This window comes from Acomys minous (assembly GCF_964271855.1).
Source record: "Acomys minous genome assembly, chromosome: 20".
Classification (NCBI taxonomy): Eukaryota; Metazoa; Chordata; class Mammalia; order Rodentia; family Muridae; genus Acomys; species Acomys minous.
Window position 1 is genome coordinate 12,099,557 of NC_140502.1, and position 72,089 is coordinate 12,171,645.

The window sequence follows — 72,089 nt, forward strand, 5'->3', positions numbered from 1 at the left end:
TATATAATTTATTTATTTATTTATTTTATCTTCTGTTCATTGGTGTTTTGCCTGCATGTGTCTGTGTGAGGGACTCAGATCCCCTAGAACCCGTAGTTCCTGACAGGTGTGAGCTGCCACGTGGGTGCTGGGAATCGAACCCAGGTCCTCTAGAAGAGCAGCCAGTGCTCTTGACCCCTGAGCCATCATCACTCCAGCCCCAAGTTCAATATATTTTGAGCTAAAGGACTGGATGGCAAATGGTGAGGAGTTAGGGTTAGGGTTAGGGTTAGGGTTAGGGTTAGGGTTAGGGTTAGGGTTAGGGTTAGGGTTAGGGTTAGCGTTAGGGTTAGGGGTTAGGGTTAGGGTTAGGGTTAGGTTAGGGTTAGGGTTAGGGTTAGGGTTAGGGTTAGGGTTAGGGTTAGGGTTAGGGTTAGGGTTGGGTCGGAGTTAGATAAGGGTCAGAGTTGAGGTCCCTGGGGTCTTACAAGGACTTAGACAGAGCCAGCCTGCATGACGCTGGATGTGGGTCTTGGTGTCAAATGCTGATGTAGTGCTTACGGTGGGGGCACTGAGAGGAAATGGAAGAGAATGGGCGGGGAAGTAGAAAGGGAGACAGTGGGGAGAGGGGAGGAAGGGGGATGATGAAGAAGATGAAGCGAGAGGAGAGAAGAGAGAAGGATAAAGAAGGAGAAATGGAGGGCAGGGATTGGAAGGAGAGAGGGGAGGATGAAGGGTGGAGTGAGGGAGGAGGGAGAGAGAGAGGGAGGAGGGAGAGCGAGAAGGAAGAGAGAGGTAGGCAGAGGAGAGGGGAGGGGCGTGAAAGAAGAGAGGAAGAGGAGGGAAGGGGGAGAGGAGAGACAGAAGAGGAAGGAGAAAAGGAGCAGAGAAAGATTCTTTTGCAAAATGATATGGAAACATTTATTTTAATCAATTAACTTGTCATTGTCATCATCATCATCTTCGGAGAGAGAGAGACAGAGAGAGACAGACAAAGAGAGAGAGAGAGAGAGAGAGAGAGAGAGAGAGAGAGAGAGAGAGAGAGAGAAAGCATCATCATCTTCAGTGTGTGTGTGTGTGTGTGTGTGTGTAATGTGGAGGTAGGGGTTGGTTCTTATCTTCCATCTTGTTTGTTTCAAGAATTATATTCAGGTCCTTAAGCTTTTGCCCAAAACCCTTATTTTAAGAGGAAAAAAAAACCCTCAGATTAAAAAAACTGCCTTCACCAGCTGAGGACAATACAGGCGGTAAACTTCAAACCCCTACCCAGATCTAGCCAATGGACAGGACATTCTCCACAGTTGAGTGGAGAGTGGGGTATGACTTTCACACATACTCTGGTGCCTCATATTTGACCACGTCCCCTGAATGGGGAGACCTGGTGGCACTCAGAGGAAGGATAGCAGGCTACCAAGAAGAGACTTGATACCCTATGAGCATATACAGGGGGAGGATATCCCCCTCAGTCACAGTCATAGGGGAGGGGAGTAAGGGGAAAAAGAGAGGGAGGGAGGAATGGGAGGATACAAGGGAGGGGATAACCATTGAGATGTAATATGAATAAATTAACAAAATAAAAAAAATAAAACAAGACATTTTTTCAGTTTATGTAGTATTAGAATGTGGCTAACATTTTCAACATATTTTTAATAAAAGAAAATGTCTGAGGAAAAAAACTGCCTTCAGTATAATATAGTCTGTGAGTGGCAGAGATAGAAACAGTAAGCAAGTGATTGTAAACAGAAAGGAGTGGGGGGGGGTAAGCAAGGCATAACTCAGAGTTGGGGAGGACAAAGGAGGAGTGAGGACGGAGAGTGCTGGGGAGAGAGACTAAGGAAGGGAGGAGCTGAGTCCTCCATCCCCTTCACCCCAGCCCAGAGGGGCTGCAGAGACCCTGCCATTGTCTTTGTCTCCAGGATGGATCCCGGGACCCTCAATGATTCAAGAACCTCAGAGTTCCTGCTGCTGGGGCTGTGGGCCCCACCTTCCTTGCGTCCCCTGCTGTGGGCCTCACTCCTCTTGGCTTACCTAGCCACGGTGTTGGGCAATGGTGCCCTAGTAGGACTGATAACCCTGGACAGACGACTGCATCGGCCCATGTACCGTCTGCTTACCCACCTGGCCCTGCTGGACACAGCCTATGTGAGCACCACGCTGCCGCAGGCACTGGTACACATGGCTATACGCCGTGCACGCCTCTCCCTGGCGCGCTGTGGCGCGCAGCTGTACGTGGGCATCTCCCTGGGCAGCTGCGAGGCCATCCTCTTGGCTGCGATGGCTCTGGACCGCTGCCTGGCTGTGTGCAGACCCCTGCATTATGCGACCCTGGTGACCGCACCTCGCTGCGCAGCGCTGGCTGGAGCATCCTGGACACTGGGCTTTGTATTGTCTGTGCCTAACGCGGTGGCTGCACTGCGGCTTCCCTTCTGTCCCGGGAGGCCGGCGGTGGACCATTTCTTCTGCGAGCTGCCTGCGGTGCTGAGGACAGCGTGTGCGGATACCGCAGCCAACTTCCGGCTGATCTATGGCCTGGGCGTGCCCATCCTCCTGGTACCCTTGGTCCTTATCCTAGCCTCCTACGCTTGGATTCTGGCTGCGGTGCGCAAGTTGCCTTCGGCTGGGAGTCGCAGCAAGGCCCTGTCTACCTGCAGCTCACACTTGGCGGTGGTGGGGCTCTTCTATGGCACGGTGAGTGCCATGTACCTGCGGCCCCAGGCCTCTCGTGCCCTCCCCTCTAGACACCATAAACTGGTGGCCGTTTTCTACCTGGTGGTCACACCTGTCCTCAATCCACTCATCTATAGCCTTCGAAACCGCGAGGTTCACATGGCAGCCCGCTATGCTCTGGCCCGGCTGCGGGGGACGCGCACTGTGTTGCGCTAAGCCACTTACTTGTGAGGGGGCACAGAACTTTCTGTCAGTTCTGGTCCATTCAAAATCTGTTGGGGCATCCTTTTACTTAATTTAGTTTTTGAGTGAGAATCTCAGTAGGTAGCCCCAGCTAACTTGGAACTCATTATATAGACTAGTCTGGACTCGAACTCACAGAGATCCACTTGCCTCTGTCTCCTGAGTGCTGGAATTAAATGGGTATGCCACTATGCAGGGATTTCTTTGAAGAAAAAAAATTTTTTAAAATTGACCTTTTGATAATGATCACATTCCATGCCCCACTCTTTCCCCTAACTTTTCCCAGATGCACCCCCAACCACTCTCCAACTTAAAACAAAAACAAAAGACAAACACCTCTTGGAGTTCAGTTTGTGTTTCCCAGATACTCATGGGTATGGGGCCGTTTAACAGAGCATGGTTTACCTACCAGTGCATGCCAGGCAAGCACTCTACCAGCTGAGCCACATTCCCAGTCCCCGCTGGAACTTTTAAATAAAGAATTAGATGATAAATCCTTTCAGGGTTGCCATGGCAACTTCAGTTCTGTCACTGTGGAGAGAGAGAGAGAGAGAGAGAGAGGAGAGGGGAGAAGCTTGATGCTGCATCCAGAAAAATATCAGTGGACACTGGTGTCTGGGTATTACATAACATCTGAGTATCACAACGTCTGTAGGGAGGATACTCAGAGGGGCAGGAGGGGGGAAAGGGAAGAGGGCAAGCGATGTAAGCAATGTAATTTTATTTTAAGTAAAAATGCACGAAAATTGAAAAATAAAGGTATTTATTTTATACATGCATGTGTGTGTGTGTGTGTGTGTGTGTGTGTGTGTGTGTGTGCGTGCTGGAATGTACCATGTGCATGCAGTGTTCAAGAAAGCCCAGATGATTGTGAGCAAGCAATGTAATTCTATTTTAAGTAAAAATGTATGAAAATTGAAAAATAAAGGTATTTATTTTATCCATGCGTGTATGTGTGCCCGAATGCATGCATGTGTACCATGTGCATGCAGTGTCCATGGAAGCCCAGAGGATTGTGAGCACCATGTAGGTGACGGGGATTCCAACCTGGGTCCCTCTGCAAGAACAGTCAGTGCCCTTAACTGCTGAGCCATCTCAGAGTCCAGGGAGAGGCATATCTCCTGGAACTGGAGGTGCAGACTGCTGTGAGCTGATAGACGTGGGTGCTGAGAACTGGACTTGGTGTATGCTCAATTTTCTCAACCAATATATTTTATTAACAACTTAGTGACCGAGCATACATCACTTATAACCAAACAATAGGAAATGAGGATTAATGGACACAATAACAAAACAGTAAGGATATCTGTTCCAAGGAATGATTCTCCTGGCATAATCAGCAGGATTTCTTCTGCTGGAACCTGGAGTAACCAGAACCCAGAACCTCAGCAGGAGCCGGAGTCCCAAAGCCTTCCCTCGAGCGGTTCTCTCGAAGAGCGTCTCAGAGTGCAGCGATAAACAGCCAAAACTATCCCAAGTCTCCAAAAAGCCCCGCCTCCAGTTCTGGGCTCATTTATATATCTCCTCTCAGAGTCTGTTCACGGGATCTTTTCAGCTGGCAACAATTAAGCTCCCATATGAGGTGGTTGGTCTTCTAGTGGATTAACCTCACCTGTTCTCTCACAAGACCGTTCCAATCCCGCACTTGGGATCCTAAAAAACAGGTTTATCTCTCCTTCAACTTAGGTCCTCTGGAAGGGCACTACACTTAACCTGCTATTAACTGCTGAGCCACCTCTCCAGATACCACTTTTACTTTTGTAAAAGAAAAATAGATATACTTCTTACGCCTGTCACAGCCTCAGTTTTTGATCTTGTGCCCCACTTTCTCCAGATCTAAAGTCCACATCACGGTTGAAAAAACAAAACAAAACAAAACAAAAACAAAAAACAAAAAACAAAAACCAAAAACGTTTACTGGGGTAAGCCAGTAGAAATGGATCAAATCAAAGCGGTCAATAAACTTTGGTATGTATTCTCTGTTTTCACCAACTTTCCGCTGCTACAGCAAATTCTTAAGACAATCCGATTATAATGAGAAAAGGCTGTTTTGTTTTGGCTCATCGCTTTAGAGGCTCCATCAATTTGGGTGAGGAAACAAATGACGGGGATGCAGGAATATATCCCTCTGTCATTCTATGGGTATACCGGGAGTGCCCGCGGGTACACTGGGAGTGCTCGCGGGTACACTGGGAGTGCTCGCGGGTGCACTGGGGGTGCTCGCGGGTGCACTGGGAGTGCTCGCGGGTGCACTGGGAGTGCTCGCGGGTGCACTGGGGGTGCTCGCGAGTACATTGGGAGTGCTCGCAAAATGAGGCGTAGCAGGTCCTGGGACTCATCTCTTTCAATAGGAAGAACTAGGGGGTGTTTTTTAAGGTGATGTGCTAATCACTTACAAGCAGGGTTTATTTTGTTCATCACACACAGGACACAGAAGCAGGGAATATTTTTTTTGTGTGTGTGTGTGCTCAGTTTAGAGAGGAAAGCATGTGTTGGGTAGTTTTGAGGGTTTGATTTGAATTTCTTTTTTAAAAACATGTATATATGTGTGTCTGTAAGTGTATGTGCATATGCATTTAGGTAGCTGAGGAGGCTGAAAGAGGGCGTCAGATCTTGCAGGCGTTTGTGGGATACGCGATGCTGGTGCGGGGAACTGAGTCAGGTCTTCTGCAAGAACAGCACTCTCTCTTAACTACTGAGCCATCTCTTTTGACCCATTATTCTTTTAAAGATGTTTGCATTAGATATTGCTTCATAATTAGCTAATTAATTAACAAACCAACATTAATTAGCTAATTAATTAATTACTTTGTGTGGAGTTCAGAGAGCATCTTGCGGGAGTGGTTTTTCTCCTTCTACCTCATGAAGATTATACTGTGTCATCAGGCGTGGCTGCTGGTGTCTTTACTCAAGGGACAATGTCACCAGTCCCCTATATTCTTCATACAAACAAGCATCTGTGGATATTTTAAAATGACTTTATTTCGGAATTTTAGTTTGAGTGTTATATCTAAAAATAGTAGGCCAGTTCTCTCTCTCTCTCTCTCTCTCTCTCTCTCTCTCTCTCTCTCTCTCTCTCTCTCTCTCTGTGTGTGTGTGTATGTGTGTGCAGTTTTTGGGTTCTTTCACCAAAAAGATATGAAAGCTTTGAGAGGATGAAATGATTGAAAAGACAGTGACATGATGGCAGCCAAGCACATAGGTCTTAGAATGCTGTCTGTAGTGCGTGTAGCTTTCTATTTTCTCATCTTTCATTAAACAGGGGTATAAGAACACAAGGAATAACACATGAGACAAATACGACATTACATTTACGTATATAACTTGTCACAGTACCATTCTACAAATATTTAAAGTTTATTCTTTGACAATTTCATGCGTGTATATATAATACCTTATCATACTCACCTTCATTCTCCTTTGAAGTATTCTTTTTTTGTAACCCATGGAGTCTGGTGAGTGCTGCTTGATGGAACGTCAGCTGGTCTTCTGCATGTGACCACAGTTGCAATGAGTTCATGGGTGCAATGGCCATGCCTCGTCCAGAAAAGAGTGTTTCACTACATTGCTCCAAGGCCTCAACATCTGCCTCTTAAATTCTTTCTGGCTTTTCTTTTCTTTCCTGTTTCTTTTTTACATTGCTTTCTATAAAAGATTTATTCATATTACATCTCAATTGTTAGCCCATCCCTTGTATCCTCCCATTCCTCCCTCCCTCCTGCTTCCCCCCTACTCCCCTCCCCTATGTCTGCGACTGAGGGGGACCTCCTCCCCCTGTATATGCTCATAGGGTATCAAATACAAAGTAGCAGGTTACCTCATTGCATTATCATATATACTTAGATTGGTTTGTAGTGGATGTAAACATGGTTTTTGTTTTGATCCCAGGTGTGAGCTGTGAAACAGACTTGTGTGAGGGTGTAAGATGCTTGCCCACTAGAAGGGGAACTGCCTCATGCCGGGGCATGGTCTTTGCCGGTTGACAAGCATCCTGTATGGACTATGGGAGAGTATAAATAGTCCAAATAACAAAGATCAATCACTTTTGCATCGCTTCCCATCGCTTCGCTGTTGAAGGCTCCACTTTCAGATGCTCCTATAGAGAAACACTCCAGAAAAGAACACTTTGAGGTTCCAGCTGCTGTGTGGTTGCAGCAGCTTTGGCTTCTGGTTTTGTTGTTTAACAGGTCTTCCGGGATCCTAACGACCAAGAGTGGCATCAGCCCAAGGAACTGAGTCTAAAAAGTGCTGCTTCCATTGTCTTTTCTCTGTCTAGGGTAGGTGCGTTGGAAGGGAGGTAAATGCATTAAAGGACCCCGAGTAAAGTAAGATTTTAAAAGGTCAAAGCCCACGTTGGTCGCTTGCTTTGTACTTCTGTTCTCTGTCTCCCTGTGCCCACTTGTCTCTTCTTTAACCCCCCTCCTTCCACTTTCATGTCACAGGTGTTCTAATACCCCCCCATCCTATGCCTTCAAACTGCCTTCTCCTTCTTCTTCTTCTTCTTCTTCTTCTTCTTCTTCTTCTTCTTCTTCTTCTTCTTCTTCTTCTTCTTCTTTTTCTTCTCCTTCTCCTTCTCCTTCTTCTTCTTCCTTCTTCTTCTTCTTCTTCTTCTTCTTCTTCTTCTTCTTCCTTCTTCTTCTTCCTTCTTCTTCTTTCTTCTTCTTCTTCTTCTTCTTCTTCTTCTTCTTCTTCTTCTTCTCCTTCTTCTTCTTCTTCTCCTTCTTCTTCTCCTCCTTCTCCTCCTCCTCATCCTCCTCCTTCTTCTTTTGCCTTTTTCTTCTTATGGGCTCATTTCCAGTTTCTTCTTTCCCTGGCTGTCCTAGAACTCATTCTCTAGGTCAGGCTGGCCTCAGACTCACAGATACCTGCCTCCCAAGTGCTGGCATAAAAGGTATGTACCACCACTGCCCAGGCATTTCTAGTTTCTTGGGCCTGGGCTTCTATGGGGTGCTGGGTAGGCCAGGTTTCAGCGTCACAGACAAGGAGCGCAGGACAGGCTGCATTGGGGCCAAGCACAGGGTCAGCAAAGAGGAGGCCATGCGCTGGCCTCCTCTTCCAGCAGAAGTACGATGGGATCATCCTTCCTGGCAAGTAAATTTTATCCAAATGGCCAATTAAATTTCTCAGAAATGCAAAAAAAAAAAAAAAGAAACAAGAAACTGGGATCAACATGTCATTTTAATGTATGCATGATTGCATGTATGTGCACGTATGCACATGAATGTGAAGGCGTGAATGCCTTGCGTGCACATGCAGAGGACAGAGTGAGACGTCAGGTGGCTTCCTCTATTCTGGTCTGCCCTATAGTCTTGAGACGGGGGCCTCTCATTGAGTAGCAACATTGCTTTTTTTTGGTTAGACTTTCCAGGTGGTCAACAAGGTCAAGAAGAAATCTACTTATTTCCAAACTCCCAGTGCCAACACACAGCCACGCCTTGTCCTCAAAATGCCGAGGTTACCGGCATTAAGAACCATGCTTCACTCTTTGCATGGGTGCTGGGGATTCGAAATCAAATCCCTACGCTTGCTGAGCATTGGCTCTTACCCACTGAGCCAGCTCAGCCCCTTGTTTCATAGTAAACTAAAATAAATTTTGTTTCTTAATAAGCTAAAGAATAAGGTTTATAAAAACGAAAGGAAAACAAATGTCAAATGAACCTGCCTGTGACATTCATACCCACTGTAGCTGATGGCTAATGTTCTTGCTTCCTACAATTAGGCCCTCTGAGTGCTTTTTTTTTTTTTTTTTTTGGTTTTTCGAGACAGGGTTTCTCTGTGTAGCCTTGGCTGTCCTGGACTCACTTTGTAGACCAGGCTGGCCTCAAACTCACAGCGATCCGCCTGCCTCTGCCTCCCAAGTGCTGGGATTAAAGGCATGCACCACCACACATGGCCTTGAGTGCTTATTTTTTACCAGATAGAAGTATGACATGCACACACAAGCAAGCACACGACTCAAACATAGAGTGTAATACATTAGCACACACCGTACACAGACATGAATACTTGAACTGGGCTAAGGGGCACATGAGGAAACCCCATCAGACATTTCAGTGTGTCCTTCCACATAATTTACCATCTTTCTGAAGCCAAAGGCTTTCTTTATATGACTGTGATTAGTTCTGACTTTTTCAAAGCCTATTTTAAACTATTTATTTATTTATTGTGTGTGCATGGTATGTGGTGTGTGTGTGTGTGAGAGAGACAGAGACAGAGACAGAGAGAGAAACACACAGACCCACAGACAGACAGACAGACAGACAGACACACACACACACACACACACACACACACACACACAGAAAGACAGAGACAGAGAGACAGAGAGAGACACACACAGAGAGAAGGTGCAGTGTGGAGGTCAGAATACAACCTGAAGGAGTCTGTTCTCTCTTTCCACCATGTGAATCTTTGAGATTGAACTCAGGTTGCCATCCTATAACAGGGCCCCAGACCTTAGCACAACTGACTCCATGATGGAGATGCCATGTAGGCTGTGAAACTCAATGCGTAGACAGCACCACCCGCCAAAAATGGAAACAAAGGTTTAATCCATCAAAGTCCATATAGTTCTGGGAAAGTCTCAACATGTACTAACCTTGCTTTTCAGCTTCTGTAGCTCTGCTTCTGGCTAACTGTTCTTGTTATCTGAAGTATGTCCACCCAGAATATGGTTTTTGTGCTTAAAACCTCACCCTGAAAAAAGGCTCAGTGCTACACTGGGATCCAAAACTCCCAGTGTAGTCGAAGGCCGGCTAATGAAGACTTTCTATTGGCTTAAACCCACATCTCTGGTGACCACCACATAACAATTCTTGGCATCCGTGAGCCATCTCTCCAGCCTGAGTTTTAAGCTTCACAATAAGAGAAGAATGATGAAAATTAATAGGCACTATCCAAGGCATGGTGGTGAGTGCCGTAATCTCAGTACCCAGGAAACCGAGGCAGGAGGATCCTGAGTTCCTAGGTTACACAATGAGTTGGTTCAAGGCCAGTCTGGTACAGAATAGTGAGACTTTGCCTCAAACAACTAATGATTACCTATCACTGAAAGGCAATGTTAGAAGAGTGAGAAAAGACAGTGGATAGTGAGTGGGTGAGGATTCTGGGACAGCGCAGAAGAACCAAAATGCTAGTCAGTAAGATGTGTACAACTACACCCAAAAGGTAAAGGCAACGAAAATCCAGTAACTGTTTGGCAAGAGACTCTACCAGGCATTTATTAAGTGTTTATCAATCAATGGGTCTGTCGAAGCTGGGATACGTCAGGAAGCAAGGCAAGCTCAGTTCCATTCAGCTCATCTTTCCAGTGAGCCAATAGCTAGTGAACAGTAAATCGCTTTCCTGGAGGTTGTTTACATCATTGGTAGACCAGTACTCCAGGAATTGACAGCGATCTATATGCCTTATATCTATTGTTTGAAGAGTAAGCAAATACAGGATAAGAAGGGCAGCTCGATGGCTTCTTACAATGCCAAGCACAGAGGTGTCATACAATCCAGTTTCAACCCTTAGTAGCCACCCAAGACAGGCAAGGGCATGAGCCTACACACAAACCTGTGCATGCTATCTACGTCAGTGTTACAATACCCCAACCACGTGGGAACTACTCAGAAGTCTGTCTGCCAGGGCTGTGGTCATAACTCACTGGATAGAGTGCCTGCCTAGAATCCACCAGGGAAAGGGCTGAGGAGTGTAGCTCAAGTGGTGCAGGGCTTGCCCCTCCACTGAGGGTCTGGGGGCCACACATCAGTGGCAGAGCACTTGCCTAGAACCCACTAATTAGTTGTTGGGAGTATTGGTTAGTATTAAGAGCATTTACCCAGAAGCCACCCGTGAGAATCTTGGGGCATGACTTATTGGAATAATGGGTGCCTGTAATTTACCAGTGAGGGGTTGAAGTTATAGTTCAGTGATAGAGCATCCATCTAAAACCTCCATTTGAGGTGCTGAGGCATAGTTGACCATTAGGAATGTTTGCTTAGTATGCTTGGCTTAGCATGCACAATAGTGTGGGTTCAATCCCTGCCACCAACTAAAGAACAGATGAAGTACACACACACACACACACACACACACACACACACACACACACACACACACTCATGATGGGATGCTATGATCAATATTAAAATAATAAAAAAAGAAAGGTTGGCATGGGATACAACACTGATGAACCATGAAAATATTTTGCTAAGGGGCAAAGGGGGTGTAGTATGTGAGCCAATTTACATGAAATAGTCCTAAATGGTGTGTCCACAGAGACTGAAAACAGATAAGTTACTTACTAGAGGTTTGTGGGGGAGGGGAAAGGAGGCGGGGAAACTACTCAGTAATCAGATGATGTCTTTGGGGAGTGGTAAGCTATTGATGATGGATCCACATCCTTATATAAATTGGGTGAGTTGCATGGTATATGAACTGTGTCTCAAAGAACCTGTTAAAATTATGATATTGACAACCTAGTGAATATTGTTGAGTACTGTGTTCCCACTTGCCCCAGGTACTGCTCTATGCACTTTCAAAAGATTGGCTAGACGTGATGGCTCATTCTCAAAGAACGTGCACCGTTCTTCCTGAAGATCTGAGTTTGAGTTCCAGCATCTGCAGCAGGTCCCTCACAGCAGCCTGTAATTCAGGGTATCCAATGCCTCTATAACCTCTATGAGCACCTGCACTACACCCCAAATTAAAAGTAGAATAAAACATTAAAAAAACAACCAACCAGTTGAGTAAGGTCTCCAGCCCTATAAAATCTGTTCTACATGAATCTCATTTCATAGGAAGGCAAACGGAAGTGATTTTATTAGTATCACATGGCAAGAGAATGGTGGTACCAGTATCCAAAACCACATGGACCTGACAGAACCTGCCCCTATTAAGCTCTGTGCTTTCAGCCCACAGGTAAAGTCTTTCATAGAATGAAGAGCTGCTTTTGATTTCCCACTGGGGTCTGTGGAAACCTTCCTAATTTATCTTCTTCATTCACTCACCAGCTGAGGCTAGAAATGTGTACCATGGGCTTCCTATACCAAAACCGTAACCCCCTCTCAGTTTCCCTGCCATAGCTAGGAGCCATTGGGATGTAGAGAGGTGTGTCACGAGATGGTAAGACACGGAGACGGACGGGTGGGCAGGGGAAATCTTCAGAGGCATTACAGGCCAGTGAGGGGAGTGCGGATTTCTGTGTGCAGAGAGAGAGACAAACGCAATCCAGTAGGTCAGAAGGGAAAACCAGGAGGAGGGAATTATGGTGAGACTTACAGTCTCTGGGGCAAGCAGGGGCTCCAGGCTCTCTGCCTCCCTCTGTCTTCACATAGAGGCACAGAACACATAATAAACACAATTCTCAGAGGGGAGAGTCTTCAGGGCTCTCATTTTCTGTCCAGAGCCAAACACTGAAACCTTTGGTTTCTGAATTTCTAGTCAGCCCCAGGAGCTCCTGGATCAGGGGATTAGCCTTGCTACAACTCAGCTCCAGATAGACAGAGAAGCGGAAGGTGAGATGGTTCTCCACGGAGGGCGAGGGGTCAGGCTGAAGGGAAGAACAAACGTGGCGCTGTGTTTGACTGAGATATGCGGTAATGATCAGTGGGAGAAGGACATCACTGGGGTTTCAGATTCCATTCCTTGGTGGTGATGGAGGTGGGTGATCATGGCGATGAAGATGTCTGCTGAGGCAGCTGTTGCTGCTGATGCTGGTGGCGGTGGTGGTGATGGTTGGATTATTGTGCTGAAGAAGAAGAAGAAGAAGAAGAAGAAGAAGAAGAAGAAGAAGAAGAAGAAGAAGAAGAAGATGATGATGATGAAGATACAGATTATGGTAGCATGGTGGTGATGGTGATTAATGGTGATGATACGATGATGTCGGTGGTGATGACAGACAAGGATTATAATGATGTGGTTGGTGACGATGATGAGATAATGATGGTGGTGATAAAAATGATACTGACGACCATGCTGACAATGGCAGTGGTTACTGCTGGTGATCCTGAGGTCTCCATGGTGCCGACAGAGATAACAGTGGTGGTCGTGATGATGGAGTGACGTCGAGAGTGATGGAGCGCTCTGTTGATGACGCTGGTGATAATGAAGGTGATGATTGCATATTGCTGTGAAAGGTTTTGAATACTAAGACCCAGTTAGTCCTCACTGGGCGTTTTAGAAGCAGGCACCATTGTTCTCATCCATTTTCAGATGAGGGGACGGAGAAGTCGAGCCATTCTCACAGCTAGTAAATGGCTGAGCGTGGGTTCAAGCTTCTATCCTACTCGCTGGGACACCTGGGGTGCACTCACTCAGTGACGAACTTTTCTTTTCCCTCTTGTTCCGAACCCCAGGTACATTATGACCTTACATTCACATGTGGGGAAAGAGTACCAATTAAGGTAAAAGTCAAGGATCTCAGCCCTTTGTTTTGGGTTGTATATTCCTCAATATTTGATTGCACCCTCCAGCTCTAGTTGCAGTTTCCTGTAGGAGGCTCTAAGTATTTGCTTAGAGGAATCGCTTGTCAGGGCACAGCCTTTTAACATCTAGATATGAGCATCCAGGGACCTTAAAGTTCTGGTGATGCAGGGATGTAATCTTGGACCTTGGCAACCTGAGTCAGGGGATCTCCGTTACTCGGAGGCCAGTCTGAGCAACATTGTGACATCCAGACCAGCTTTAGCTACATAGTGACACCCAACATTAAGGAAAAAAATAAAAGTTCTTGTATTCTTGGCTTTCACATTACAACATAGGGTGGAGTGGAGTTCAAAGGGATGCTGGAAACAGTTCTAATCCTTAATCTATGCCATGATCATATCTTAAAATGCTCTACTTCATTAAAAGAATGCTGGTCAGGACTTGCTAAATGTATTTTCTGGCTCAGTAATGGACCAGAAACTTAACCCCAGAAGATACTGCTTTGAGATAAAGGAAGATTCTCTCTGGGCAATGGAGAATTTAAGGGAGATCATAAGCTTTGATTCCAGTAAAAGATTTCATCTGACAAAAAGCAAAACAAAATAAAACACCCCACAATGATTAAAATCCATTCCTCATCTACATCCTCAGACTGGGATGGCCCACGATTAAAGCTCTCCAAGAACCTAGTCCCAGATTACAAGGCAAATTCCATAGAGTGTGGATGAAATTAAATAAAATAAAAAGATGTTGTATTCTTGGCTTGCACGTTATTAACATAGGGTAAAGTGGAGCTCAGAAGGATGCTAGAAACAGTTCTAATACTTGGTTCCTTTTGTCTTTACAGCAACTCTTTTTGCCTCTTTTTCTTTTATTGAAAATACATTTTTTTACACACAATTTCCCTTTCCCAACTCTTCCCAGGCTCCCTCTCATCCGAATCTATACCTTTCTGTCTCTTCTTAGAAAACAAATAGGAATCTAAAGAATAATCATAAAATAAAGTAACAAAGAAACAGATAAGAATAGGACAAAACAAACAGAAGAAGAAGAGCCAAAGGGCATGGACACACACACACACCAACCACACACACACACTCACACACATAAACACAAACACTCATACACACACACACACACACACACCAACCACACACACACACTCACACACATAAACACAAACACACACACACACACACACACACACACACACACACAAGAATTCAATAAAACCACAAAGCCAGAAGCCATAATACACGCACAAAGGACCTGATAAAAATAAATAAACAAACCCTAACAAAACATTATGAAACAAAGAATTTCCAAAGATGCCACTGAGTTTGTTTTGTGTTGGTCATCGACTGCTGGGCCTGTCCCTTAAGAGTGGTTTGTTTACAGTAATTCTTTTAATGAAACTTGGATTTTAAAATTACGGTTATTTATGTGTGTATGTGTTTGAGGTGTGTGTGTGTGTGTGTGTGTGTGTGTGTCTTGGTCAGGGGCTCAACTTCTAGCTTCTCCCTTTTTACCGTGTGGATTCCAGAGAGCAAACTCAAAATTTTCAGGCTTGGTGGCAAGCACCTTTACCCACTGAGCCATCCTGCCAGTCCGCACTTGCAACTTAAAAAGACAAATTAAAAATTCCGTAACTATTACTTTCAACCAGCGATCCTCGTCTTTGAGCGGACTCTCTGCCACTGTCTTAGGGCGTATCCTTCCCTACATCGATGGTACATTTCTCCCTGTACATGTGGCCCCGGAAGAAACACAAGATAATTCTGGGGCGTGCTCTGCCTTGCTGAGTAGTTTCATGTCACCTTGACACAAGCTAAAGTCATCTGAGAGGAGAGAACCTCACTCAAAGAAATACCCCCATAAGTCCACTTTGTAGGCGAGCCTGGAAGGCGTTTTTAAAATTAACGATTGATGGGGGAGGGCCCAAGCCACTGTGGGTGGTGACATCCCTGGGCCAGTGGTTCTGGGTTCTATAAGAAAGCAGGCTGAGCAAGCCAATAAGCAACACCTTCCCATGGCCTCTGTGTCAGCTCCCACCTCCAGGTTCCCACCTGGCTTGAGTTCCTGTCCTGACTTCCTTTAGTGATGGGCTACAATACAGAAGCCTAAGTGAAATAAACCCTTTCCTCTGCGAGGTGCTTTCGTTATGAGGCTTCATCAGAGCAATAGTAACCCAAACTTTTTATTCTGCAGATTGTGTTTTGGGGCACACTATTTCCTTAACATTGTCCGTGTCCATTCTCCACAGTTATTGTGGAGGCTGGGGACTGACTCTGACATGAACTCTGGTGCCCCATATTTGACCACTCCCCCTTGGTGGGGAGGCCTGGTAGCACTCAGAGAAAGGATAAGCAAGTTACCAAGATGAGACTTTGAAAGACCCCCGAAGGAGGACCCTCACTCAAGCCTCGGGATGGCGCGCACCCAAAGACACACAAACGACCGTCTTGCTGTAAACACATGAGGCAGTTTATTGGCGGAGCTCCGGGTCGACACGTATCTCACGCAGGAGACAGAGGGGTCGACCCAGAAGTCCAGGGGTTTGGGGTTTATATGGGCAAGGGTCGGGGGGAGCGGGAAGTTTTGGCGCGGCCACACACAATTGGTTGTTTCAAACATTTGAACATCAGCAAATTGCGTAGGCAGATCTGGGGTAAGCTCAGACTTAATCATATGGGAACAGTCCTTGGTTCCTGTTTTTCTTGAAACCCGAGGGTAGATGTTTTATCTGAGCTGACAACACATCTGGTTAAACTCAAACCTGGAACATTGTGTGCGGGCCTCAAAGAGGATTAAGCAAACACCATAAAATTGGATGAGGGGTCTTGGCTCATTACTCACTTGATCATGTCTGGTACCTGCTTCTCTCAGGAATTTGTCCTTGTGTATCCTCCCTATCTTTTATGGCCAGCCGGTGCCTGGAACACTCAGTAGGCCTTTGTCTCCTATCTCCACATTCTTTGTGACTTATCATCTGGGACCTTGGGCTAGCATACCTGTCGACCTGCACTTATGAGTTAGAGAGCTCTGCTGTTCTGGTTGCTTTAATGCTAATTAAAAATTTTCCCTTTCAACTTGATTGCCTATGACCATATAGTCAGGGAGGAGGGAGGTCCCCCTCGGTCATAGACCTAGGGGAGGGGGAATAGTTTGAAAGCAGGAGGGAGGGAGGAATGGGAAGATACGAGTGATGGGATAACAATTGAAATGTAATCTGAATAAATTAATTTTAAAAAAAAGAAAAATAATATTGTCCATGTCATTGTACTCTCCTCTTTTCCTCCCCATCCTTTCCCATCCAAGCACCTCCCCATCCATTCCATCTCGTCCCATTCCACGTTTTATATTTTGAGACACAGGCTGGCCTTGAACTCATTATGTAGTTGAAGATGGCCTTGGATTCCTGATATTCCTGCCTCTGTCTCCCAAGTGCTAGGACACCACAGCTAGGACTACCATGGCCAATAGGCTGTCTCTCTCTCAGTGTGTGTGTGTGTGTGTGTGTGTGTGTGTGTGTGTGTGTGTGTGTGGTACATAGGTGCAGGTGGAGGCCAGATGTCATTTTCAGGTGTCTTCCAGTATGATTTTCCTTACTTTTCAGCCAAGGGTCTTTCACTGAACTTGGACCTCACCATTTCTGCTAGACTATCTGGTCAATGATCCTCTTGTCTCTACCCTTCCTTCCAGCGCTGAGGTTATGAGCATTCACTGTCATATCTGTCTTGGGATGGGACTCAAGACTTCATACTTATGCAGCAAGTATTTTACCCAGAGTTATCTCCTCAGCCTTCTGATCTCCTTTAAAGATCACCGTGGCTGATCTTTGGAGTTTTAAACATGGTGCTACCCGAATAAATAGTACTGTTCTCTGCAGTCCTCCAGGTGAGGGAAATCCTGTTATCACAACTTCACAGGTGAGAAAGGTGGATTAGGAGAGGTTACTTTGTCATATATGTGGCAGGGAGGAATTTTTCTATCACTCCAGGACAATTATTATTATTATTATTATTATTATTATTTTAAAAGATTGATTCATTTATTATGTATTTATACAATATTCTGCCCAAATGTACACCTGCACACAGGCAGAGGGCACCAGATTTCATTACAGATGGTTGTGAGCCACCATGTGGTTTGCTGGGGATTGAACTCAGGACCTTCGGAAGAACAGACAGTGTTCTTAACCTCTGAGCCATCTCTCCAGCTCTCCGACACCCATTATTAATCGAGTTTCCTCTGCCCTGCAGCACTTCTTTCTTGTGTTTTTAACTTGCTGGGTGAGCCTTTCCTGCCTGCTGGTGTTTTTCTTTTCAAGTTGCAGCTCATAATTAGTAGACCTTAGGATCAGCTGGCTTCAGAGTTTTACAGCCTCTGTGCTGCTGACGACTGACTAGACTCAATCTGCTTTGGTGAAGGGAGATGTCACCCTGCATGCTTCCAGGGATTTAAGAAATGTCCTTTTCTTTATTCACTGGGTGTGTCTTTCTTGCTTATTTTTGGTCTGCTGTTGTCTTAGAAATCTTCATGCATTCTGTTTTAAATTCACTTTACAACCTGATCGAAGCCCCGCCCCTCCCTCCTCTCCTCTCAGTAACACCCTCACGTCCCCTCCTCACATTCTCCTTCTAAGGGGAGACCCCCCATGGGTACCGACCTTTCGTGGAAATATATTAAGTCTCAGCACATTGTCCAGCAGCTGTCGGAAGTCTTAACTCTATTTATTTATTTATTTATTTATTCTTGTTACATCTCAATGGTTATCCCATCCCTTGTATCTTCCCATTCTTCCCTCCCTCCCATTTTCCCCTTACTCCCCTCCCCTATGACTGTTCCTGAGGGGGATTACCTCCCCCTGTATATGATCATAGGGTATCAAGTCTCTTCTTGGTAACCTGCTGTCCTTCTTCTGAGTGCCACCAGGTCTCCCCCTCCAGGGGACATGGCTAAATATGAGGCACCAGAGTACGTGAGAAAGTCATATCCCACTCTCCACTCAACTGAGGAGAATGTTCTGCCCATTGTCTAGATCTGGGTAGGGGTTTAAAGTTTATCACCTGTATTGTCCTTGGCTGGTGCCTTAGTTTGAGCGGGACCCCTGGGCCCAAATCTGCCTATCATAATGTTCTACTTGTAGGTTTCTAGGACCCTCTGGATCCTTCTACTTTGCTATTCTCCCATGCTTCTCTCATCTAAAGTCCCAATAGGATGTCCTCCCCTCTGTCCCAGTTTCCTGGTAAGTGAAGGCTTTCGTGGGACATGCCCCACTTGATTTTTGACAAAGAAGCCAAATCCATTCAATGGAAAAAGGATAGCATCTTCAACAAATGGTGCTGGTCTAACTGGATGTCTATGTGTAAAAAAATGCAACTGGACCCATATTTGTCACCTTGCACAAAACTCAAATCCAAGTGGATTAAAGACCTCAACATAAAACCAGAGACACTAAGTCACTTAGAAGAAAAAGTGGGGAAGAGCCTGGAACACATTGGCACAGGAGACAACTTCCTGAACAGAACACCAACAGCCCAGGCCTTAATGTCAACAATTAATGAATGGGACCTCATGAGGCTGAAAAGCTTCTGTAAGGCAGGAGACACTGCCAACAGAACAAAGCAAGAGCCTACAGACTGGGAAAAGATCTTCACCAACCCTACATCTGACAAAGGTCTAATATCCAAAATATATAAAGAACTCAAGAAATTAAACACCACCAAACCAAATAACCCAATTGAGAAATGGGGCTTGGAACTAAACAGAGAATTCTCAACAGAGGAATATCAAATGGCTGAGAAACACTTAAAGAAATGCTCAACCTCCTTAGTCATCAGGGAAATACAAATCAAAACAACTCTGAGATTCCATCTTACACCCATCAGAATGGCTAAGATCAAAAATTCAAGTGACACCACATGCTGGGGAGGATGTGGGGAGAGAGGAACACTCCCTCATTGCTGGTGGGAATGCAAACTGGTACAACCACTTTGGAAATCTATCTGGTGCTATCTCAGAAAACTGAGAATAGGGCTTCCTCAAGACCCAGCTATTCCACTCCTTGGAATATACCCAGAAGATGCTCCAGCACACAGCAAGAAAATTTGCTCAACCATGTTCATAGCATCTTATTCATAATAGCCAGAACATGGAAACAGCCTAAGTGTCCCTCAGTAGAAGAATGGATAAGGAAACTGTGGTACATATACACTATGGAATACTATTCAGCTATTAAAAACAAGGAATTCCCGAAATTTGTGGACAAATGGATTGAGCTAGAAATGATCATAATGAGTGAGTTAACTCAGAAGCAGAAAGACTCAAATGGTATATACTCACTTATATCTGCATATTAGCCCAAGGAAGTCTTAACTGTTTAAGAAAAGGAATTCCTTTCTCTTTTGATGAGTCCTTCTTTTTTTCAAGTTTAATTTGTTCTTTGGCAATTTCATATATATTTGACATACGTCATATAAATTTATGTATATATACTTTTATTACATGTCACATATCAATATAAATACGTATAATTTTGATTATATAGCATATATATCAATACAAATATCTGTCATCTATTTATCTATCAACTATCATCTATCAATTATCTATCTATCAATCATCTATCTATCTATCTATCTATCTATCATCTATCTATCTATCTATACTTTTGGTTACTCTCCCTTTACCCTCTCTTCTTTCCATGCCCCATTTTCTCATAAATCCATTTCCTGCATTTACATCTTTCCGTTCTGTCGTGGTTTTACAACACACTAAGTTTAACCAAGGCTGCTGTCTGTGTGGCAAAGGTTGTGAAGTGAGAAGGAACTATCAGGGACCACAGATGAAAAGGTTCTGGAAACCAGGGCAAGTGAGCTAGAAGTGCGGACAGATGAGGATGGAGAGCTAGCCAAGAACCATCTCACAGGCATGGTGGCACATGGCTTTAACCCCAGAATTTAGGAGGCAGAGGCAGGAGGACAGCCTGCTTTTCATAGTGAGTTTAGGACAGACAGGGGTACTGAAGATGAAACCATCTAAAAAAAAACTCACAAAGGCCTTTATAAAACCCAAAAACTGTGGTACAACCAACCAGGAAAAGGGGAGTTGGACGAGAGAACCTCAAGAGCAAAGGCAGCCTAGGTCAGCAGATGAGGCAATTTTCCTTCATCCCACACCTGCTGGGAATTTTAAGACGGCTTCTTTGGCCATGGTGAGGGAGTAGACTTGATTTACCTTTGGTTAAGCACCCCCCTTGGAGACGTGAAGGGTGGGATTCACAGGCTACAATTCTCACTTCATCTTCTTTTCCCTCTGGTACTCCTACAGGGTTACTCCCTGGTCCTGAGGGCTGTCTCGGTTCATGCTGGGCCCATGCTACCCTCTTGGGCCACGCTGCCATGGGCCAATCAGAGCCGCGCACACGAGCTGGAGTTTATGCTGCTGGGTTTCGCACACGCGCCTTCGCTCTTCCTGGCCGCCTTCCTGCTCACATTGCTAGGCAACGCGCTCATTGTTGTCCTCACCAGCCTGGACCCAGGCCTGCGCGCACCCATGTACTTCTTCCTGCGCCAGGTGGCACTGGTGGAGATCTGCTTCTCTCTGGACGTAGCACCCCGTCTGCTGGTGACGCTGCTGCAGCCTGGATACCGGGTGTCCCCCACAAGCTGCGCCCTGCAGCTGCTTCTTGTGCTGTCCTGTGTCACATCTGAGTGCTTCCTCCTCACGGTCATGGCCTGGGACCGCTTCTTGGCCATTTGCAGACCACTGCGCTATGGTGCCATCATGAACTGGAGGCTGTGCCACCTGCTGGCCACCAGCTGATGGCTAGCAGGAGCCCCAGTGTCACTGTTCTTGACCATCTGGCTCTTCAGTTTCCCCTTCTGCGGGCCGCATGGCATCCGACACTACATCTGTGACATAGCGCCTCTGCTGAGCCTGGTGTGTGCAGACACCAGAGTCTTCGAGGCCAATGTGTTCGTGGCCACTGTCCTCGTCATCATGGTTTCCTTCTGTCTTATAACCACATCCTATATCATGATTCTGGCTGCTGTCCTTCGGATGTCATCAGCCTCTGGGCGCCACAAGGCCCTGTCCACCTGTGCCTCCCACCTCATCGTGGTAATTCTGTTTTATGGCACCACGGGGGTCATCCACTTGTGCCCCAAGGCCAGCTATTCTCCTGAAAGCAAGCAAGTGTTGTCCCTGTCATACACCATGGTGACCCCCCCCCCCCATGCTCAACCCCCTCATCTACAGCCTGCGGAACAAGGAGGTCAAGTCTGCCCTAGGTCGTGTCTTTATTCAGAGATGAGCTACTTTCATCCCCCTGACCTCTGTATGACATCAGTTACCCAACACTCTGGTGATCATCTGTACTCTATTAGTCTTGAGGACCCCAGTGCACAAGTAAGTCAAACTTTTTCTAAGAGATTCTGTTGCCAGGACGGTCCTGCGAGGATGTGTGGATGACGTCATAACTCTCTACTGGGCCCTTGAATACCACTGAAATTTCGACTTGCTCAGTGTATTGAGTATGTAGCATTCCGTTTCTTCACTGACATAGCAACTGGACTGGCATTCAAATGCATTGGGATAACATCTTTTCTTAACTAGCGGGAATCGCCTGCTAATAGCAAAGAAAAAGCAATTTTAGCAAAGAAGGGGAAAAAAAGTCAAATTTTAATCTCCTATAAATTAGGGTATGTGGTGATTTGAGTATGGAAATTTCCCCCACAGGCGCATGCGTTTAAACACTTGGTCCCTGGATGGCTGTGCTGTCTTAGAAGGAAATAGAACCTTTAGGAAGTGGCGCCTGGCTGGAGGAAGTGGGCTGCTTCCTGTTTGTTCTGTGACTGCTGATGTAATGCTTCACCCTCCTGATGCCGTGCTTATCTGGCCATGAGGAACTGAACCCTCAACTGGCGAGCCAACCAGCCATTAAAACCACTTGTTACTCTTGCAGAGGGCCGGGGTTCAATGCTTAGCACCCACCTCTGGGGGCTCACTGCCTGTAACTCCAGCTCTGTGGGACCTGACACCCTCTCCCGGCCTTCGCGGGTACTGCATACACACATGGTGCTCATAAATGCTCTTAGGCCTGCGGACATACACATAAAATAAAAAGGGTAAATATCAAACAACAGCAAAACTGGGAGCCATAGTAAGCAGCTCTCCCTCTTTAAGTTGCTTTTTGTTAGATATTATTCATGGCAATAAGACAGTAATTAACACATGGCCATGAGGATATCTCGTCTGAAGTAAAAAAAAAAAAATCCAAACACAAAAATTTTATTTTCCAACAAAAATGAGATAAAAATCATGCTTCAAAAGATCAAAATGAGCTATAGTTATGCATTTGACATTACGTCATGTCCCATTAAGAGGCCATGTGTATCAGGCATGTGGTGGTGCACGCTTTTACAAAGCAAGTCCGGGACAGCCAAGGTTTATTTGGCAGGTCACAATCTATCACTGAGGAAAGTCCGGGCAGGAACTCTAGGCAGGAACCTAGAGGCAGAACTGCTCCTGCTCCTATTTTTCTTATACAGCTCAGACATACCTGCCTAGGGATGGTGTCACCCACAGTGGGATGGGCCATCATTGATTCTACACAGCCATAACCGTCGGCCTGATACAGAGAATTCCTCAACATGCTCCCTCTTCCCAGGTAATTCTACAGTATGTCAATGGACAATGAAAAAAGTAACTAGCATGTTCACTGTTGAGAACTTCAAAATATTTTTTTGTAGTTCTGAGGTCTTCTTCCAGATTGTCAAGAAGGAAGTCAGCATTGGTGCAGTGATCTAGGACAGCTAGGGGTTGAAGATACGTAGGAGTTTCACAACAAACCCTTTTGTGCTGTTTTGAACCATGGACACGTCTATCTTCTACGATGCTTTCCATCCTGTAAAGTGGAAACCCTAAACCCGCAGAACTGCTACTCCTCAGGCCACCTCGCCCGTGCTTTGGGTAGCCCGTACAAGAGGAATCATCCAGCATCCGTCTTTCGTGACTGCTCATTTTGCTCACTGTGACGTCAAAGCCCAGCCTTGTAAATAACACGTACAGGAATCTCTTTCCTTTTAGTGGCCAAATAATAATCAACGATATGGACTTACCACATTTTCTTCATCCAACTTCTGTCCACAGATTCTGTGTCAAACTGGCATGGGTGCACAACTGCCTTTTTGGGGTCCCCGATTTGAGTTATTTTGTGGCTTAGCATTCTCTTTGATCGATGTTGTGTGTTACCCACTGATTTCAGATGCATTCAAATTGCAAGTCTATAGGGCTGGGCCTAAACCTAGCCGAAGCCAATAGATAAAAGACTGTCTCCATTTCTCATTTGGGTTATTTGATTTGGTGGGGTTTAATTTTTTTTGAGTTCTTTATATATTTTCGATATTAGACCTTTGTCAGATGAAGGGTTGGTGAAGGTCTTTTACCAGTCTGTAAGCTGTCGCTGTGTTTTGTTGACAGTGTCTCCTGCCTCACAGAAGCTTCTCAGCCTCCTGAGGTTCCATTTATTAATTGTTGACCTTAAGGCCTGGGCTGTTGGTGCTCTGTTCAGGAAGTTGTCTCCTGTGCCAATGTGTTCCAGGTTCTTCTCCACTTTTTCTTCTAAGCAATTTAGTGTCCCTGGTTTTATGTTGAGGTCTTTAATCCACTTGGACTTGAGTTTTGTGCATGGCGACAAATATGGGTCTAATTGCATTTTTCTACATGTAGACATCCAGTTAGACCAGCACCATTTGTTGAAGATGCTATCCTTTTTCCATTGAATAGATTTGGCTTCTTTGTCAAAAATCAAGTGACTATATGTGTGTGGATTCATTTCTGGGTCTTTGATTCAATTCCACTGATCAACCAGCCTATTACTGTGCCAGTACCATGCTGTTTTGATTACTATTGCTCCTTAGTACAGCTTGAGATTGGGTATGGAGATTCCTCCTGAGGATGAGTGGAGAGTGGGGACTGACTTTCACATGAATTCTGGTGCCCCATATTTGACCACGTCCCCTTGATGGGGAGGCCTGGTGGCACTCAGAGGAAGGACAGCAGGCTACAAAGAAGAGACTTGATACCCTATGAGCATACACAGGTGGAGGAGGTCCCCCTCAGTCACAGTCATAGGGGAGAGAAGTAGGGGGAAATCAGGAGGAAGGGAGGAATGGGAGGATACAAGGGATGGGATAACAATTGAGATGTAATATGAATGAATTAATAAAAAATACAAAAACCGACTATCTCCAAGTACCTAATGGTCTCTAGTGAGAGGAATTATGATTTTATCTAAAAAAAAAACACCCTCATTATCAAAGATCAAAGAAATACCTCATTGTAAGACAAACTTCAGATAAATGAACTTAACTACAGAGCGAGGGGTTTGAGGGTGACTTGGGAGGTAAAGGCAGGAGGATCAGGAGTTTCAAGGTCATTCTCAGCCACACGTAAATTTCAAAGCCAACCTGGGCTGCATGAGACCCTGTCTCGAAGACAACAAATTATCCTGCTTACATCAATACTAGCTTGTGAAAAAACATTTCTCCTATGTGTTCTTTGTATTAAAATTAATTGAAATCCTTCTGTTTTACTAGTTGTCTTAGCTGCTGTTGCTCTATTGCTGTGAGGAGACGCTATGACCACGGCAACTCTTATAAAAGAAGGCCTTTAACTGGAGCCTGACGTACAATTTCAAAGGCTCAGTCCATCGTCGTCATGGTAACATGATGGCACTCATAGCATTGGAGCAGTAGCTGAGAGCCACATCCCGATCTGCAGGTCAAGAGAAGAAGATAGAGAGTGTAGGCCTGTCATGGGCTTTTGAAATCTTAAAGCTCTCCCGCCCCCACCACCAGTGACACACCACATTTCCTCCAATAAGGTCACACCTCCAAATCCTTCTAATCTTTTCAAATAGTGCCATTTCTGGATGACTAAGCATTCAAATATCTGAGCCTCTGGCAGACACTCTTATCAAACCACCACACTAGTTGAGGGTTTGTTGTGGTTTTTCTAGCCATCTAAAAAAAAAAAATAAATGCTATTGGCAGGATGTGATGTCAGATGCTTTTAATCCTCACACACAGAAAGCAGAGGCAGGGGGATGTCTGTGAGTTTGAAAGTTAATCCTGAGTCATACAGTGAGACCTCGTCTTAAAAATAAATAAGCTATCAAATTTGTTGGTGGAAGATTTAACTCATTTATTTGTTTACTTTTCTAGACAGGGCTTCTCCATATAGCCCAGGCTATCCTGGAACTCACAAGGTAGTCCGAGACGTCCTTCAACTCACATCTGTCTGGCTTCTGCTTCTTGAATGCTAGGATTACAATTGTGTACTATTACCTCTGGCTGGCCAGAGGTCAACATCAGTTGTCCTCCTCTGTCACTCTCCACAACTGTATTTTTTTGTTACCGTTACAGAACCTGGAGCTCATGGTCTGATGCTTTCGGATCATGAGCAATATACCACGTACCTGTTGGCAGGTACTGTAAAGTTTTTACCTAGATTTTTTTTTTCTGATGCGTTCTCTTAAGAACGATGAATGAGATATGAAAACACTCTTAATAAATCTTACTTTGCAGACTGAATACGGGTGTCTTTTCCAATTCTGTGTATTGAGTCTCTAATTCTAAATAGGATGCTATTTGGAAGTGAGCCGTTGGGAGATTATTAACATTAAGTTAAACCATAAGGTTGAGGCCCTTAAGATGGCATTAGTGCCCCTATAAAGGGTGTAGGGACTGAAAAGAGCATTATATCTCCCAAGAGCACATCAGAAAACTAGAAGCCAAGCTTTCGCATGGCAATGAATCTGCCATCACCTTGATCTTCAACTTTCAGCCTCCAGAAAAAGAGAACAGACGTTGTTTAAACCACCAACCCTATGACATTTGTTCTGTACTTTGCACAAACCAAAGTAACCCATTAGAGAGGATATTGTAATGTGCTACGAGCTCCTAGGACATTGTGCTATTATGCATCTCCTTGGGCTTGGAACTAAGCACTGGACCTACTACAAAAGTATAGTAGTGGATGAAGAAGAGAGAAGCAAAAGAAAGAAGAGAACACAGAAGGGAGGGGGAGAACTGATCTCTGTAAGTAGTCTTCTGGCCTCCATGTGTGTACTATGGTATGCCCACAAACCCCCAAATAAAATACATGTAATAAAAGCCATAAAATGTAAATGTAAAAAAATTTAATATTTTTCATATTTAAAACAGTCAGACGAGGAGTGTTTTATGGCTTGGCACAGCACTTTTCTAGAATGTCTGCTGCCCTCCATTTGACCTCCAGGACCACACTCCAAACAAATAATTAAAGCACACAGAAATAAAAAGGAGGTAGGTATTGCAGATGATAAAGATTACTGATAGTCTCTGTGAGTGATTCAGGGGTCAGGAATGACTTGTAATTTTTCAGGAGGAGGGTCTGTGAGATGGTGCTCCAGGCAGAACCATCAGAACAAGATATGATAACAAAGTGAGTAAGGACACCAGGATATTCGCCCTGCGCAGGGCATCTGGAGATATTCAGAATCATAGCCAAAGAGGCAGAAAGTATTTCTTCGGTTCATTTACTGTGAGACCTGAAATGTCAGGATGAGAAATACCAATTATACACTGAAGTCAATGAAGGGAAGGAGGGATGGAGGGAGGGAAGGAGGGAGGGAGGGAGGGAGGGAGGGAGAGAGAGAGAGAGAGAGAGAGAGAGAGAGAGAGAGAGAATGAATTATGTGTGTATGCATACATGCATGGGTACGTGGGTGTACGCGCGCGCGCGTGTGTGTGTGTGTGTGTGTGTGTGTGTGTGTGTGTGTGTGTGTGACTATTTCTGGAGAGATGTAAGTAAATAATGTCTACCCATTTCAGATAACGAATCAATGACAGACCAAAGTAAGGGTGGTACCAAAGTCCAGCTTGGTGAACCAGTGAGTTTTACTGGGTTTCCTTACAGGCGTAGAAGCGACTAAACGGCAGCTGCATCCCCCAAAAGATCACCCCAGCATGGGTGATGGTGCGTGAAATCTGGAATTCTGTTGTTTTGTTTTTGTTTTTTCGAGACAAGGTTTCTCTGTGTAGCCTTGGATGTCCTAGACTTGCTTTGTAGACCAGGCTGGCCTCGAACTCACAGTGATCCACCTGCCTCTGCCTCCCAAGTGCTGGGATTAAAGGCGTGCGTCACCACGCCCGACTGAAGTCTGGAATTCTGGAACTCACCCCACGACTTGCAGACAATTTGACACGTGAGAATGTCTCTTAGGCGGTTCAGCTGGTCAGAGTGTCTCTAAGCAGTTTTTACTGCTTACATATGTTCAGGCAGGGAGAAGCCTAGTGTATTTGGTCTGTTTCATGTCCTTCCTGAAGCCTTTGAGTTGTTTGCTTCCTGGGCTTAAGGAACTTTCCCTGCAGAGTGAACTGTTCCACTTCCCCCTTCGAATGGCGGTTCTCAACCTTTCTAATGCTGCAACCCTTTAATACAGTTCCTCACGTTGTGGTGACCTCAATCATAACATTATTATTATTTGTTTGTTTGTTTTTTGAGACAAGGTTTCTCTGTGTAGCCTTAGCTGTCCTAGACTCACTTTGCAGACCAGGCTGGCCTGGGGCGCACTGAGATCTGCCTGTCTCTTCCTCCTGAGTGCTGGGGTTAAAGGCGTGTGCCACCATGCCCGGCTCATAAAATTATTCTTGTTTCTATTTCATAACTGTAATTTTGCCACTCTTACAAATTTTAATGTAAATATCTGTGAAAGGATCATTTGATTCCAAAGGGTCATGACCCACAGGTTAAGAACTGCCGCCCTAGAACATTCTGTGTCATAATGAGCTTCCCTCCAAGTTGGAAGGTTTTATCTTGAATGAAATTGTTATACAACATTCTGTGTCACTGTCTGTTTCTCAGCCTCTGTCTGTGTCTCTCTGTCTGTGTCTTTCTCTGTCTCTGTCTCTGTCTCTGTCTCTCTCTCTCTCTCTCCTTTCTTCTTCCCTCTCCCTCTCTCTCTCTCCCTTTACCCCGTGTGTGCACGCATGTATGCACTCACATGCTGGTACCAGCTGAGACCGGAAGATAGCATCCAGTCTCCCAGAGCTGCCTACTGTGGGGTGCTCGGAACTGAACTTGGAACCTCTGCAAGAACAGCAAATATTCTTAACCTCTGAGCTGTCTCTCTAGGCCCTGCAAGCATTTATTTTTACCTTTGTACCTATGATCCACTATGTGTCTGGTACAAGGGAATGCTTCTTGACTTGTGCTGGATGGAGGCAACCTTAGAAAGCTTCCTAAACACTTAATTTTGTCTCCAGTTTTCTCCAATCTAACATGATTATAGTAGACACTACCTTGGAAACTAATTGAGTGGGTTGGTATAGGGCTAGGTAGGTCTGTTGTGATAGTAAAGAAATTATTATTTCATAGTGAACATGGGGTGTGGGGGTCACTATCCCTGTAAGTAGAGTTTCTCCTCGCCTCTGCCCTCCCAGCTGTGAGTCAACTTGGGAGATGCCGGAGTATGCAGGAAGTGGAGGGTTAACTGACTCTAAGACTCCATGATGTAGCTTCTATGAGGTCATTGTCTACGATGGGGCAGAAGGCTTTGTGGTGAAGTATACGTTTCAGGGGGTCACCCACGGTCTTTTAAGTAGAGCTTCACTCAGTCCTTTAAGTAAACTGAACGAAGACATTAATTTTTCAGGTTGGCTGGTCACTGTGTCCTGTCTGGGGTGAATAGGTCCATCTCTCTGGGAAAAGTTAATGTGACCTGTGTACCTCTTTGCCACCCTCAGTCTCTGGCCCCATTTTCATGTTGACCTTGGGAGCTGGTCAGACTTATTCTTATGTTCCTGGCATGCACAGCACCTCCTGTCACACAGAGGGCAATTGAATGTTTAGCAACATGGTGGCAAACCACTCCAGACCGGCCATGAGTTTGCCTTCTTCCTCAAGCCTAATAGCAGTCTAGGAAAAAAAAAGTCTCTTCCATCTGTTGTTTAATCCCACAGAGATTTGGAGGCAGTCTCAGAGATCCTCAGCCATGGCTTAAGCTCGCCTCTTGGAGTGCCTCCCGCCTGTTAGTACGGAAGCAATTTGGCATTGCCCAGACAGAAAACTCAGGTAGTGGGGTGATGGGATGAGGAAGGTCTAGGACTCTTGGTTCAGGACAAACGACTTGTGAGCCCAAGGCTCACAAGACCTCTAGGAAATGCCCTGGCCCACTGAGTGATGAATCCTTTCTCTTCATTGCAGAGAAACCCTCTGAGTGGACAGTTGGATCATCTCATGCCTGAGCAGAGACCCCAGTAAAGGAAGACTTTACTCAAGCTCCTCAGGTGAGCAAACTGCAAGCCTCATGGTGCAGGGACCGGAGAAGGAAAGGTGAGGATGGGAAAAGTGGTACTTTAGAGTCATATACTCTGTTTTTATCTGCATGAATAATTCTCATCTCAGCCTTATGATGTAGTTATAAACATAGCCCTGATTTTGCAGATGCAAAAACTGAGTACCAGGAAGCCCCTATTGAAAAAAAAAAGATGGCTTTCATACGTCTAACTAGTTTAGGATCGTGAATTTGAGTCCTGGCTCACATAATTCTGGACCCCAAATTCTTTCCACCACAGCGAGATTTCTCCCAAGGATGAGTGGATTAGAATATGTGGATTGAGAGATGAATTTTCAACTCGCATTTTCAACTGGCTGAGGCACTCTGCTCGAAGTGGGATCCCATCTTTTTTGTCCTCCTTGTGCAGTTTCTTTCTGGTTTGCCCATAAATTTACTGAGTTTTTACGGTTCTTTCCTTTCCATTTACTTATTGATTAACTGGTTGTTTTGTGTGTGTGTGCATAAACGGGTGTGTGTGTGCCTATGCCACAGAACGTATGCGGAAGTCAGAGGACAGCTTGTGGGAGGCCAGCTCTCTCCTTACACCATGTGGGTCCCAGGAATAAAACTCATGTTAGTTAGGTTTCATGGAAAGCGCCTCTCCCTGCTGAGCTTCTTCTTGCACAGCTGCTTCCTATACATCCCCAGAATCTAGTTCCGAGGCCAGGAGAAGGAGATTTGCAGCACCACTACACAGGTAGAGTAAAGCAATGCCAGGTAGATCATGGCTTGGTGACTCTATTTACAGCTTGCTGTCTGAGTGTCCTCCTCGATCAAGATTTATCCTCCTTCTGAGCTTGATTTCTTCTGCAAAGCGCATGCAGTAACATCCAGCTCACAAAACGCTTTGCAGCTGGGATTCATAAAACATGTACAATTCACAAATATGATATTTGTATTTGGATGTATATGGCTTAGTCATAGTAGGTAGTATTTGTTTTTCCTTTTTAAAAAAATATATATTTTACCATTTTTCAATCTCCTTTTTTTTGTTTGTTTTTTGAGACAGGGCTTCTCTGTGTAGCTCTGGCTGTCCTGGATTCACTTTCTAGACCAGGCTGGGCTTAAACTCACAGAGACCACCCATCTGCCGCTGCCTCCGCAAGTACTGGGATTACAGGTGTGTGCCACTGCACCTGGCTACATGTGACTCTTATTAGACTAATTCTACAATAACCCATAATTTGTCTAGAAGGAAATGGAGGCTCTAGAAGGGCATGTAAGTTCTTAGATTACTGTTATTAATATAGAATATATTATTTCATTTCTAATAATGTTGAAGCCCAGGTCTATTTGACTCTTTACTTGATGGTGGAGGTACACATTTTTATTGGAGATAATCACATTTTCCCCCAAAAGATACTGTCAGATGAATTTAGCCAACAATGAAGAAGGAAGCTCTTGTCTGGGGCTAAGTCTTGCTTATTTCTGTATTCCCTCTGTGCCTTCCTGGGCATCTCACACTGTAGATGCTGGAAGCATGTTTATAGGCTGAAACCACTCTCAAGTATTCAGATTATGGGGCCACACAATTGCGAAGTGATTTTTTAAAAAGTGAGATGTGACTCTGTATTATCAATGGGATAGTGACTGGGAAAATGTGCATCACAACGACCCATGGAAAATAAAATAAAATTGTATGTAACCATTCAGTGCAGTTGTGAACAAGAGCATCTTCTCTAGAAAATTACCACACAGGATTCTCTAACAGATGGTGTTAGATGTTACCATTGTTTTCAGAACAACAGGCAATCACACTCAGAGTCGGGAGATGAGAATTACACTGTATTGCAATGTATCCAGGAAAATGACTGACATCCACTGTAGCACTAATGGCCACTTGAGAGTGGCTTGGTAAAATGTTATCTAAATCAATAGTAACTTATTTGTATAAGACTTTACTTTTCATTTTCTTGTACCAATTTCACCACAGCTCATGGAAGCCAATCTCTCTCTCTCTCTCTCTCTCTCTCTCTCTCTCTCTCTCTCTCACACACACACACACACACACACACACACACACACACACACACACACACACACACACACATTACAGAGGAAAACCTGAAGCTTGAATAAATCTAGCACATTGATAATTATAATTGGCATACAAAGATGATTTTTTTTAAACTAAAGAGCAGTTTCCAACTCTGTCACATTGTGTCTTTTCTAACTTAGTAACCAACAGAGCTGGGTGTGGTGGCTCAGATCTATACTCCCAGCACCGGGTAGTGGGTCTTACTGTGAGTTAAAGGTCATCCTGGTTTATACTGTGACATCCAGGAAAGACTGGAGCACAAATGAAACCCTGTCTAAAAAACTCCAGGATCTAGCCAAAATAAATCAGCAACCACTGCAAACTGAGCCTTAGTCCCAATGATCTTGAATCCATTTATTGTGAGGTGTCTGGAGGGAGCAATGGTGATTAGAAAGCCAATCTTTTGATCTGCCATGCATGATGTAAATACTCCCCAACTATGTACAGCACACTATATGAGGGTCCTTAAATTGGGTATGGAGAACAGACTCCTGACTAAGACTAATATAAATCAATGAAATATTGCCCTTAGAAAGCTTGTAACTTAGTTAGAGAGAAAATGACCAATTGAAAAAAAAACACACCAGTAATTTAATTTTATGCTTAGATTTCTTCATTTTATTTTATATGCCTGTTATGTATCCATGTGCACCAAGTGCAGGGCTGATACCAGTGAAATTCAGGAAAAAAAGAGCAATTGAGAGCCGGGCGTGGTGGCACACACCTTTAATCCCAGCACTTGGGAGGCAGAGGCAGGCGGATCGCTGTGAGTTTGAGGTCAGCCTGGTCTACAGAGCGAGTCCAGGACAGCCAAGGCTACACAGAGAAACCCTGTCTCAAAAAAAAAAAAAAAAGAGCAATTGATAGCCCAGAACTGGAGTTGTGTATGGTTGTGGGTCACTATGTGGGTACCAGGAACCAAACCCAGGTCCTCTACAAGAGCAGCCAGTGGGCTTAAGCACTGAGCCATTTCTCCAGACGCTCCCAGGAATTTAAACTAACAGCAATCACTTCACAGGGAGGAATTAAGGCACGGAAGAAGTAATAATAAAACAGCATTTGATGAGGGACTTCTGAGAGAGGCCTAACTGGGCACATGACTTTAAAGTGGAAAACAAGAACGCAGACAAGCTTGTTCCAGGTGTGACAATCTCCTAAGGCTAGCAGGAGCTTGGAGCACTTGAGGACATGGGGGTAGGGGGAAGAAATCATGGGGTCTCAGTGGCTGTGCAAAGAGGACTTTGCACTCAAATCAGTTGTGATCAGAGCATGGGAGGTTTATAATAAACTGGGTGTTGTTCACATGCCAGTAATCGAAGAACTCAAGAGATAAAATTAGAACAATCAGGAGTTCAAGACTATCATTAGCTCCATAATGAATTCAAAGCCAGCCTGGGCTACCTGAGACATTGTCTTAAGAAATGGGATGTGTGTGCACTGTGGATGTGTATGCACTATTTAAAATAACAGTAAGAATGTATGGGCATTTTAAGGAGAGAGGAGTGACCTTATGACGGATGTGTTTTGGCCAGACACTACTAGCTGATACACAAAGACTTACAGGTCAAATTTAGAAGTGGAATGACACAATCTGTAGTCATATCAGGACTGGGGAAATGGCTCAGTGGGTAAAGATGCTCGTGGCCAACACTGAATTTGATCCCTAGAACCTGCATGGTGGAAAGAGAACTGCCTTAGGTCCCCCACAATTGCATCCCAGACCATCAGTAGAATGCATAAATATAGTAAGACTGTTCTAAAAGAAGTGATTTATGACATTGTGACAGTGGCTTTGGGTCTAGGGTGTGATACGGTAGCAGAGAGATGTGGAGAAAAACATTTTGTAGATGTATTTTTGCTTTTAGATGGAGAAGTCACTTGAGTCGGACAACATGACCAGAGTCCAGGAATTTGTCCTACTGGGCTTGTCCACAAAGCTGGGGATAAGGGATGCCCTGTTTGCTGTCTTCCTGGCTCTCTACCTGCTGACGCTCCTGGAGAACACACTCATCATCTACCTCATCTGCAGTCACAGCGAGCTCCACAAACCCATGTACTTCTTCCTGGGCAACCTCAGCTGCCTGGAGATGTGCTACGTGTCGGTCACCATGCCCACCTTACTCGTGGGGCTGTGGACGGGACCTTGCCACGTTCCATTCACAAGCTGCATGACACAACTCTTCTTCTTCATCTCTCTCATCTGCACAGAGTGCACCCTCCTGGCCTCCATGGCTTATGACCGCTATGTGGCCATCTGCCGCCCACTGCACTACCCGCTGCTCATGAGGCCTCAGGTCTGCCTGGGCTTAGCCTTGTCTTCATGGCTCGGTGGGCTGTTGGTCTCAGTGATCAAAACAGCGTGCATCGCAAGCCTGTCCTACTGCGGCCCCAACGTACTCAACCATTTCTTCTGCGACGTCTCCCCACTGCTCAACCTGTCCTGTACCCACGTGGCCCTCACGGAGCTGGTGGACTTCATTTCAGCCATTGTCATCCTCTGGGGTTCACTCTTTGTGGCCATAGCCTCCTATGTGGCCATCAGCAGGACAGTTCTGGCCATGCCGTCAGCTGCTGCCCGCCGCAAAGCTTTCTCTACCTGCGCCTCCCACTTGGTAGTGGTGGGCATCTTCTACTCAGCCACCATCTTCATCTATGCCCGTCCTAGCCGCATAGAAGCCATGGACCTCAATAAGGTGCTGTCTGTCATCTACACGGTGGTCACCCCCATGTGCAACCCTGTAATTTACTGTCTGAGGAACAAAGAGGTACAATCGGCTTTCCGTAGAACCATACGCTGGTCTTCAAATGCTTAAGTCCAGGAGGTGAGACATCGATTTACTTACATCCTACTTTTGTGTTAAGATATAATCCACACACCATTGCCTTTTAAATATATACATTTAATGTTTGCATATTTCCACAAAATTGTACAACCATCATTGCTGTGTGTCCAGACCTGCTGGACAATCAACTGGGACCCTCAGACCCCTGAGGAGAGAATGGGGGGACAAGAGACACAAAGAAGGAACAGCAAGTCAAGGAGTCTGATCAAACTGACCAAATTTTATTTTTTCACAGACAATTATATATCATTGAAGCAGGAGGCTGAGTGTGGTGATCCGGGTGGGCGGTTTTCGCAAGATATCAGGAAGTCAGGAAGTTTGGCAGGGCGAGGGTCCCTGTGGTTCTGGGGCTGGGTGGAATTGTTAGGCATCTGGAACCACAAGGTGTTACCTATAGACTTTGTTTCACTCGTCCTCTGAAGGCCTCTGTAATTCTGGAAATACTGAGAACAGATGGAGAGTACCTTGAGGGAGGGGAAGAGGTTGCAAGGCAGCCTTCTGGAATGTGCCCTGAGGCAAGGAGGAAAAGCAGTCATAAGGCAGCCTGCCCCAGGTCCACTCGATGTATTGTGCCAAGGTCTGAGATGCTTGCTGGCTATGGTCTTGGCTCCCCACAGCTGTGTAATTTCACCACTCCTGGAAAAATACCTGTACAAATTGGAAGTCATTTTCTGTGATATCTCTACTCCTTCAAAAAACAAAAACAAAAACAAAACCCCAAAATCACCTAATCTATTTTCTATCTGCATAGATTTCTCTGTTTTTGACATTTTTGTAGACACAGAATTATGTAATGTCATTTTTTTTATGTCAAACTCCTGTCACAGTTCATAATGCATTAAGTTCATGAATACTGCAGCATGTACCAGTGATTTGTTTGTTTCCATGGTCTAATCATTACATTGCATGGACAGATTATATTGGCTTGTCCGTTCATTGACTGATAGTTCGGTTGTTTCTGCTATTGGGATATTGTGAACTAATTAATTTGTGAACACTTACTCATCACTTTAAAATATTTTATTTTTATGTATTAGCGTGTGTGTAGGAGTGAATGCGCACATGCGGGCAAGAGTCTATGTACATGTACGTATGTCCCTGCTGAGGTCAGAAGCAGGCTTTGGATCTCCTGGGACCCGCAGTTACATGTGGTTGTGAGTCATATAATGTGGGTGCTAGAAGTTGAACTTCAGTTCCCTGCAAGATCAGCAAGTGTGCCTAACCACTGAGCGGCCTGTCCAGCCTCACTATCCATAACTTCTGAGCAGAAGTATGTTTCTTTGTTCTCTCGTAGCCAGGTGTAGAGTTGCTGAGTTAGCCAAATGGGTGTTGGAAAATGAACTCAGGTACCATGCAAGAGCAGTCCGTGCTCTTAACTGCTGAGCAATTTTCTCCAGTTCCATTGGTAAACTTAAATTATAGAGGTCCAATTCTATATCAACTATCACATTTACACAATGATAAATGTAGAGATGAAGTACACAGCTATAAATATTCATAAGTATACTGAAACGCATGATAACTACATACTGTGATGTTGAAGGGATAGGTTACAATACCATGTCTTGAGCTAGAGAGATGGCTCAGCAGTTAGGAGCACAGGCAGCTCTGGCAGAGGACCCAGGTTCAGTCCCCAGCACCCACGTGGCGGCTCACAACCACCTACAACCCCTGTTACAAGAGATCCAAGACCTCTTCTTGCCTTTGCAGTTCCTCAGCACATATGGGGGTGTACATACATACATGTGGGCGTAACACCCATACACGTAAATAAAAATAAATAAATCCGAAAAGAAAAACCCAGCTTCTTACAGTATACCTAAGTTTCAGCTTTTAAAAATGTATCTGAAGGGTGCAGATGTAACTTAGTTTGTTGAGTGTCTGCCTGGCATCCACAAAGCCCGGGTTTGAACCCCAACCCTATATAAATAGAGTGTGGGGGGTGCATGCTTGTAATCCCAGAACTTGGTAGGTAGAGGCGGAAAGATCTGGAGTCCAATATCATCTTCAACTACACAGTGATTGCAGAAGGTAGCCTAGGCTACATGAGACCCTGTTTCAAAAAAATTTTTTTTAAATGCAATTTGTATAAAAGAACATAGAATAGGTTTTAGAAATCGGTGCCTTAAGTTTTCAATAATAATATCTCAGTGTGGAAGATGGTGGAAAGGTGTTGCTTTCAGAGTGCTGTCTTCTGCTGACTTTCTGTGCTAGGCATGATTTCTTTCGTGATACAATTTTTAAATCGTAATTTCACAACACTTTAAGCTAGTGGCTAAATTAGCTAGAGGCCGAGTTCATATATACATTTTGCAAAAATTTCCAAATATCCAGAATCTCCCCCCCTCTGCATCTTGAATGTTACGTTTCACTTATTACAAGATTTTATACACATCTTTTTGTAAGACCAGGGCCCTACAGCATCTTGGGAGCAACTTGAGAGCATTGACGAGATTTCACATGCCTCTTAGATGCAATGTCAGACATAAGCCCTTGGCCCCGTTAGAAGTTGTGAGCTTCCTGAGAACTGATTTTTAAACAAATGCTGTCTCTGGGCTCACCCTCACAAGCCCCAGAACAACCTTATAAAAAGTTTTGCTTTAGTTTTGACTCCAAACCCACAGAGATTAAGACAGCCCTCTAATGCCCAGATCTTGGATTTAAGTCGGCTCTATCTGCTTCCAGCTGGCCAGAGGAACAGAACTCTATTGGAAACATAAAAGTAGAGGGGTGTGGGGAGCCTAGTCGGGAGCTCATTGCCGAGAACTAAAGATAGCTTTCTGAAACACTTGGCTTGGAATTCACTGTCCAGCCACTTAAGTTGCTTCCACCTTCACTTACGCTCAGGCAGGAAACTGGATCCTTCTTAAAGAAGAAGAAGAAAAAAAAAAAAAAGAGAAAGACCCACTTTGCCTTAACACAGAGGTAAGAAGGTACAACCATGTGATTTTTTTTAACCATGTGATTTTATAGAGGACAAAAAGGTTTTTCTTCTATAGTATGTCTATACACGCTAGAAACAGCCAAGATGACACACAGGCTCTGTTGGGATGAATCTCCGATGAATCTCCATGACAGGCATAAAAATTCAAGTCCATCTACGAAACCAGAAAGGACATGGAAGAGTAGATCAGCTGGACTGAGGATGAGAGACTAGCGGGAAGAAATGGGAACAGGTGAATATATTTAAACCACACTGTATATTCAAAAGCAATTGCCTATATCTGTCTTAACACCGTGCAATGACTATACACCAATAAGGTATTTTTAAAAAGGAAAAGGAAATGGGATAACATCTTCATACTGGAGATGAATATATGGGCTTTATAAATCCATAATCTATGAAGATATTGTGTAGTGTCTTTATATAATAGATAATTCAGAAGAAGGTACCGTTAGATCTGTGTGTGGTGGTGCATGTCTGTAATCCCACAACTTGGGAAGCAGAGGCAGAACTAAAGGTTATATTTCACCATGTAATGAGTTTGAATCCAGAAATTGACTAAGTTAGCTGATGTCTCATTCCTCCGACCCATGCTTCAAAGCATCTTCGACTCATCCCAGATCACCCAGTGTCTTTTAAAATTATTGTCATCATTCTTGAAAAAAAATCAGTTAGGGTCATAGGGCATCTTATTTTTTTATTAGAGAGGCAAGGTAATATAAAAAAAAAGACTTCAGGCAAAGTTATAACAGATGCAGTGTGTGTATAAGGGAAAGCATGAAAGACAAATGACCAAAGGATAAGTAGACCAGAGAAGAGAATCAGTCCAACCGAGGAGGAAAACTATGTAGTGGAAGAAAGCCAGGAACTAGTTTCAGAACCACGGACTGCTCAGAGAAATCCAGAGATGGCTGGCAGGGCACAGCTCCAGCGAGACAGTCACCTCCAGCTTCAGGTACAAGACATCTCAGCTGTGAGGCTGGTTGGTTAGGCATTAGGGGATCTATCCTGACTGGTGGCCTCAAAGCACTTTTAGCACCGTATTTGAGTCTCACTAGGAGTGTCTGGAAGAAGTATTGTGCTTTTGTATCTATTAACAATATTTTAAAATTAAGATTTTATTTTGTGCTTGTGCATGTGTGCATGCATGCATGTGTGTGTGTGTGTATGGACAGCAGAGGACCACTTGTGAGTCCGTTCTCTTTTTCCACCATGTGGGTGTTAAGAGATCAAACTTGGGTCATTAGCCTCGGTGGCAAGTGTCTTTACTCACTGAGTTTGTTAGCTTAACGATATTTTTCAAAATTACTATTATTATTATTATTATTATTATTATTATTATTATTATTAATTATAAATTATGTGTTTTGTGTGTAATGGGGGAGGGCTGTAGGCACACACACATGTCATGGCATGCATGTGGATAGTAAAAAACATCTTTCAGGAGTCTGTTTCTTCCTTGTACCAAGATTCCGGGAAGTCTTCTGTCAGGAACTCAGACTGTCAGGCTTTGCACACCAAGCTCTTTTACCCACTGAGCCATCTTTCCGGCCTCTAAACCGTATGCATTTGAACATTCTTGCAGTTTTCTTCATATAAATGTTGATATCAGTTGCATGCTTATGCATCTTTTTTTTTTCAAGATAGGATTTCCCTGTGTAGCCTTGGCTGTCCTAGAGTTGCTTTGTAGACCAGGCTGGCCTCGAACTCACAGCAATCCACCTGCCTCTGCCTCCTGAGTGCTGGAATTAAAGGTATGCGCCACCATGCCCGGCTAACATATTTTTATTCCCACTCAGGATTATGTTTCTGAGATTGGCCACGGAAGATGCTGGACTCACTTTTGTTTTTTGTTTTTAACAAAGTAGCACTCTATTATACAAACAGGGGTTGTTTAAACAGGGATTGTTTTACGTATCAGTTCTACTATTGGGCATTTGTAATGTTCAGACATTTTTCTTAGCACCAAAGAAAAGTGCTGCTGTTGCTGTGACTTTCCATGCGGCAATATACTCTAAAATTTGTTGGAGAATGGTTACTTCATTTCCCAAGAGTCAGTTCTCATCTAGGTCCCCGCCACAGTGTGTGAAAACCCACAAAGTGAAGCTTCATGTGTCCAGATCTCAAATACATGACTTCCCCATGGCTATGAAAACCTGGTATCTCATCTCACCTTCAGTTTCCATTTCTTTGCTTCCTAATAAGATGAGATCTCCTAGCTTTGAGTTCTTATTGTTGGTCAAACTATGCCTCTAGGACGGTGGTTCTCAACCTGTGTGCCAAGACCTTCTTGCGGGGGGGGGGGGGGAGGAATCACATCCAGATATCATGCATATTAGATATTTCCGTTACTATTCATAACAGTAACAAAATTACAGTTGTGAAGGTTATGGTTGGGGTCACTACAACATGAGTTGTATTAAAAGGTAGAGGGATAGGAAGGCTGAGAACTACTCTTCTAGGGCTCTCTCTCTCTCTCTCTCTCTCTCTCTCTCAAAAGAATCCCACACCAATCAACCAATGTCTTTATATATCTTGTGGGGAAATCCCTTATCAGTAACATGTAGTAGGGATATATGCTTGGTGATTAGAATTTCTTTGGGTCATGCAAATTTTAAAAATTTTTAAATTTTACAAGGCAGATGTTTTATTTCTTTTTAATGGTTCCCCCCCCCTTTTACTGAAAATAGGTTCTTTTCTCAAAAAATATATCCCGATGACAGTATTACTTTCCATTTCCTTCGCCCAGGTTATCCCCACCTCCTCTCTCACTTAGATCCACTCCCTTTCTGTCTCTCATTAGAAGAAAAAAAACAGGCTTCTAAGAGATGATATTAAAATATAACAATATAATAAGATGAAACAAAAACTATTATACTGAAGTTGGTCAGGACAATCCAACAGAAATCACAGAGCCCCAGAAAAGACACAAGAATCTGAGACCCACTCATGCCCGCCCTCAGGAATCCCATAAAAACACTCAGCTGGAAGCCATAATATATGCGCAGAGGATTTAGTGCAGACCCGGGAAGGCCCTGTGTGTGCTCCTTCAGTCTCTGTGAGTTCACAAGATCATTGATGAGGCAGATGTTTTAAATGTTTTCCCATTATTAGTGCTGTTTTATGTACACCAAAGTCCATAAAGACATACTTCTGCACTGTTTTCTAAAATTTTATGGATTTTTTTTGTTTTGGATAAACATATTAAAATTTGGCAGTTTCATACATGTGTACAATGCTATGAACAGGTTCACCCCCAGTTGACCTCTGTTGTCCCCATCCCATAATGCCCATTTCTTCCTTACTAGACCTTTTCCTACTTTTTGGGTCATACTTTCAGTGCAGTTCTATCTTGTGCCGGTAGCCATAGCTGCACCATGCTCAGGATTGCATTATTCTGCTACAGGCAGCGTTTTGCAGGACTCCTCCCCACCCTCCAGCCCTGACACTCTTTCTCCCCATTTTTTGGGGATGATGTTATGAGTGACTTCTCTAGCCAGAGAAGCTTCTTGTTTTGCAGTTGGTGGCAGTCAATACAGAAACCCATAACTCCTCAAATGCTGAGGATAAATGATTATTGAGTTCTCAGCCCTGATTGAGCTCTTGGGGTGGTGTGTGTGTGTGTGTGTGTGTGTGTGTGTGTGTGTGTGTGTGTGTCTGAGAGAGATATTGATTGATTGAGAGAGAGAGAGAGGAAAGAGAGAGACAGATGACAGAGAGACAGAGAGAGAGAGAGAGAGAGAGAGAGAGAGAGAGAGGGAGAGAGAGAGGGAGAGGACGAGAAAGAGCGAGCTTTTTCTTTATTCTGTTGTTGTGGATAACTAATTATCCAGACACAGACTTTTCTGATCCATGTGGAGTGCATTACCACCATTTCAAAATTCACCTGTGGTTTTTTTCCCCTTTCTTTACCCTAATTCAAGAATAAATCAAAATATTACTTTCCTGCCTAATGAATTGTTCTCCAATTCCTAAATAGCCTCCTCCAAGCCTAGACAACTATCTACATCCTTGGCCTCCACTATTGCTTTAGCATTAACATCCACCCTCTGAAATCCTCTCAGTGCCTGTGTGTGTGTGTGTGTGTGTGTGTGTGTGTGTGTGTGTGTGTGTTTGCTCGCATGTGGATTTAATATTGGGTGACTTCCTAAGTCTTTCTGCACTGTAGTTTTGGAGACAGGGTCTTTCTCTGGCTTGCCCGATACCAGTTTGGCTAAGCTATCTGGCCAGCGAACTCCAAGGATCCACCTATTTCCTCCCCAATGGCCAGTGCTACAGTTACAGCTGTGTGCCAGCAATCCAAACTCAGGTCCTCATGCCTGTGAGACAGAAATGTCAATTACAGACATTTCCCTAGCACTTACTCTCTCATTTTTACATTAGACCTTCTATTTTGAGTCATCTCTCTCTCTCTCTCTCTCTCTCTCTCTCTCTCTCTTTATTTTTACCATTTTTATCTCTTACTACCTCAAATATAAAAATGTCAAAAGGGCTGTAAACACTCATTTTCCCCCCCACTGTTTTACTTCAGGCACTCATTACAGAATATATTCTCGATATTTGCTAGTGAACAGGCACAAACACTGTACTCTCCACGCTTGACACTGAATCCTGTGTTTTTAGTAGCACAGGATAGGACCCGTCACCACTCCTTTGAATGCACTACTTACTGTTCATGAGCTCCAGGGCAGTCACATCGTGACTGGATCAATGCCTATACATCTAAAGTAGTAAAACAGACCTGATGCTTATGTTTAGAAATCTCTGTAGACCTTAAATTATGTTCAATATGCCTCATTTCTTTCCTTTCCAAAGGCTGCTGCTGGGCATGGAGGAGAGAGCTCACTGGTTACGAGTGCTTGCTAAGCAAGGATGAGGACCCAAGTTTGGCTATGTGGCACCCACATAAAAAGCTGGGTGTGGCTGCAGGTGCCTATAATTCTAGCATGGAAAAGCAGAGACAGGTAGATCCTCAGAGCTCACTGCCCAGCCTAACTGAAGCCGTGAGTTTACAGTTCAGAGAGAAGCCCTGTCTCAAGGCAAGAAGGCGGAGAGTGGAAAAGGAAGATCTTGGTGTTTCACCTTGGCTTCCTCGTGTATACTCACATGTGCATATGCACACATATGTGCATTTGAAACACACATGCACATGTACACACATCTGCGTGCATAGACACATAGACATACTCGCCTATGTATGCACATGCACACAGATGCACATATGTGATGCACATGAGAGATAGAAACACACTCTTTCTCCCATTGCCCCCATCACCCATGGCTAATCTGAAAGGATTTCCTTTACCCAAGCTGTATGAGTCTCAGTTATCGTGTTGTTTTAATAAAGGTGAAGGGCTGGAGAGATGGCTTAGTGCTTAAGAGCCTTTGTTGCTTTTGCACAGAACCCAGACTGGACTTTCAGCACCTGCAGGGTAATGCGGAACCACCCCGAGATCCAGTTTCAGGTTATCCAATGTATTACACTGAGCTCTGTGGGCACCTGGCATGCACATGATACACATACATATGACATTCACATAAAATAAATAAATCTAAATGCTTCTTCTGCCCTGACCTTCATCCATATGGCCCTCACAGAGTGGGTATTATACTGATATATCTTTAAATAATATGTGCCCAGTCCTACTTGATACGCCAGGGCGGGTTGATACTCATGGGAGGTCTACCCTTCTCTGGGAAGAAAAGGAGAGGGGGAAGGGTGAGAGGAGGTGAGGGGAAGGGAGAGGGAGGGACTAGTAGGAGAGGATGGAGGGGACATTTCTACTGGGATGTGATACACACACACACACACACACACACACACACACACACACACACACGACAAATCTCTCTTAGAAATTATTCCAGTTAAGAGAGCTATACTTAGGAAAAATTGTCATAACTCTTATTTAAAATAGAGCGCACAGGTCGGGCGGTGGTGGCGCACACCTTTAATCCCAGCACTTGGGAGGCAGAGGCAGGTGGATCGCTGTGAGTTCGAGGCCAGCCTGGTCTACAAAGTGAGTCCAGGACAGTCAAGGCTACACAGAGAAACCCTGTCTTGAAAAACCAAAAATAAAATAAAATAAAATAAAATAAAATAAAATAAAATAAAATAAAATAGAGCACACAACTTCTGACACATTGGGAGTGTTTTGCAGACAGAAATATGCCCAGAAATGATAATTTATGGTTATTAAAAGCAATAAAATATTTCTTGCTTTATAAAACACAACCCCATCTATTACTATATTTAAATATCATGAAGGGGCTGAGACGTGACTCAGTAGTACAGCCTTTATCTAAGATGAGCAAAGCCCTGTGTTCAATTCTCAGCAGTGCAAAAAAATCCAAAAAAACAAAAACCAAAAAACCAACCCCCCCAAAAAACCTCAAACCAAACAACCCCCCACAGAAAACAACAAACAAAACAAAACAAAAACCTAAACATTCATTCACATGGCCTAAGGGCTTTGTGAGGATGGATTTCATTCTGTTTAATTCCCTTTAGATTTATTTATTTTATATTATGTGTATATTGCCTGCATGTGCATGCCTGGTGCCCTGAGAGGTCAGAAGAAGGTATTGGGTCGCCTGGAACTGGAGGAACAGAAGGCTGTGAGCTACCATGTAGTTGCCTGGAGTCAGACCCAGGTCTTCTGCAAGAGCAGTTAGTGCTCTTAACTGTTGAGTAATCTTCCAGGCCCTCAGCTCTGTTTTGCCAAATAACATAACATATCTGAGGCTCACAAACGTTAGCTATCTTTCTTAAAATTTTAGACTCAGTAAGTTCCCATGTGTGTCAATTTTCCATTTCTGGTTTTGCAGTTTTTTCCTCTTCGTTGCTTTGCCTGACACAGGTCTACCCCCTGCTGAGTTGATTTATCTCCACGAAGGTTTACCCATAGATGCCTTTATACTTTGGAACAGACCAGGGTCGTTTAAAAATTTTATTTATTTATTAATTCATTCATATTACATCTCAATTGTTATCCCATCCCTTCTATCCTCCCATTCCTCCTTCCCTCCCACTTTCCCCTTACTCCCCTCCCCTATGTCTCTGACTGAGGAGGACCTCCTCCTCCTGTATATGATCATAGGGTATCAAGTCTCTTCTTGGTAGCCTGCTATCCTTCTTCTGAGAGCCACCAGGCCTCCCCATCCAGGGGACGTGGTCAAATATGGGGCGCCAGAGTTTGTGTGAAAGTCAGACCCCACTCTCCACTCAACTGTGGAGAATGACCTGTCCCTTGACTAGATCTGGGTAAGGGTTCAATGTTTATTGCATGTATTGTCCTTGGTTGGTGCCATAGTTTGTGCAGATACCCCTTGGCCCAGATCTGCCCATCGTAATGTTCTATTTGTAGGTTTCTAGGACCCTCTGGATCCTTCTATTTCCCCATTCTCCTATACTTCTCTCACCTAGAGTCCCAAAAGGATGTCCTCACATCTATCCCACTTTCCTGGTAGATGAAGACTTTCATGGGACATGTCCCTTGGGCTAGTCAGACCAGGGTCTTTATAAACCTATTTCTTTCTTCACTTAGATGGAGAGATTTCTGCATCTGGCCAACGGGTCCAATGACCAGGATTTTATCCTGTTGGGTTTGTCTGCCAGGGAAGACATGAAGGACGGTCTGTTTGTTATCTTTCTGATCCTCTACCTGCTGATACTCTTAGAGAACATGCTAGTTATCTACGTCATTGGCAGCCACCGTGAGTTGCTCCACAAACCCATGTACTTCTTCCTGGGCAACCTCAGCTGCCTGGAGATGTGCTATGTGTCAGTCACCATGCCCAGCCTGCTTATGGGCTTGAGGTCCAGCCCTTGCCATGTGCCTTTCTCATCCTGCATGGCTCAATTGTTTTTATTCATCTCTCTCATCGGTACTAAGTGCACCCTCCTGGCCTCCATGGCCTACGACCGCTATTTGGCCATCTGTCATCCACTGCATTACCCACTGCTCATGAGGCCACAGGTCTGTTGGGGTTTGGCCTTGTCCTCCTGGGTGGGTGGACTGTTGGTCTCTGTGGTCAAGACCACATGCATAGCAAGCCTGTCCTACTGTGGGCCCAATGTCCTCAACCACTTCTTCTGTGATGTCTCGCCACTGCTCAACCTGTCCTGCACCCATGTGGCCCTCACAGAACTGATTGACTTTATCCTAGCCATTGTCATCTTCTGTGGGTCATTGCTCGTTGCTATGGCCTCTTATATGGCCATCGGTAAGGTTCTGATCCGAATGCCTTCGGCTGCTGCGAGCCACAAAGCTCTCTCCACATGTGCCTCCCACCTTCTCGTAATGGGAATTTTCTATTCTGTGGTCCTCTTTATGTATTCCAGGCCCAGCCATATCAAATCCACAGACCTCAACAAGGTGCTGTCAGTCATCTACACAGTGGCCACGCCCATGTGCAGCCCAATCATCTACTGCTTGAGGAATAGGGAGGTCCATACAGTGCTGAAGAAGACACTCCACCTATAGTGAGATGCTTGAGAGAGGAGGTGTCCTTTCTCTCCTGGTTTTAAAAACAATTTACAGCCAAGTACAGGTAAAGAAATTCCAAAGGCAGAGAAAGAGACATGGTAGAAGTTTCCAGAACATTGTACAAAAAGACATTTTATAATCAACATGAAAAAAATAGGAATATTACAAGGGCTGACAAGATGGTTCTATGGGTAAAGACAATTGCTCTCTCAATCCTGATGAAGTGAGTCTCTCAGAACTCACATTATAAAAGGAGTGGACTGACACCCACTGGTTGGCCTCTGATCTTCACATGTCTACAAGACAGACAGATATAAAGTGCCTTAGAGTTACTATTGCTGTGATTAGGCACCATGGCCAAAGCAACTTGGTGGGGGGAAGAAAGGGTTTATTTGTCTTACACATCCTCATTACTGTTGGCCATGGAAAGGAATCAGGACAGAAACTCAAACAAGGCAAGAATATGGAGCCAAAAGTGGATGCAAAGGCCTCAAGAAGTTTTGCTTATTGGCCTGCTCTTTATGGTTTATAGAACTCAGGGCCATCAGACCAGGGTGACACCACCCACAATGGGCTGGGCTCTCCCATATAAATCACCAAGAAACAGCTCCACAGGTTTCCAAATCTTGTGTAAGCATTTCCTCCATCAAGATTCTTTCCTTTCAGATGACTATGGCTTGTGTCGAGTTGATATAAAACTATCCAGCACAGAAAAGAAAGAAAGAAGAAAAGAAGGAAGGAAGAAAGAAGAATAGAAGGAAGAAGAGAGGAAAGAAAGGAATATCCCAGGAATATCTGCCCAGTAACAGAAAGAGCAACAAATACAAACTTGAGAGACAGTTATCACTTATTCTTCACATCCAAAGACACATATGCTACATATATATGTCTGTATAATATGTACATACAAGAATGGTTATTGAAAATTGTGATATTTAGAATAGATACTATGTAGATAAATATTTGAAATGACTGGAAATAACTCAAAGATCCACTCAAAGATTATTCACATTTATAATACACATTTTGTGAAAAAAATATGTATCAATCAAAGATTAAACATGGTTACTGGGGAGGAAGAGGCAGGCAAATCTCTGTGAGTTCAAGACCATCCCGGTCTATAGAGTGAGTCCAGGACAGCCAAGGCTACACAAAGAACCCCTGTCTTAACAGCAACAACAACAACAACAACAACAACAACAACAACAACGTTTACTGACATGGCAGAGATAATCCTGGTAGGTGGTTGAGTTGAAAACGAGAGACAATTACAGGATTGTGTCATTCTTCTAAGACAGAAAATGATTGTGTCATTCTTCTAAGACAAACAGTGACAATGATAGTAGTAACTATTTAGACTAATATTTATCTAGAAATGATTTTTGAAGGGATATGTAGCATGGTTAATAGTTGCTAGAAGAGTTTTGCTAATAAATGGGACCATGGGAAACTCACCTTCTCTGTTTTACATGCTTACTATTTTTGCACTAAGTTTGTATTAGTTTTATAATTGAATTAATAAGTAAATTAATAAAAAGAGAAAGTAAACTAGATCTTGTGGCTCATGACTTTGATCTCAGCACTCTGGAGACAGTTTTCTCTGTATTCAAGACCAAGCTGGTTTACATAGCAAGTTCTGGCTAGCCAGGACTACATAGTGAGATGTTGTCTGGAGAAAAAAGAAAGAGGAAATACAAATAAAAGAATGACCTTTTATGGAATGACTTAATGACTTGCTCATCATAATGGAAGATTTTGTAATTTTCTATTTTAAACAGTAGTTTATGTTGACCTTTGCTCAAGAGAAACAGGTGTGTTACAATTACGATCATGAGATTATTAAATGATGTTATAGAGGAAATAATGAAACATAGCCCTTAGCCTCCCTGGCTCTTAAGTTGACTTAAAACTCACCAATTTTCAAGGTCTCATATTTGGGTAATACATTGGTACCATCCCATTATATTTCCCATAGCTAATAAAATTCAGGTTCTTTTGCTTGTAAAGCAAATACTGTATCTACTGAACCATCTTTCCAGTCCCATGACTGACATTTTTTTTTCATGAAACATAAATAGCTATTTTTAAAGGCAGCATAGTATTTCATTGTATGGGTGTTCTGTACACAGTTGAACTTGCTGTTTGTTTCTTGGTGTTTTGAGACAACATCTGATGTACCCCAGGCTAGCCTCAAACTCACCATGCAGCTAAGGATGGCCTTGAGCTCCTAATTCCTCTGCCTACACCTCTGAACTTAATATTTGGAATAGAAATGTTTTCAAATAGTTTTCAGTAAAAGCATGGATTCATGAATTTTTTTAATGTTAAGTGCATTTCTACATTTTATGTTATTTACTAGATGAAAGTTGCTTATTATGGCGCCACCATAGAATCTGTAAAGTTCCTAATTTTCCACGCACATGATGGAATGTTCCTCAGAAGGTATCCTGACAATTTGGTTAATACTTTTCACCGATATTAAAATCTGTTTTAAAAATATTCTCCTTCGCCTTTAGAGTCTGAGTATGTGGATCCTCAAAATGGCCTCTGCCGACATTGGCAGACATCCACGGGGCATATCTTAAAAAATTTAAAACTAGTGACTGAGTGAACGCTGTTTGTTGTTTTAAGTAAAATCAATTTTTTTCCTCTGAGTTCTTTCAAAGTAAAAAAATTTCACTTAAAATACTACTCTGAAGGCTAGAGTGATGCTCAACAGTTAAGAAGAGCACATACTGCTCTTGCAGAGGATCCAATTTCAGTTCCCAGCCACCCACATCAGGTGCCTCACAACCACCTATAACTCCAGCTCTAGAGGTCCAGCACCCTCTTCTTGTCTTTGAAGGCACACGCCCATGCAACACATGTGCACACACACGCACACACACACACGCGCGCGCGCGCGCACACACACACACACACGCCCATGCAACACATGTGCACACACACACACACACGCACACACGCGCCCATGCAACACATGTGCACGCACATGCACACACACACACACACACACGCATACGCACACACAATAAAAAAACAAAGAAATAAAACAAACCCACCTGAAATAAACCTATGTGTATTTCAATACGAAATAACAAAATCCCTTTCTACTGTAAGAGATAGAAAGGATGCTATTATAGCCAAGGGATGGTGAGGAGTGCTGGAAAATGATGTCTGCTGGATGTGGTAAGGCCGCCGTACTCAGGAACTCACAGATGCTATGGTGATCCTCACAAGATCAAGCCAGTAAATAATTACAGCTTGGATGGTTCGGGGCTCATGAAGCTCCTTCCGTGGCTGGGAAGCTATTGGCAACTGGTGCCTGATGTAGGCGAGTAAGCCATTTTTCTTTAGGGATGTGGACCCCGGCAGGGTGTTTGTGCTCATTCAAGCAGCGCTAGCTGGGCTCATAGGATTATGGAAGAGCAAATGAAGTGTTTAGGGAGTACACAGGAGTGAGAGGGGTGGGCTTGATGTGACCAAGGTACACTGCATACATGGATGCAATTGTCAAAGAATAAGTAGAAGTCTTTTTAAAATTTTTAAATGGTATTCACAGAGGCTGAGACATCGATGGATCAGCTATTAAGAGCACCGACTGCCCCTCCGGAAGACCCTTATTTTATTTTATTTTTATTTTTTTCCTTTTTTTAATTAATTTATTCTTGTTACATCTCAGTGGTTATCCCATCCCTTGTATCCTCCCATTCTTCCCTCCCTCCCATTTTCCCCTTATTCCCCTCCCCTATGCCTGTTCCTGAGGGGGATTACCTCCCCCTGTATATGCTCATAGGGTATCAAGTCTCTTCTTGGTAACCTGCTGTCCTTCCTCTGAGTGCCACCAGGTCTCCCCCTCCAGGGGACATGAAGACCCTTATTTTATTTCTGTCACCCACATGGTGGCTTTCTACTCTCTGGAACTTCAGTTTCGGGGGATTCAGTATTATCTTCTGTCCTGTCTGGGTACCAGTCACATACACCTGTATAGACATACGTGCATAAAAGTACCCACACGCAAACCATAGCAATAATAATTTTTAAAGAAATAAAAAAATGTTCACAGATCCATTAGGCCAAAGATTTCTCCCAATGCAGAACCAACCCATATGTCTATTAACTGGTAAATGAGCACATAGACTAGGGAACATCAATATAATGTAATATTATTTGTGTACAAAGAAAAATAAAGTACTAACTCATGCATCAGTGCATATAGCTTTCAAATGATGTCAGTCACAATAGTCACGTATGGCATAGACCCATTACCATAAAATTTCTAGAACTGGCAAATCTACAGAAACCGAATAGATCTGTTGGTTTCTTGGGGGCTTGGAGTAGTATGTGGTGGACATGAGGAATGGTTTCTAATATGCTTAGGTTTATCTTGAAGGCAAAAAATTCTAGAAAAAATTCTGTTCTAGATTTGACAGTGGTTATGGCTGCCTAATTGCAAGCAAGGTAAAAAGAAGACACTGCTTTGTGTTTAAACAGTGAAACTTATGGCATAGGAATTGCATTTTAATAAAAAATATATTTTGGTAATTTAAGATCCCTCCTTCAGGACTCAGGCATCTGGTCAACCTCAGGACCAGTGTATAGTTTTGTGGAAAGCTACTTGGACCTCCTTGTTCCGCAGGCAGTAGATGACTGGGTTGCACATAGGGGTGACCACTGTATAGATGACAGACAGCATCTTGTTGAGATCCATGGCTTCCATACGCTTGGGGCGGGCATAGATGAAGATAGTGACTGAGTAGAAAATGCCTACTACTACCAGGTGGGAGGCACATGTAGAGAAGGCCTTGTAGCGGGCAGTGGTAGATGGCATGTGCAGAACTGCCCGACCAATAGCCACATAGGAGGCCACAGTCATGAGGAAGCAACCCCAAAGGATGACAACGGCTGAAATGAAGTCTACCAGTTCTGTGAGGGCAACATGGGTACACGACAGCTTGAGCAGCGGGGAGACATCACAGAAGAAATGGTTGAGGACATTGGGGCCACAGTAGGACAGGGTGGCAATGCATGTAGTCTTGACCATAGAGACCAGTAGCCCACCCAGCCATGAAGTCATAGCTAACCCCAGACAGACCTGGGGCCTCATGATTAGTGGGTAGTGTAGTGGGCGGCAGATGGCCACACAGCGGTCATAAGCCATGGAAGTCAGAAGGATACACTCTGTTCCTACAAGGACAATGAAGAAGAAGAGTTGGGTCATACAGGCTGTGAAGGAAATATGATAGAGTCCACTCCACAGCCCCATGAGCAAGCTGGGCATGGTGACCGACACGTAGCACATCTCCAGGCAGCTGAGGTTGCCCAGGAAGAAGTACATGGGCTTGTGGAGCTCGCTGTGACTGCGGATGAGGTAGATGATGAGTGTGTTCTCCAGGAGCGTCAGCAGGTAGAGAGTCAGGAAGACAGCAAACAGGGCATCCCTTATCCCCATCCTTGTGGACAAGCCCAGTAGGACAAATTCCTGGACTCTGGTCATGTTGGCCAACCCCAGGGACCTCTCCATCTGCAAAGACACAGAAAATTGTTGGCATTCTATCCTTGGTGATACACAGTGATTAAAAAAAAAGTAGTTTGAGAAGACGTTCAGAGTACTGGGAGATCTGCAATATGTTTGTCAGTCTAACATGTGTTAGAGTTGTTATAAAGGCAGACACAGAAGATTCACGGGACACTATATGAGCACGATATCTTACTCTTACTGAATCTGTGACTTCATACAGAGCACCTAAGAGTTGGGAGAATTATACTTGGTGTCTCTGAGGATATATACCAACCAAGCAGGTGAATCAGCGGATGTTAAATTCCTATTTTAATATAAAAGTACTTTAATATATTTAATATTTAATATAAAAATTAAATAATGGGCCTTGCCAGGTGTGTGGTTGTTTAATCCTATCACTTGGAAGGCAGGAGAAAGCAGAACTCTGTGAGTTGGATGCTTGCCTCTTCTACATAGTGAGTCCCAGGCCAGTGAGAGTTTCATACGCTTGGAACCTGGCTCAGTGGGTAAAGTGATTGCTGACCAAACATTAAAATATGAATTTGAACCCCATAAACCCTATGAAGCTAGATACTTTAGCATATGTCTGTAGTTCCAAAACTCAGATGGCTAGGTGGGAGGCAGAAAAAGAATTCCCAGAATCCCTAGGGCCAGATAGCCTGACTTATCCAGTGACAGACAAGAAATACTGATTTAAACATGGTTGACAATGAAGACTGGCACTCAAGGTTGTCCCGTGTGTGTGTGTGTGTGTGTGTGTGTGTGTGTGTGTGTGTGTGTGTGTATAGACAATGTGTATGTGTATGAGTGTGTAGACACTTGAGGTTGTGCTGCTCTTTCTCTCTCTCTGTCTCTGTCTCTCTGTCTTTCTCTGTGTCTCTGTCTCTCTCTCTGTGTCTCTCTGTCTCTGTCTCTCTCTTTATTCCTCTTTCCTGCCTTCTCTTTTTTCTGCAGCTTCTCCTGATTCTCCCTTCCTCCTCTCCTCTTTCCCTACTCTTTTTCCTCATTTTTCTCACCTCTCTCTTCTTCCTTTTTTTTTGATTCATCCCAGAACATTGTAGAAATGCTAGCTTTACCCTTATTTTACAAGAAAAACAACTGTCGATCACAGAGCTAAACTGGGGTCAGAGAGACCACTCAGTGGGTAATGCTGTTGCTACCAACCCTGGCAACCTGAGTTTGAGCTTTGGGACTCTCACGTGGTGGAAAGAGAGAACAGACTTCTGCAAGCTGTCTTTTGACTTCCACACACATGTTATGACGCAAGTACACATGTGGCAGACACACACGCACACACCTGGTAGACACTCGCATGGTGCATTTTCATTAAAGATTAAAACCCAATTAAAATGACTTGCTTTAAGTCATATGACCAACAAGGGACATGGGATCAAGTCTCTGGATAATTTAAGTCCCCAGTCCAGCCACTCTTTCTAATTGTTATTCCCTGGTCAGCGTCATTCTAAATGACAGCAGCACAAACATCAAACGATTAAACACCATAGCACTAATAATAATCACTGCATCCTAAGCCTTCTTTTTGTCTTCGCTTCTCAAATTTTAGCCCTTTAAAGCTTCGTGAACCTTCATGAAGATGTCTTACCCTTGTATCAGCACAAGGAAGGTCAGGACTGAGAAGTAACATACTCAACACACAGGGGTTGGGGAGGTGGGTGAGTGGAGCTGCTTTACAACCTGGATTCTCACAAAATCAAAGTTCTGCGTCCTGACATTCTTAGGCACCTGACAGTGAGGGAATAAATGCAGGAAATATGGGTTTTATCCAGTCATAAAGGAAAAGAAATAATGCTTGCAGGGAAAAAAAAAAGGCTAGAACTGGAGATCGTCATGTTAAGTAAAATAGATATTAAATATCTCCTCTCACATATTAAATTAAGCAATGAAATAGAAAGACAGATACAGTAGGAGAGAAGTAGGAAGGAAAATCAATGAAAAGCAAATGTTGCTTTAAAAATGTCATAATGAAACGGAATACTAAGGATGTATGAAAAAAAAAAAGCCCATAGAAGCCAATTGTTTTGAAAGTCTATTAGGCGACCATTGCTGTATTGTCCATGTTCCAGCAGAGGATTCCATGTCCACACGCACATGAGTAGCTCTAATTGGACTTAATGGGTTATTTTTTTTTTTAAAAGAGAACATGAAATTGAGAGGAAGGTTTATTGTAAGGGACTTGGGTGGATTACAGGGAAAGGGTGAAAGTGGATGCGATCAAAGAATTATATTCATGTATTAAATGAAAAATGGAAAATAAAACTAGGAACAACGTTTTAATGGAGGCATGTATAAATAATTCTCTTTGAAGCTCAAGACTAAAAGTAAAATGGCAAAAAAGAGGAATATCATAAATATGGGACAGGAAAAGAAGGCATGGGAGGGTGGTAAAAGATGGTTGTAGAAAGGAGAAATACTATCAAAACATATTATCTGCACATATGGACATGAAATACCAAGCCCAGTATTTTATACATTAACTTTTGATAAAAGCCAATCAAAATGTAAAACTCTGTCATTACATAATACATGTCAAAATTTGGTTTGCCCAAATTTCCACTTTATAGGTCTAAATATCGACTTGGACAAACTAATAAGAACTTGATGCATTTTTTTTGCTAAATTTTCATAAGAAAAATAATATACTCTTTCTCAGAACCTTCATGGTAGAAGTTGTGTGTGTGTGTGTGTGTGTGTGTGTGTGTGTGTGTAGAGCTGGGAACTGAACCAGCGAGGTTGGTCCTCTACCACTAAGCAATATCTCCAGTTCTTGAAGACTTATTAAAAATGTTTTCACTGGCCTAAACAATCAGTGGGGTACATCTACGCTTTGTCTTGAACAGGACGCTTCGATTTCTGAACAGCAGCATGGGGCTGAATCTGTCTGAGCTCCTGTACGTGAGCTTCTCACTAGCGAGGGTTTTTGTCTGGGTGGTGGGTCTCTGCAAACTTACAAAAGCTCTCTCAAGAGTTAGGTTTGGGCGTTCTGCAGTTGGGGTTCCACTTGCTGTTGAAAGGGGGAGTCTTCATCATGCAGGCTCAGGACTGACGGTGGTGAAAATTCTGAAGAGTCCTGCAGTGACTTCACCGAGGAGCACTCCCTTGTAATCTCCCTTCTATTGTTTTTCCCCCTCTTTCCTGGTTCTGCCTCTGAGTTTCATTCTCTCCCCCATCACATCCATCCCTCTCACTCCTTAACTCTTCCATGAGGGTTTTTCTGGATAACCCTGTCTGACTAACAGATTGAAGTGCAGCAAAGCGCTCCATCAAAATCACACAAAGTGTCTCGCCACATCGGGAGAACCAGAAGACACACCCGATTCCACCTCCGTTTTGTAATCTATGAACCAACCACTCAGCAGCACGTAGATTGTGTTCAAAATGATGTGCTGCGCAGCTTGATTCTGACTGCTCTCCAGAGATAAGTCATGATGATTCCCCAAATCTGTGCCCTGGGCAGCCTAAGTCTCTCCAAGTGTCGACGGTGTGTTTTTCAAAATGAGAGACAGCCTCATCTTCTACTCTGGTGAATGTCATTTCTCTGTCCCACCAAGGAGGGAGAAAAATCACGTTAAGTACAAGCCTTTACTATAAGGCTTGAGCTCGTAAGCTAAACGGGCACATGCTGAAAACCTAAAAACCAGAGCTTTTCCTCAACAAGACTGTTGGCTAGAAGAAGTCTTTAATAGTCTTAATTCTACTCCATCCCACAAATGCTTATGAAGGAAGGCTGTGAGGTTGAGAACCGTGACGGCATTGCCACTAGGCAAGTTGAGACTTTAGCATCAAACTGTTTGAAAACCTTAAAGCTGTGCGTCTCTAGGAATCACTTAATATACTTTGACCCACTTTGTCTTCTCCGTAACGCAGGGCTATTTTTTTTTTTTGGTTCGAAATTAGTAGATTCCATAATAGCCTGTTATTGCCTGCCCAGCTTCCTGTCTTTTGGATGATAACTGAACCTGTGCTGAAAACAAGAGCTGGAATTCACCCCGACATATTATCTCTCCCTTGTAAGTACATGGTCTCTAAGAAACCACCTGACACTTCCATGCTGTTGATCTCACCATCTCTACCCATATATGCATATAGAGTTATATGCAGTTACTAAGAGTATTATGTTAATATCTCTCAAGTGTTTGAGGATGGTACCTACAAATAACTGTGTTCTATGCAAGTTTTTTTTCCTATAGCCAAGCACACATACCTGTTATTACACACACATGTAATTCCAGCATTCCAAGACTTACTGAGCTAGGAAGACCACAAGTTTGACCCAGCATGATCTTGACTAAAGAAACAGCATAATCTTTCTGTTGTCCCTTGTATTGGCTTTTAGAGTTTATCTCATACATCCCAGGGTGGCTTGTTTGACCTTGTTATCTAGTGAAGGACAACCTGAGGCTTATGATCTTCCTACCTCTATTTTCCCGAGTATTGATATGACAAGTGTGTGCCGTCACTCCCTATTTTTATATAAGTGCCTGGGTTCAAGCCCAGGGCTTCTGGCATCTTAGGCAAACACTTGCCCACCTGAGAGAGATATCCTCAGCCCTGTTGCTCCTTGTTTTCCCTCCCTCAAAGAATTTCCCTTGGTCTTCTCACCTTCTGGTTGAAAGTTAACAAGTACAAATCCTTTCTTGCCGATGCTGAACGTGGAGTAGGTTCTGGTGGTGGCTAGATGGAATCAGCTGGCCGTAAGGAGGGGATGCCAAGGATTAGAGATTTTCAGTACATCTTGGGAAAAACTGATCTTAAACCAAACACACGCACCTCCCTGTGTTTCTGTTCTGGAATGTTCCAGGCACTGAGTTGACTATTCTGTGAGAGAAGCCAAGGGCACAAACTTAAACTAGCTCTCTAGACCTGAGAGGGTTCCCTGGTCCCTGTGGATTAGATGAAATGGAGGAAGGAAAGCCTCAGAGAAGATGGAAGGTGGAGACTGACACCTGAAGTTTTCCTATGGCCTCCACATGCAAGTTGAGGCATGTGCATGCAGATGCACACACAAACATCATATGCACACAGAAAGAATTTCATATCACGTTCCACTTGGCTTTTAAATACATGTGAGATAGTCACGCTTTCATTCTAAAACACGGAAAACATACAGGTTGTAGAAATGGCTCAGTGGTTAAAAGCATTCGCTGCTCTTGGAGAGGACTCAAGTTCAACTTCCAGCATCCATATGGAGTGGCCCATAACTGCAGGTAACTCTGGTGCAGGAGCATCGGATGGCCATGAGTTCTGTGGGCAGTTGCACTCACACGCACATACCCACACATAGCCATATACGAATATAGAGAATTAAAATAATAAAAATAAATATTTAAAACAAAAATTGCTTATTTTTTACTCTTGTATTTTAATCCTGTAATCAAACTCTTATTATATATAAATATTATTGCTAGACATGTAAATTGATTCTCTGTTCCTGTGGCCAACAATGACGCAGTAAACTTGTAATTTTTTGCACAATATCTGTCTATATCCTTGCAGACTCCTACAGACTCAACTGATATATGTATATATATATTAATTAGCAATAAAAATTACAGAGCTATTGAATATGCATGTGAGGGTGAAATTAAGCGCATATACATGTGGGATAGCAGATACGTATTGCTCTTGAGCTTTCATGAATTATTCATTAACTTTGATAATTTTTTTCTCTTAGTGATCTTTTCCTTAATTATTTTCCAGAGCTGAACTCCTAGGAAAATATTTTCTCCAGAAAAAAAAAATATTAAAATACTCGCTACTATTTTAGTTAGCACTTAAGAGTTACTCGTGGTGGTTGGGCCAGGAAAGATTTGAACCAGGTGTGAGAGGTTCATGCGTGGAAGATGGCGATCAAGGCCAATGGAGAGTCTTCCTCAGCACGGTGTGGACCTCCCTGTTCCTCAGACAGTAGATGATGGGGTTGCAGAGAGGGGTGACCACCGTGTAGATGACTGACAGCACCTTGTTGAGGTCCATGGACTGGATGCGGCTGGGGCGGCAATAGATGAAGAGGGCCGCTGAGTAGAAGATGCCCACCACCACCAGGTGAGAGGCGCAGGTGGAGAAGGCCTTGCGCCGGGCAGCGGCTGACGGCATGCGCAGGACAGCCATCCCGATGGCTGAATAGGAGGCCAGGGACACCAGGAGTGTTCCACAGAAGATGACAATGGCTGAAATGAAGTCCACCAGCTCCGTGAGGGCCACGTGGGTACAGGACAGGTTGAGCAGTGGGGAGACGTCGCAGAAAAACTGGTTGAGGACATTGGGGCCGCAGTAAGACAGGCTGGCGATGCATTTTGTCTTTATTGCTGAGACCACCAGGCCACCGAGCCATGAAGACAAGGCTAAGGCCAGGCATACTTGGGGCCTCATGAGCAGCGGGTAGTGCAGTGGGCGGCAGATGGCCACATAGCGGTCGTAAGCCATGGAGGCCAGGAGGGTGCACTCCGTGCAGATGAGAGAGACGAAGAAGAAGAGTTGGGTCATGCAAGTTACAAAAGAAATTTGGTAGGGCCCCGTCCACAGCCCCACGAGTAAGGTGGGCATGGTGGCCGACACGTAGCACATCTCCAGGCAGCTGAGGTTGCCCAGGAAGAAGTACATGGGTTTGTGGAGCTCGCTGTGACTGCAGATGAGGTAGATGATGAGTGTGTTCTCCAGGAGCGTCAGCAGGTAGAGAGCCAGGAAGATGACAAACAGGGCATCCCTTATCCCCAGCCTTGTGGGAAAGCCTAACAATACAAACTGTTGGACTCTGGTCATGTTGGTCAACTCAAGTGATGCCTCCATCTGTGGAGAGCAAAGAGCATTTTTCATAAGCATGCATGATGGCACAAACTTAAGAAGATATTCACAAATTAGTGGTGCTGGCAACCATCTGGAAAGGTAGAACGTTTAACTGATTTTTAAAAAAGATACTCTAAGCGTGGTCCCTGTTTGTATTAGTGACTTTTCTTGGTGCTGTGAAGAGACATCCTAGTTAAGGGCAGTTTGGAAAGAGCAAGCTTACTGTAGCTCATAGCTCCAAGGGGTTAGTAGTTCACTGTGATGGGCAGGCATGGCAGCAGGAGTGGGAAATAGAGAGGGCATTTCCTCAGTGGTAAGCTTGAAACAGACAGCGGACTGGAAGTGGACTGTGGTTATGAATTCTCAAAGTCCAATCCCAGTGATGTACTTTCTCCGCAAAGATGGCTCCTCCTAAGTTCCCGAAGAGTTTGAACCAACTGAGTTTGAGGTGGTCAAATACTTGAGTGTATGACAGATGTTTTCCGTTCAAGTCACCATACAGGTTCCCTAAATCTGTGAAGACACACACACACACACACACACACACACACACACACACACACACACACACTCTCGCGCGCGTGTAACTTTTTTCAAGACAGGGTTTCTCTGTGTAACCTTGTCTGTCCTGGACTCACTCTGTAGAAAAGGCTAGTGGCCTGGAACTTATGGAGATCCCCTTGCCTCTGCCTCTTTGAGTACTGGGATTACAAGCATGCACCACCATGCCCACCTATAAAATGTAATTTTTAAAAAGGTGGCTGCAATATGATCACTGGGTAATGCACTTGCCCCCAAGCCTGATGAAGTCAGCTCATTCTCCGAGACTCACATGATAAGAAGGAGCTTGCGTCTTTTGACCTTTAGGAATGAGGTCTCCAAATAAGACAAAAAAGAGTAACACTTGTTGTAATAAGCGAAGCACTGAATGGCAAGCTCTGTACCAAATAAGGAACCAGAATCTCTTTTTGTGTATGCTTTGCAATAGATGTAGTGTGTCTAGAAGGTTTTTAAGTTTCTTTCTCATCTCCACACAAAAATATATTCACATTTACAAGTCCAGAGTGAAACAAAACTATTAGTTTTAATCTTCCAAAAAATATCCCTTTTCTTAGTGTGATTCCATTTTCTATTGCTATGTTATATTATGGGCCATCAACACAATGATTCTGTATATGTGTGTATATGCAGGTGTACATGTTTTTGGATGCCAGAAGTCAACCTCACATATTGTTTATAAGTTGCTATCCACTGAATTGAAAAAAATTATTTATTTTATGTGTATAAGTGTCTTGCCTGCATATATGCGTGGCTGGTACTTGTGGAGCCATACGAGGGAGTTTGGTCCTCAGAACAGGAGGCACATATGCCTGTGAGCCATCATGTGGGTATTGAAAAATGAAACCCAGGTCCTTTGGTAGAGGACCAAGTGCTTTTAACCAGTGAGCTTTCTCTCCCACACACCTCCAAGTGATCTTGTGACGGAGTGTTCAGCAGCTTGGAGCTTGCCAAGTAGGCTGGTCTGACGGCGGGTCAAAGAGCTGCCCCAGGGACCTGCCTGTATCCACCTCCTTAGAGCTGAGATTACAAGTGTGCATGATCAACACCCAGTTTCTCGGGATTGAACTCAGGATATAGTGCTTGCCAAGACCAGCGTTTTATTGATGGAGACATCTCCCAGGCTCAAAGATCAATGTTGATGCTATTTGTGTTGCCTTTCTTTTTCTTCCAAGTAAGATCCTTTGTGAGCAACTAACATACTTGGGTATAGTATGTCTCAGAATTAGAGAGAGAGAGAGAGAGAGAGAGAGAGAGAGAGAGAGAGAGAGAGAGAGAGAGAGAGACAGAGAGACAGAGACAGAGAGAGAGACAGAGAGAGACAGAGAGAGACAGAGAGAGGCAGAAAGAGACAGAGAGAGGCAGAAAGAGACAGAGAGAGAGAGACAGGGACTATACCAATCCATACACTTTTTATTAGAAGATTATACTATATAAACATACATTATTGCCTCACTGTACCACTTGAGAATATTACAGTTAATAGAAAATATTATTGATGCAAAAAGGGTATAGAACACAGTAAATGAAGTGTCCACAACCTCTAATTCCCTCCTGAATGTCAGGACCACATTAAAAACCTAGTTTTATTCTGCTGCTCCACTGTCTTAACAATACACAAGGCTTGGCGAGACAAATCTTTTGTTCCAAGTCACACAGCCCGGGAGTGAAATGATCAGAAATCTAACCCAATATGACCTTGCTTCAGCACTAAGCAAATTCCACTGTACCCTTATCATCATGCTCAAGGTGTGTGTGTGTGGGGGGGCCCAAGCACTCTTCTGCCTCAGAAACGTGGAGATTAGAGCTTAAAAAATTCTCAGTGCAGAGACTCATGCATAACGTTAAGTGAGTGACATTTACTGGGGTTCTTTAAGGGGTCGTCGGTGCCTTGGGATGGTGGCTTTGTGTGAGAAGCAAACAGTGAAGAGGTGAGTGGGTAAAAACACGAACGATCTCGTAAGAAGTAACCAGTGCTGGTCCTGGGAGAGCGAGATGAAGGCTACTGATGCCAAATGATTGAGGATTTTCTCCCTGAGCAGGTAGAACCAATTGACTATGGGAGCAGGTGAACTGAGGATCTTTTAGTCAAGATGCTGGCAGTGCGGTGGGGACGGTTTTCATGGACGGGAAACTTTCCCTTACTCCCCCCACAGGAATCCACTTCCTCCTTTCTCAGATTTTCCATCTATTGAGCTTCTAGAGCGTTGTCTTCTTCAAGTGACGCGTTCCCATCTCGCTACAGTGTGCACTTCCCGCTTTGCGCATTGACTGGCGTCATCAGTGCAGAAACAGGCAGACCCCTGGGGGGCTTGCTGGCTGGTTGACCTAGCCTGGTTGGCAAGCTAGACCAGTGAGAGATCATGTCTCCAAAGACAGGACGGACAGATCCCGAGGAATGACATCTGGGATAGTCCTCTGGCCTCGGCATGCACACACACACACATGTTCACAGGGACCTGCGCGTACGTATACAAGCACCTGCACAAACGAGCCCCTGTATCCACGTACACGCACCCACGTTGAGAACAAAACCTTACATTAATTCAACTCTCTATGCCCAGTCACTTTCCCCCATATTTACACTGACTCCTCTGCCTGCTCATGGGACCGATTTCCTCCTACTGAGTTGTCTCACCCAGCGCTGCTGATATGAGGGTATACGCCTAGTCTAATTGGCTCTTGTTATGCGGAATCCAGTTAATATTACTAGGAGGCCTGCTCTTTTCTGAACGGAAATGAGGGAGAGAGGACGGGGGAGAGCCTGCAGTTGGGGCACAATGAGAGAAGAATAAATAAATAAAAGAAAACAATGAGGGGTAATCCATGTGGGGCAGTAATAAGAACAGTGCACGTTAAGTTCTTTTTTTGAGAGCTGATTGTTTTTCCAGTTCTTCCCGTGTGCACCTCTGCATCTCCACAAACTTTGCGTGGAGAGGCGGCTCCCACCTCATATTTGCTGGTGAGCAATTAGCCTCAGAGGACTAAGCAACTTCCTTAAAACAAAGAGCCATGCTGCTAGAGCTGGGAATCACACTGCATTCAAAGGCACATCTCCCTCCCTACACCCCGGTGTTTTATTTTTCCCTCTCCTTTCGGTTTTTGCAGAGTTTCCAGGTCTTTTTTTTTTTTTTTTTTTTAGTTTCCAGGTCTTATGGTTCAAACATTGATTTGGATAAACTAGAGTGAACACAATTAAAAATAAACACTACATTTTCTTAAAATTGATATAGACTCTGCATTTTCTTTTTATTTATTTATATTTTTTGAGGTGCACTACTCATTTCATATTTTTTTATTTAATTAATTTATTCAGATTACAGCTCAGTTGTTTCCCCTCACTTGTATCCTCCCATTTCTCCCTCCCTCCCACTTTCGCCCTATTCCCCTCCCCTAGGTCTGTGACCTAAAGAGGACCTCCTCCCCCACCATACGGTCATAGGCTATCAAGTCTCACTTTGGTAGCCTGCTTATCCTTTCTCTGAGAGCCACCAGGCCTCCCCACCAAGGGGAAGTGGTCAAATATCGGGCACCAGAGTCCATGTCAGAGATCCTGCATCTTAAATATTAGAGATTATTTTTATTTCCAGTTATATGCATATGTATATGTTTGTGCGACGGTATGTGGTCTTGGGAGCACAGGTGCCCAACAAGGCTGGAGACATCAGATCCCCTGGAGCTGGAGTTACAGGTGGTTATGAGCCACCCAGTGTGGATATGGGGACCCAAACTTGCATCCTCTGCAAAAACGGCATGCCTTTGACTCCAGAGCCATCTCCGCAGCTCCATAATAACCTTTAAAATTACAATAGTTTAGCTACCCTTTTGGCTCCGTGTGTTTACGTGCATGAGTGGAGGCCAGAGGCTAGCTCATAGGAGTCTGTCCTTTTCACCACCATGTCGGATTCTAGGAGTCAAATGTAGATCATTGGTCTTGGTGGCAAATGACTTTACCCATAGAGCCATCTTGCCAGACCCTAGTTGTAGTTATTCTTTGAGAGTCTCATATATTTATAGAATGTGTTTTGAAAAAAAAATAAAATAAAAGGGCTACGGGCAGTGGATGAGTCCAAAAAACTTTGCCCTCTGTACACAGCAAGGCACTTACACATGGGAACTTAACAGTAGCTGTGTCAGCATGAATAAAGCCCATGCAAGCTCACACCGGGCAAATTCCTAACAAGAAGATGAGAGTTGAGTGTGAAGTCTCACCCCTAGAGCAGGAGCTACCGGAAACTGATGGCTTCTGAGGGGTGGTGGTGTCAGTTTTTGTTAAGAGCGTAGGCCCTTGTAAGTTGACCATGCTCCAGTGGAAAGGCCACACATACAAAAATGCGTGAAAAAAAAAAACAGATTAAATTTCATTGGTGTACAAAAAAGGGGGGAGAATAAAAGGGACAGAAAAATTGGGTGGGTGTGGAAGTGGAGGTAGATCCGGGAGGAGTTGGGGGAGGGGCGAAATGATCAAAACGCATTGGATGAAATTCTCAAAGAACTAATAAAAATTTTAAAAGGAAAAAAAATGGGCTTAGCATTTGAACAAAGAGTTCTGAAAAGAAGAAACACAAATGGTCATGGAATACTTTTTAAAATATCCAACATCCGTGGTGATCAGGAAAATACAAAATAAAGCAATTTGATATTTCATCTTACCCTAGTCAGAATGGTTAAGACTTTTTTTTTTTTTTTTTTTTTTTTTTTTTTTTTTTTTAGAATTTTACAGTAAATGCTGTCATGGCTGTGAGGTAAGGAAAACACTTGTTCGCTATTGCTATATGTGTAATCTTGCTCAGCTACTATGGAAAGCAACACGGAGGCTCCTTAAGAGGAGAAAAATAAACCTACCATAAGACACAGGCACACTACTCTTTGGCATAACCACAAAGACTCTTCGTCCTACTACAGAAATACTTGGCCATTCACATTCATAGCTCTGCTATTCATGATAGCCAAGAAAAGGTTTTTTCCCTCTTAAAAATTTAATTTATTCAGATTATATCTAAATTTTTATTCCCTTGCTTGTCTCTTCCTGTTCCTCCCTCCCTCTTTCAACCTGTTCCCACCCCCTAGGTCTGTGACAGAAGGGGACCTCCTCCCCCGCCATACGGTCACAGCCTATCAAGTCTCATTTTGGTAGCCTTCCTATTCTTTCTCTGAGTGCCACCAGGCTTCCCCACCAAGGCGAAGTGGTCAACTCAGTCAAAGAATGGATAAAGAAACTGTGGTGCATTTACACTATGGAATACTACCCAGCTATTAAAAACAAGAAAATCCTGAAATTTGTGGGCAAATGGATGGAACTAGAAATGATCATCCTGAGTGAGTTAACCCAGAGTCAGAAAAAAAAATCACATGGTATATACTCACTTATAATTGGACACTAGCACAACAGGGATGTACCCTGAAAGTCTTCACTTACCAGGAGATTGGGATAGATGCTTGGACCTCCTATTGGGACTCTAGGTGAGAGAAATATCTGAGAATAGGGAAATAGAAGGATCTAGAGGGTCCTAGAAACCTACAAGAAAAACATCATGATGGTCGGATCTGGACCCAGGGAGGAGTCGGCTCAAGCTACTGCACCAACCAAAGACAATACATGCAGTAAATATTGAACCCCTACTCAGATCTAGGCAGGTGACAGGACATTATCCACAGTTGTGTGGAGAGACGGGACTGATTCTGACAAGAAAAGGTTTTTAAACAGACCCCTTTGAGCCTAAGAATTAGGAATAGTGAGGAGTACCGAGCATGCAGGGCTTGTTACTACCCTTCTTTTCTAGTTACAGAGACTCATTTTCACAAGGATCCATATTTGGAAACATTCAGAACGTTTGCTATTAAGGCTCAGGGCCAAGCACAAAAGTCCTGAGCTCACTGAGTGCTAGAGACATAGAAATGTTGAATACATGGCTTCATATGGAGGAAGAAGCTAAGGCTCTGATGTGAAGCCCAGCAGTCTGGTTTCCAGGCACTAAAACTCCTATTTTAAATTGTATTTCCTGGCTATTATACCACAATTCCCCCTTTACTCTTTTAAGCAAATGGCCCAAAGTTCACCTGCATTCCATCCCAAATGATATGATTTTGGGTTTCCCCACAGTCTTTCAACTGCTTTCAAGCCAGCATCTTGGGTACAATGTCACTTTTACTCATGCAGTTACCGAGGAGATTGAATTATAAAGCATAACCACATGGATGGGTAACTCTCACATTTTTATCAAAGTTCCCATCAGTGTCCATTGGGGTTGAATGGATCTATCATTTGCTTCAATCAAGGCCTCTTCTCCAGCTGAGCACCAGTGGGGAGCAGAGCAGCTATCTTCATTTATTTATTTATTTATTTATTTATTTATTTATTTATTTATTTTTTAAACAAAAGTAAGCTTCTCAAGAAATTGAATTTGGCTTCTAGTGGGAACCTTAAACAAGAGCCTGACCCAGTGAGCTTCTGGTTCCTTGAGCAGAATCATCTTCAATGCAGAAAAACTTGCTCTTAGTCCTAGAAAGCCTGTAAAGTGACTGCCATACAGGCACAAGGACCTGAGTTTGGATCTCATCGCCAGTGCAAAAACTGGGTGTGGCAGCATGCACCTGTGACCCTAGCCCTTGGGGGTGGAAGACAGAGGATGGCTATGTGGATCTCCTCGTCCAGTTTAGCCAATTGGTCATCTCTAGGTACAGCCATTGGGCCCTGTCTCAAAACTCAAGGTAGAGAGGAAGAGAAGATGGCACCCAACATGGATTTAGACTTACACAAAAAATGTATCTGGTAAACACACACACACACACACACACACACACACACACACCACACACCACACACACACACACACACACACACACACACACCACACACCACACACACACACACACACACACACACACACACACACACTATTTTATAGTTTAAAAAAATACAAGCTATTGATTTGTATCCTGAATTATTTTTTTTCCCTGTTGATGAAGAGGGAATGCAATGTGGAGACTAACACTTGGGCTCTGAGTTACACAGAATTTATCTGTTCTGAACAAAATTTAGACCTTCTTTCATGAGAAAGTAGAGGTCTTTAAAGGCCTGTTGCTCCCCCTCTACAGTACGGTACTCAAGAGGTGGGAACATTGGGTACTGAAGCATTGGCTACTGATGGCTTCTGGAGAACGGGCAGCCACCTGTCTTCAGTTCTGTACCTACTAAGATGCTCAACAGATTCCAGTGGGTAGTTAAAAAAAAAAAGGCATGAATGTTTGAAAGGGAATTATCAGGAGTAGACGGTTAATAGGGGTAGGGTGGACATTACACGGGGTAGGATTATTACACTAACCAGATTCTACTTTATACTTGTATAAAACTGCCAAGGAACAAATTCAAGAAAATAAAATGAGAGTAGGATGTGCATGAAAATACAATGCGCTAAGAGCTGTGCGCGTAATGACACACAGCTGTGCTTTCTTCTAAAGAGCACTTGGGGGCTAGAGAGATGGCTCAGTGGTTAGGAGCACTGGTTGCTCTTCCAGAGGTCCTGAGTTCAATTCCCAGCACCCACACGGCGGTCCATAACTGTAACTACAGTTCCAGAAGATCTGACACCCTCTCACAGACACATACGCAAGCAAAACACCAATGCAAATAAGATAAATTATTTAAAAACACACAATTTTTTTAAAAAAGCACCTGAAGAGGTATGACTCTAGGAAAAGCTGGTTGATACATTTACTCTTGCTTTGTCTATTCTGGGATGTAGGGGTGCTCAGTATTTCCCTGGAATGAGCCAAATCCATATAGCAGTAACTGTATGGCTGCATGCCAGCCCTCTTTGGAAGGATTTAAATGATTGACCACAGTTTTGAAGTCAGACAGGATGTCTCTCCCACCTTAACTCATCCTCAGAAAGCTACTTAGATACGGTACGCATCATTTGCCAATATAACTGCTGTAACCACTTCTCCACCTGTTCCTCTGATGCTTACATTTGTTTATTATCTCTGAAACCAGTCAGTACCCGTGTGCCCGAGGTGTTCGCCCAGGCCCTTTGCCTTCATCCCCATAGAACAATCCTGGAGCATCTCACCTGGTGGTCGGGAGGGATCAGGTACAGATCCTTCCTCAAAGATGTGACTGGGACGAAGCTCTGATACTCAGCTGCTGCTCCGAACACACGCCAAGAACAGCAGAAGGGCCCCCTGGAGCATCTTGGGAGTAACTGCTCCTGGTCCTGAAACAGAGCCTCCAACCAGACATCCAATCCTTTGTGTGTGTGTGTGTGGGGGGGGGCCTTTGGAGCCTCTGAAGTGCTGAAGGCACTGCCTGCATTAAAAGGAAGAGGAGGAGGAGGAGGAGGAGGACGAGGAGGCAGCCTCAAAATGAAGCTCTGGCCCTCAGAGACGACTCCCCTGGCCCTTGAGGAGTTGAAAAGTGGTAGGAAAGAAGTCGTTTTACTGGTGATGTTTAGAGACTTAAGTAGAAGGGCCTGCAGGCCACTCTCAATTAGAGTCATCACACATTGACCAGTTTACTTATTTTATTTTTTAATTTCTTTTTAAAAATTTTATTATCATTTATTCACATTACATCCTGCTTGTAATCCCCTTGCTCTTTTTTTTTTTTAGGTCAGATTTATTTTATTTTATTTTTATGAATAATTTTGAAAAGTTTATTTATTTTATATTTGTTTATGTGTGGCATCCATGTTGGGGCATGTGCATGTGAGTGCAGGTGCCTGCTCTGTGGCCAGGAGACCAAATGCACTGGAGCTGGAGTTACGGACAGCTGTGAGCCCCCTGACATAGGTACTGGCCACTGAACTGGGGTCCTCTGCATAAAGAGGGGGCTCTCAACTTCTGAGCCCCCACGTTGGCTGATTTCTTATCCAACGTGAAGACTATGAGCTCAGTGTGGTGCATTGAAGGGTGCAAAAAAAAAACTGGCCCAGATTTCAGTCAATAGATACTTAGTCTACAGAAGCATGGCAACATGGAGCCATGGATATATAATCTGTTTAAAAAAAAAAAAACAACTCAGTCAGTACTGAAGACATATGACAGAATGTACCGGTTCAGACTAGAGAACGGTTGTTAAATATTCCTGCCACAGAAGTAACCGTGTGCACGGTAAACACACAGCAGCAAGTATAAAAAGGAGGTAAAATAGGGAGAAGATTATCAGAAAGAGGAAAGAGACCAGCATTGGTTAGGAGGAAGACATGAACGTCACGAGAGGTGAACACGATTGCTTACTTTGTAGACATCAAGAAAGTGCCAAAATAGTGAAGTCGTTTTGTACAATTAATGTACATGTCTAAATACAGTTTTAAGGCTTTGTTATTACTTTTTCCATATGTTCCTGTGTGTGTGTGCGCACATGAATGCAGGTACCCGTGGAGGTCAGAAAAGGGCATCAGACCCCGCCCTCCCCCCATGGAGCAATAGTTACAGTTGCTTTATGTGGGTTATGGCAACTGAACTCAGGTCTGCAGAAACAGCAAGCACTGAGCCAGCATCTTTCCAGCCAGCCCCTTCTTTGATTTTTACAAATTTAACATAGATACCCAAAACAACACCACACACACACACACACACACACACATACACACACACACACACACACATCATCATCATCATCATCATCATCATCATCAATGTCATCATCATCATCAGCTGTTTCTTTTTATTTAAAAGCACATTAGTTGCATACCTGTAATCCCAGCACTTGGGGAGGCAGAGGCAGGAGGATCACTGTGAATTCAAGGCCAGCTCGGACTACAAAGTGATCCCAGGACAGCCAAGGCTACACAGAGAAACCCTGTCTCAAAACAAACAAACAAACAAACAAACAAAACAAAGCAACCCCCTAAAACCCCAATGCCTCCTAAAAGGACACTAGTTATCTCACAATTAACTTGTTTAATCCATTTAGGCTGTATCTACACTGCAAATATTAAAGCAACAAAGATTCTGTATACCTAGTTACCTGCAGTTTTCAGGACACATAGACACACCTTCAGTAAAAATGCATCAATCTTCTAGGAACAAAAAAATGATGGGATGTTTTATAGTGAGACTTTTGGGCCCATCAGCAGTATAAATGACACAGAGACCTTTTTTTTTTTTTTCGAGACAGGGTTTCTCTGTGTAGCCTTAGCTGTCCTGGACTCACTTTGTAGACCAGGCTAGCCTCGAACTCACGGAGATCCACCTGCCTCTGCCTCCCAAGTGCTGGAGTTATAGGCATGCACCACCACGCCTGGTTGACACAGAGACTTTTAAATATTTTAAAGCTTAGCCTTTTAGATAGGGCGGCCTTCCAGCCACCCAGCTAGTTGAATGTAACTAATTTTGGCACTATGTCCTACCACATGGCTACTCTACCTCTCTGCTCTGCTCTGTTCCATCCATACACCTCTCATGTCCGCTGGCAAATATGCCACCACTGTTTTCTACCTCCCCGCCCCCCCCAACCTCAGAAGTTCTGCCATCCACTTCCTGCCCAGGTATTGGCCATCAGATCTTGATTACAATCAACAGGCAAGTGGGAAGGGATGAATATTTACAAAATGTAAGACCCGTGAGGGGCTGTACAAATAACGATACCAACATCTGTACTTAGCTTTCTTCCATTTTAGCAATTAATAACTGAATATACAGAGACATACCCTCATGTAGTGTACCCCCCACATCGCTCAAGCTACATTCCTTGGGTTATGACTTAAGAAAGGGGTCAATGGCCACTCACACCGTCTTTGCCTTTTTTTTCTATCGCATTTTTTCCCCCCTGACTTCTCCTTAGGTATTTCAGATTCAGTTATGGCTTAGTGTGTTGCTATTACATACAACACGAAAACCATTTTATTCTATTTTTTTTTCCCCTGTGGAGTTTAAAGTTTATGGAGTTTTGAAGCCAAGAAATATTTGTAGTTCTTTTTAAGAGGCTGCTGGGGATCAAATCCATGGCCTGTGCGTGCTACGATAGAGGCGTACCAGTGAGCTACATCCCCAGACCCCCAAGATATGTTTGGTCTAGGGATAGAAGGTCCAGGTTTGGAAGATTACGATGAAGGCCACTGGAAAGTCTTTTGTAGTACGGTGTGGACCTCCTTGTTCCTCAGACAGTAGATGATGGGGTTGCAGAGAGGGGTGACGACCGTGTAGATGACTGACAGCACCTTGTTGAGGTCCATGGACTTGATGCGGCTGGGGCGGCAATAGATGAAGAGGGCCGCTGAGTAGAAGATGCCCACCACCACCAGGTGAGAGGCGCAGGTGGAGAAGGCCTTGCGCCGGGCAGCGGCCGACGGCATGCGCAGGACAGCCATCCCGATGGCTGAATAGGAGGCCAGGGACACCAGGAGTGTCCCACAGAAGATGACAATGGCTGAAATGAAGTCCACCAGCTCCGTGAGGGCCACGTGGGTACAGGACAGGTTGAGCAGTGGGGAGACGTCGCAGAAAAACTGGTTGAGGACATTGGGGCCGCAGTAGGACAGGCTGGCGATGCATGTGGTTTTCGCCACCGAGACCACCAGGCCACCGAGCCATGAAGACAAGGCTAAGGCCAGGCATACTTGGGGCCTCATGAGCAGCGGGTAGTGCAGTGGGCGGCAGATGGCCACATAGCGGTCGTAAGCCATGGAGGCCAGGAGGGTGCACTCCGTGCAGATAAGGACTATGAAGAAGAAGAGTTGTGTCATGCAGAGTGTGAAGGAAATATGGTAGGGCCCCGTCCACAGCCCCACGAGTAAGGTGGGCATGGTGACCGACACGTAGCACATCTCCAGGCAGCTGAGGTTGCCCAGGAAGAAGTACATGGGCTTGTGGAGCTCGCTGTGACTGCAGATGAGGTAGATGATGAGTGTGTTCTCCAGGAGCGTCAGCAGGTAGAGAGTCAGGAAGACAGCAAACAGGGCATCCCTTATGTCCAGCCTAGTGGACAAGCCCAGCAAGAGGAACTGCTGAACCCTGGTCATGTTGGCCAACCCCAGGGACCTCTCCATCTGAAGAGAGACAAGCCGGTTGTTAACATCTGCCCTTCAGATACATCATAGTAACCGGAATTAGAAGGCTGTCCACAGTACTTTGAGCCCCTAGTGACTTAATAATCTAAACAGCTGGTGGAAATTGGCTAAGAGAAAAAAAAAATCCTATTTTTAAGGTGAATGCTGCAGCTGATGATTCCAATGTATAGGAAAAAAAGTGACTATCTGAATGTTCAGAGGATAAAATTTGCTCCCTGTGAAATTACGTAAAGGAAAATGTTGACACTTGTTATCCTAAACAAGAGATGATTATCTTCATTTCAGTTTTTTAAAAAAAAGTATTATTCCCAGGTTGTTTTCCCTATACACCAGTTTAGGAATATTCATAAAATCCAGGAAAAATAAAACTGCTATCTCTGATGTTCCAAAATAGGGTGCAGGCTACAGCCATACTACGCTGAAAGGGACTGATCGTCTCTAAACCACAATCGCCTCTTCAAGTGCTTTTATCTTGCAGAATCGCATTATATTATAAGTGTCAAATGATTATGCCCAGAGACAAAAGTTTTATTCTGAATAATGTTGTGGCAAGTCTAAGAAAGTCGGTACCTCATTTAGCAAAAGTTTAGAGATTCCACTGTTTGGACCCAATCTGCGTGGTCACCTTGTACAATATTTACTTATAATTTGTACAGCGTTTCACTGGGTTAAAGCTTAGAGATTCTATTGTTTGAACCCAGTGTAGATGATCATATGTGTACTTCCTTAGTATTCACATAATACTGTTTGGGGGAAAGCTGGGATATACAGAGGGAGTGATGGATGTAATCTGGAGTACACAACCTGATCACAAAAATCTCTAAGACCCATTGAGCTTGTACGTTATATCAGAAATGTTTCGTGATGATTTTGTTGTTCTATTCTGTGCTGTTAAGTTCTGGTATGACTTAGTTATTCTGTAATTTTTGAGGATTTATTTTTATTTTATTTTCACGACTAGCCTCCTGCATGTCTATACATGTCTGTACATCATGTGTATGCAGTACCCATGGAGGCCACAGAGAGCTTCAAATCCCCTGGAACTGAAGCTACAGATGGTTGTGAGCTGCCATCTGGTTACTAGGATCTAAACTTGCATACCCTAGAACAACCAGTGCTCTTAACTGCTGAGACATATTTCCAGCTCCCCTGACTTGGTTATTCTTAAGTGTCAGATATATTCTTTGCCTCTGTC

The 72,089-nt window shown here is 44.0% G+C and overlaps 6 protein-coding genes and 1 pseudogene across 7 annotated transcripts in view; 4 read left to right on the top strand and 3 right to left on the bottom strand.

The window, feature by feature from the left end:
* Positions 1–1,896: 1,896 nt before the first annotated feature.
* Positions 1,897–2,862, top strand: LOC311590932 (olfactory receptor 2A1/2A42-like; the record flags this gene model as incomplete). The annotated part of the gene is made up of 1 exon (XM_084770225.1): positions 1,897–2,862. One exon carries the CDS (start codon positions 1,897–1,899, stop codon positions 2,860–2,862), a length of 966 nt encoding a protein of 321 aa, XP_084626351.1.
* Positions 2,863–20,676: 17,814 nt separating this feature from the next.
* Positions 20,677–21,616, top strand: LOC311590933 (olfactory receptor 10A7-like; annotated as a pseudogene). Its single transcript has one exon. The product of its transcript is annotated as an olfactory receptor 10A7-like (transcript).
* An 11,973-nt stretch (positions 21,617–33,589) lies between these two features.
* Positions 33,590–34,537, top strand: LOC311590934 (olfactory receptor 6Z7-like; the record flags this gene model as incomplete). Its single annotated transcript, XM_084770226.1, has 1 exon — positions 33,590–34,537. The coding sequence occupies one exon, from the start codon at positions 33,590–33,592 to the stop codon at positions 34,535–34,537; it is 948 nt and encodes a 315-aa protein (XP_084626352.1).
* A 10,521-nt stretch (positions 34,538–45,058) lies between these two features.
* Positions 45,059–46,056, top strand: LOC311591224 (olfactory receptor 6Z7-like; the record flags this gene model as incomplete). Its single annotated transcript, XM_084770638.1, has 1 exon — positions 45,059–46,056. One exon carries the CDS (start codon positions 45,059–45,061, stop codon positions 45,995–45,997), a length of 939 nt encoding a protein of 312 aa, XP_084626764.1. The 3' UTR covers positions 45,998–46,056.
* Positions 46,057–50,585: 4,529 nt separating this feature from the next.
* LOC311591225 (olfactory receptor 6Z7) lies at positions 50,586–51,524 on the bottom strand (the record flags this gene model as incomplete). The annotated part of the gene is made up of 1 exon (XM_084770639.1): positions 50,586–51,524. One exon carries the CDS (start codon positions 51,522–51,524, stop codon positions 50,586–50,588), a length of 939 nt encoding a protein of 312 aa, XP_084626765.1.
* Positions 51,525–57,389: 5,865 nt separating this feature from the next.
* On the bottom strand, positions 57,390–58,334 carry LOC311591235 (olfactory receptor 6Z7-like; the record flags this gene model as incomplete). Its single annotated transcript, XM_084770652.1, has 1 exon — positions 57,390–58,334. Exon 1 carries the CDS (start codon positions 58,326–58,328, stop codon positions 57,390–57,392), a length of 939 nt encoding a protein of 312 aa, XP_084626778.1. The 5' UTR covers positions 58,329–58,334.
* An 11,594-nt stretch (positions 58,335–69,928) lies between these two features.
* Positions 69,929–72,089, bottom strand: part of LOC311590935 (olfactory receptor 6Z7-like) — a gene marked incomplete at its 3' end in the record, with an annotated part of 132,849 nt that continues 130,688 nt past the window's right edge. Inside the window, exon 4 of the mRNA XM_084770227.1 lies at positions 69,929–70,873. Coding sequence (XP_084626353.1) covers positions 69,929–70,873 — 945 coding nt within the window. The remainder of the gene's footprint in view (positions 70,874–72,089) is intronic.